General features: G+C 47.1%; 2 protein-coding genes across 3 annotated transcripts in view; one reads left to right on the top strand and one right to left on the bottom strand.

Moving 5' to 3' along the window:
* Positions 1–19,300, top strand: part of ADAMTS2 (ADAM metallopeptidase with thrombospondin type 1 motif 2) — a 224,122-nt gene extending 204,822 nt beyond the window's left edge. The window contains exons 15-22 of the mRNA XM_025862620.2: positions 217–297; positions 1,986–2,152; positions 3,584–3,743; positions 5,568–5,700; positions 6,457–6,664; positions 8,193–8,322; positions 9,029–9,118; positions 15,858–19,300. Coding sequence (XP_025718405.1) covers positions 217–297; positions 1,986–2,152; positions 3,584–3,743; positions 5,568–5,700; positions 6,457–6,664; positions 8,193–8,322; positions 9,029–9,118; positions 15,858–16,315 — 1,427 coding nt within the window. The 3' untranslated portion in view covers positions 16,316–19,300. The remainder of the gene's footprint in view (positions 1–216; positions 298–1,985; positions 2,153–3,583; positions 3,744–5,567; positions 5,701–6,456; positions 6,665–8,192; positions 8,323–9,028; positions 9,119–15,857) is intronic.
* Positions 19,301–34,295: 14,995 nt separating this feature from the next.
* On the bottom strand, positions 34,296–70,414 carry ZNF354C (zinc finger protein 354C). 2 transcript variants are annotated; one of them, XM_025862690.2, is made up of 6 exons: positions 70,291–70,414; positions 69,008–69,062; positions 67,271–67,397; positions 66,835–66,930; positions 60,358–61,788; positions 34,296–36,251 (listed from the first exon to the last, which is right to left on the bottom strand). In XM_025862690.2, exons 2-6 carry the CDS (start codon positions 69,038–69,040, stop codon positions 35,218–35,220), a joined length of 2,721 nt encoding a protein of 906 aa, XP_025718475.2. In that variant the 5' UTR covers positions 69,041–69,062; positions 70,291–70,414; the 3' UTR covers positions 34,296–35,217. The 2 variants fall into 2 exon arrangements, with proteins under 2 accessions (XP_025718475.2, XP_073743707.1); XM_073887606.1 differs by lacking the exons at positions 60,358–61,788; positions 66,835–66,930; positions 67,271–67,397; positions 69,008–69,062; positions 70,291–70,414 and adding exons at positions 41,122–41,217; positions 41,693–41,819; positions 46,679–46,765; positions 60,186–60,325 and having other exon boundaries at positions 34,296–36,632.
* Between the last annotated feature and the right edge of the window lie 233 nt (positions 70,415–70,647).

Here is a 70,647-nt window from a genome sequence, read left to right as displayed (position 1 = left end):
GCCCACTTTTGGAAAAGGATTTGAAGAGGAACAGAAGGGCTTCAGCCAGCTGGGACACAGTACTTTTCCCATCAGCCCTTGTCCCATCAGGGTGGTCAAAGCCCATGAAACATGGAACCCTCTGGAATGGCCTTCGAGGGCGAGACCCCTCCATGCATTGTCCACATTCCAGCGGCCTCTTCTGACTCATCTTTGTCTCCCCACATCCCAACAAAGGTTACATCAAGATGTTTGAGATCCCGGCAGGAGCCAGACACCTGCTAATCCAGGAGGCAGATAGCACCAGCCACCACCTGGGTGAGTCTCTGAAGCCCAGTGGTTCTGGGGATGGCTAGAGAGCCCAGGGGTCAGAGGTCAGTCTGAGAGGCCCAGCTGAAGCTCCACCCCCACCCCCGGGGTCACCTCCTGGTGGAGAGGCCAGGGGGCTGGGGTCAGAGGGCTCCTCTGGGAGCAGCTGGGGTATGGCATATCTAAAGCATGCCATAGCCCCAGCTCACAGAATGGTGACTCCCTACTCCCTCCTCCATCTCAAGGCCAAGGGGGAAGGCTCCCCCCACCCACTGGAAGGCAGGCAGGGTCTGCAAGCAGTGTCCTGGGCAGCAGCCCCCACACCAATGAGAAGGCACCCGGGCTGGCCTGTGGATGGGGTCACAGCCTGTATTTGCATATTTGCAATTAGTTTAATTTTAAACTCAAGAGAGTCTACCTGGAAGAGGGCTTTCTGGCATCTCTTGCAAATGTGGATGTTCATACAACTCTGAGCCACCCTGCCTGCCTGTGGGATCGTGCCCTCCGAGACTGCCGGGACACCTCGCAGGCCTTCACCCGTCCTCACCCCCACCCCCTGAAGGCACCTGGGTCCTGCCTCCTGGGTGGTCATGGGCTGAAGTCCAAAGTGATGCTGGGGGTCACTGGGGAGACCCCAGACGAGTCTCTTCTCCCAGTTTGGGCCCTACCTTCCTCCTTGTGCCCTGGAGACCGGACTGGGTCAGGGGCTCCCTAAGTGCCACTGTCTGGCAGCCCCACCAACACACAGCAAATACCCCACTCTGTTTAATGCACATTTTTCTGTCTTCCCTGTTTTAAGAGGAAACTTTATACAGCTACCCAAAATGCAAAACCAGTACCACTTGCCTTCAGTGGAAGGTAAATGTAAAAGTCGATTCCTGAAGGGAGAGACACTTCTATGTGAACACATTCCTGCTGCAGGCTCCAGGTCTGAGGCCTGATCTCTCTGCGTAGGAGCAACCAGGGTTGGTGGCCAGTTGAGGGCCTGCAGGCCCCTGCTGAAGCTTTCTTTGTGGGGTGGACAGAAAACTACAGGAGGCTCGTGCAGGGAACGATTTCCTCCTTCTGTGATCCCTGTCTGGGACCCTCCTAAAATCATCCAGCAGCCCCCCAGTAGCTGGCTTCCACACTGTGGGAAGCGTGGGGCTTCCTGACCAGCTGGTTCTTGGCTCCCAGACACCTGCTTCTCCTGGGGTATTCCCTGTGGCCCATGCCACCCCCTGGTCAAGTCAGGGTTCTGAGGATGTGTGGGGAATGCATGGGCAGCAGGTCGGGGTGAGGAGACCTTGCTTTTCAGCTGGACGTATGCTTACCCCATGGCAGGAAGCCTTACCCCAGCCCTGCACCCCGGTGTCCAGCAGATGCCCAGCACCCAGGAGGCTGGGGCGGGGTGCGGGGGACAATGGCTCTGAGTAGACTGCAGGGAGGTGACCCCGACAGCGGCTGCTTGAAGCCCCTGTACCCCCAGGGCCTGTGGGGGCAGATCCAGGAAAGGGCCCTGGGAAGTGTAGCTCCAGCCCGCAGCGATCTGGGCCATCACTGGTAGCGGGCAGCCGGGGCAGACAGGGGGATCTGCTCCCCTCCGCTCCCCTCACCCGTCCAGACCTGTGGACCGTGGCGGCCTCTCTGCCCAGCGTGCCTGGCTCCTGCCGCCGAGTGATCATGGCCGGGGTGGGGGTGTCTTCTGCCGTTCTCAGCCGTCAAGAACCTGGAGACAGGCAAGTTCATTTTAAATGAAGAGAATGACGTGGATCCCAATTCCAAATCCTTCATTGCTATGGGCGCGGAGTGGGAGTACCACGGTGAGGACGGCCGGGAGACGCTGCAGACCGCGGGCCCCCTTCACGGCACCATCACTGTGTTGGTAAGTGGAGGCAGGGGCCAGGCCTGCCTGGGATGGAGATGGAGGGGGTGCCTGGGGGCCCTGGGCCTCCCTGCATCCTTCGGGCCCCTCTTGGAACAGCCCTCCTGGCCTGCTCTTTGGACCAAGGGTCTCCATCTCTGTCAGACATGGAGCCTCAAGACAGGAGACTCTGGGCTCTGCATTGGGCCCTGGGGGACCTCAGTCAAACTCTCCCCTCTAAGGGTCTCAGTTTCCCCCTCCAAATGGCATTCACGGCCACCTTTCGTCATGTCTGCTCATGTCTGCCGTCCCATCCAAGCCGTGCAGTGCCCCGAGTGACCGACAGGGTTCAGGAGGTTAGACTCCCAGACCCAGGTCGCACCAGACTTTGTCCCTAAGCAGGGCTAGACCGCAACGCTCCTGCATCCAAGACGCGCTCCTGGTGATGAGAATTCAGAGGGGGCTTGATTTTCTTTTCTTTTCTTTTCTTTTTTTTCCAAGATTTTATTTTTAAGTAATCTCTACACCCAACGTGGGGCTCGAACTCACGGCCCCGAGATCGTCACCTGCTCCGCCAACAGAGCCTGCCAGGCGCCCCAGGGACTTGATTTTCTAATCGCTTTTTGAAAGTTAATTTCCGTTGCATAAGTAAGATGTTTTATTTGGGCCTCTAGCTCCTCGGCTCAGCTCACCTGTGGGCACTTTTCGCCCCGGGGAGTGCCCTCGGCGGCCTGCCAGTGGGGGCGCAGGTGCAGTCGGGCCTCGGCGACTGCTGTTTCCGTACCAGCAAATGCACCTGCTTGCCGAAGCAAGTGTGTAACCCCCGTATCAGTGCTGGCGGTTTCCACGGCCGTTCCCACACACGCGGGCAGAGCAGCGAGGGAGCTCAGTTGTCCCCGCAGAGCTGGAGCCGGGGGCCGCTCTGCTCCTTGTCCAGTCCTGTAAACCAGGATCCTTCTCCCCGTACGTGTGGGGCCACGCTTTCCACAGTTTTGTGCCACCTAGGGGGATGGTTTCGCTCTTTTGGGGGGCCCCAAGCAGAGCACCGAGTGCTGTTGGGTGTTGCTGAGCACAAGCGTGGGTGGCACGCCCAGCAGAGTGTGCTTGATGAGCTTCATTGGGCCGAAGTTTCAGTGCAGCGGCCGTGAGGTTGGCGTGAACGAGTCAGCCGCATAAACTAAGGTGGCCTTGAACAGAAAGACACATAAAACAAGGTTATGTAATGACGGTGAAAGTACCCTGACCAGACGCTGGCGGGACCCTGGCCCCATGCTCCCCCGCGAGCCGTGGTGCAAGATCGGTGAATTTAGAGCCTTCCGGCACTTTCCAGAACATAATGATGGCACAGAAAGAGAACCGGCTGTTCGTGGGCTGGGGCGCGTGTTTCTAAACTGGCTGCCGAGGGCGGGTAGACAGTGGGGTGGACGCGTTCACGGCCGTCTCCGGGCGCAGGTCATCCCGCAGGGAGACGCCCGGATCTCGCTGACGTACAAGTACATGATCCATGAGGACTCGCTCAATGTGGATGGCAACAATGTCCTGGAGGACGACTCTGTGGGCTACGAGTGGGCCCTCAAGAAGTGGACTCCTTGCTCCAAGCCCTGCGGTGGAGGTGAGGGGTCTTCTTAGAGCCGGAGGGGGCTTCCTGAGCTCACGGTGCCCTGCTAACTGCCTGGCCAGAGGGACGTGCCCGGCACGAGAAGACTGGCCCCAGGGGCAGGAGGCCGAGGCAGCGACCCGCCTGGTGGGGGGCAGGGGGTGGGCAGGAAGGGGGTGCTCGGGGCAGTGGGCCAAAGGCAGCCAGAAGGGTGTGTGGGAACATGGGTGTCACCAGCATGGAGCTGCATCAGTGTGGGAGGGAAGGGCTGCCTGGCGGGAGGTTGGTGTGAGGATGACTTGGGTGGATTACCATGGCCTCACGAAGCAGGCCCAGGAGGGACTCGGGCCATGCTGCTGAGACCCAGAAGGGGCCCCCCCACCGTGGAGGTCCTTCCCCGTGTTCATTCAGAAGGGCCACCCAACCCTCCTGGGGCAGGGCTTCCTGCAGAGGTGTCCCCCCTGCCCTGGACCTCAAAGAGTCCACAGTTGGGTGGGACATACAGACAGGCAGGAAGTTTTGGTCACTGTTCCTGGGGGGCTGGACAAGCTAAGAGGCAGGAGCAGGTGTCCAGGACAGACCTCCCTCAAATGCCGTGTGGGGTCTCACACCTAGAGGACAGAGGGGACTTAGCCAAAGCGGAGGAGACCCATCCCGTGGCCCAGGTGGGGGGACAGCTCCTTCTGCCGGGCTCCCACCTGGGCGGGTGGCACCCCCAACCGTCCCTTGAGCCATCCTGCCCCCCCTGGATTCCAGCAGCGTCCTGCTGACTCTCCCTCCTCTCTATCTCTTGGGCCTCTCTGCTGTTCCGTCTTCCCAGTCCTGGCACCATCCTTGCTCCCCAGCTGGCCCTTGTGTGTCCACTGTCACCCCCCACTGTGCCTTCTTAAAGGTCCCTTCCTGGCATCCCTTCCTGGTGCCATTGTTTTAGCAGCTCCCTCTACTCTTGCAATAAAGACGAGATACTCCTCATGGCTCTGTGGTCTGGGCAGCTTGCTGACCTCTCCCACTGCATCGGTGCCCCCACCCCTGGCCCACCAGGGCCTGGCCACACTGGCCTTAGCTGCTTTTCCTGGACATGCTGCCTCAGGGCCTTTGCACAGGCTGTCTCCTTCCCGGGAGCCACACTACTGCCTCCCCACTACACCAGCGTCCTTACATTCTCTGCCTTCTAAGACACTCCAGACACCCAGATTGGATCAGGCTGTCCAGCCACGTTGTCTCGTGTCTCGCCCACTAGCCTGGGGTTTAGAGACCTTGGAAGTGTTGACATACTGGGCTCCATAATTCTCTCTGTAATTTTTGTGGGGGCTGTCCTTGCATTGTAGGATGTTGAGCAGCATCCCCGGCCTCTACCTGCTAGATGCAAGCAGCAGCCCCCAATCCCGAGCTGTGACAGCCGAGTGTCCCCCAGATATTGCCCGATGTCAGAATCATCCCCAGCTGAGAACAGCTGCCCTAGCCAATGGTGGGAGGAGCCTTGCAGGCCATGTTTCTGTGTTAAGCCACCTCCTGGCTCATCACAGGGCCTCGGTGCAGGTTAATTCGAGGTGGAGTACATGGCTGAGCAATGGAGAGGAGATAGAGCCCTACCCCCTGCCCCAGGAAGCCAGCTGAGGAGCCAGGGAACAAGGTGGCCACTCTCCCCAGCCTCCACCTCGCTGGGCCTGGGGTGCTGGGTGGACGTGAGGCTGGTCATCTCCAAGGCCCAGCCCTGGCACACGGCCCCGCCTCCCACCCCATCAGAAGGCTGGGGAGAAAGGGGCTGAAGCTGCCCGTCCATGCCCCTCTGGAGCCCTCCACACTGCCCCATGAGCCCCCGCGATCTCTCATCTTCAGGCTCCCAGTTCACCAAGTATGGCTGCCGCCGGAGGCTGGACCACAAGATGGTGCACCGAGGCTTCTGCGACGCCCTCACGAAGCCCAAAGCCATCCGCCGGGCTTGCAACCCACAGGAGTGCTCCCAGCCAGTGTGAGTGCCCGGGGCCACCGGCTCCTCCAGCCCCAGCCTGGGGTCCCAAGAGACAAGGGAGGGCAGACCCCCGGGGCTCCTGGGGAGGCAGGTACGGGCTCTAGTCCCTGAGCGGCTCTGGGCCTCGCGTCCCCTGCCACGTGGGGTGGGTTCTTTCTCCCTCAGCACATGCTGTGGAGTCTGAGACCCCACAGGCTTTGCAGTGTGCCCCTGCTTCGCACCTGCTGTACTGAGACAGTCATGTGCATCTTAGGGATGATGACACGTGCTAAAGCCCAGATGGGGAAACTGAGGCTCAGCGGGGACCAGCCTCTTCGGGTCCTGTGGCATATGTTCCCCAGGCTGCTCATTGCGGCAGCTGCAACCTTGACTCTCCAGCCCGGGGCTTTGGCAGGGTTGCATTTCGGGGCCCAGGTTCCTTTTGCAGGGCCCTGAGCTTGGGGAGGGGGGTTGGTACGTAGGCCCGTGGGGGCTGAGTGGGGATGGGTGCTAAGGGAGTCCACCCTGAAAGGTCTGTGACATCAGCAGCCGCCGAGGGGACAGATAGCCAGGGCTCTCCATGCCCCCCAGCCCTGCCCGGGGCCCTGCCAGCGCTGGAACTGTCACCTGCAGGACCTCGGTCAGAGCCCTCGCCAGGCTCTAGGCTGTCTTCGTGAGAATAGGGGACGAGAATAGGCTGCCCCTCTCTGCACCCCTGGGCCACAGCCAGGCCAGCCGGCTCTCCAGGGGGGCTGACCTGTTGCTCCGCCCCCACAGGTGGGTCACAGGTGAATGGGAGCCTTGTAGCCAGAGCTGCGGGCGGACGGGCACGCAGGCTCGCTCTGTGCGCTGCGTACAGCCCCTGCACAACAACACCACCCGCTCCGTGCACACCAAGCACTGCAACGACGCCCGGCCCGAAGGTCGCCGGGCCTGCAACCGTGAGCTCTGCCCCGGGCGGTGGCGGGCTGGACCCTGGTCCCAGGTGAGCGGTCCCCCGGGCCCCCTGGCCTCGCGGCCTCAGCCCCCAGAGCCAGCTTGGGTGGGACCGAGGTGGTCAGAGTGTTCCGCTGGGTCTGGCTGCAGTTCCTGGTCCGGGGCACATCCTGTGGGTCTCCGGGCGTGGGGCGTGCCACACGGTCCCTGCTCTGTTGAGAGACCAACTGGAACGGGTCTTCACTCTGCAGGGCCGAGGCTGCCATGTGCTACAGGAGCCTGGAGTCATGGGAGACCCAGGGCAGAGGGGTGGTCTGGAAGCCCGGCCAAGTTGGCAGGAGGGAACACGGGCCAGGGAGGGCTTGGACTGGGGCTGGAGAGAATAGTGAGGATGGTCTCCGGAGCTGGAGCGGCAGTCCAGGGCCAGGGCTGAGCTAACATGAGCACTGACATCCAGTTCACGGGCCTCGAGCGTCAGGGTCCCCAAGACCAGCCTCAGGCTCCATGATTCACCGGAAAGACTCACAAGACTCAGACGTCATCATACTCACAGTGTATTTCAGCGAAAGCACAGGGTAGAATCAGCAAAGGGGGGAAGGTGCATGGCCAAGACCCGAGGAAGCCAGGCACGAGCTTCCAGGTGTCCCCTCCTGGTGGGGTCCCAGGGGCACACTCGGTTCTCTCAGCAGCAGCATGGGACGGCATGCACGAAATGCTGCCATCCGGGGAGCCCCTGTGAGCCTGGGTGTCCAGGGACTTCTGTGTGTGCCCGACTCTAGTCACTGAAGCTCCAGGCCCCCCCGGGAGGAGGCAGGTGCTCACTGTCAAGCACACTGTTGGTACAAACTAACTGGACAGACTGGTGCGGTGTGACTCGGGGCCTCAGGCGTGCAGAAACACTCTCCCCAGACAGAACATTCTATGAGCTTAGTCCCCAGGAGCTTCCCAAATGCCAGTCCTGAAAGCAGGCCTTCCTTGGGGCTCTGTAGGGTTTGAGCAGCCCAGGACTGCTGAGTCCACCCTTTCCTGCACTATGTAAGGTGAGGACTTGGGAATTCTCCCGGCGGGGCTGGGCCGAGCCGTGAGCCGAGCCAGGTGTGTGGATGTGATGGCTTTGGGCCCCATGCGGTGAGGCAGAGGGGGCGCCAGGCTGGAGGGGCCAGTGAGGAGGCTGGTGGCATAGGGCCTTGTGTCCAGGGGTCCTCTGCCAAAATCTCCTGGGCTCGGTTAGAACTTTTGCAGCAGCCCCCAGCGCACAGCAGGTTCTCCGGGCCCTGGGTAAGCTTCCTTTGGCCAGAGAAAGGAGCTGCTCATTGAGAACCTGGAAGTGTCAGGCTCTGTGCATTTGCCCTAACTCGTAGTAACTCAGAAAGATAGGCCTGTGCGTCCCCTCTTCAGAGCCTCAGGAGATTGAGGTGGCTGCCCGAGGCTGGGCAAGGCAGCCCCGGCCTCTAGCACGTACTCTACCCTCTGCCCCTCACCACCTTCCACGTGTTATCGGGTCACGTGCATGGGGAGCTCTTTTGGGCCCGCTGACCACGGGAGGCGGGCCCTGACTGGTGACTCTCCACCTGCAGTGCTCAGTGACCTGTGGCAATGGCACCCAGGAGCGGCCCGTGCTCTGCCGAACCGCGGATGACAGCTTCGGGATCTGCCGGGAGGAGAGGCCCGAGACAGCCAGGATCTGCAGGCTGGGCCCCTGTCCCAGTAAGCCCTCTGCTGCCCACAGTCCCCAGCCCCCAGTGTACAGCGGGCCCAGGGTGAGGTGGGCTGGCTTCGACTCAGCATCTGTGACCTGATGCTGAGGGCTGGGACCTTTCCCTAGTCAGAAATGGAAGGAACACAGCCCTGACTGCCTTCCTGGCCCCTCCCCGGTGGTCTGGGAGACGGAAGCAGATTCACGGTGACCACGTGGTGGGGCTCCGCCAGATGGGGTGTCCAGGTCCATACAAGCAGGGGGTGCCTGTGCGAGTCAGGGGTACCTCGTGCCCTCTGAGGAGAACAACCAGAGCACCGTCTGCATACAGACACCTTTTGGTCCCAGAAAAAGCTCACAATGTGGACCCCACTGTGAATCCCACCTACAAAGGAGGGAGTTCAGGGAGGTCAGATGTGCCCACCCAGCCGAGCAGGGGGATAGAGCCAGAATTCACTTGCTCCCCATGTTGCTGGGGAGCAGGCAGGGTGGGGTGCTGGGTAGTGAGTAGCTGAGATCCCAGGAGGCATGGTGGGGGTGGGGGAGAGGCTGGAGGTGGGCTTGGCCTGGGCCGCCGGGGCCCCTCTGTTCTGAGGGTTCTCGAGCGCCACACCGGGGAGTTGGGGCCCTCGTTCTGGCCCTGAATGCTTGGGGTGGGCGGTGGGTGCCGGCCCAGTGTGGGGCCTCAGCCACCACAGCCCTTCCTCTCCCCTCTAGGAAACATCTCCGATCCTTCCAAGAAGAGCTACGTGGTTCAGTGGCTGTCCCGACCGGACCCCGACTCACCAGTCCAGAAGACCTCGTCAAGTAACCGGCCCGTTTATAACTCTGCCTCTGCCCTCCAGTGCATGCCCTGCGCCCTGTGGAGCTTGCCGTGGGCTCCCCTCCTCTCTTTCTATGGAAAACTTCCCTGACTCTTCCTGAGCGCTCTTTCGGTTGAATCTGATTTCTCCCGGGCCTCTGTGCTCGGCCGTCTCCTTTGGAGCTGCCCCGGCTGCCTGGCCGGGAGGGCCTGCCTCGCCGAGGCATGGCCCCGGGGCACTGGCCTCTTGTGGGGGGCCAGGACCTGGTTGGTGATGGCGTGTAAAGGGGCAAAGATCTGTCTTGGTGCTGGAGGGGCCGGAGGCCAGAGTGCACATGTGACCACTTGGTGACCACCTCTCGGGGTCACATCCCTCCAAGCTGGAGCTGCAGGTCGGAAGTCAAGGGGGAAACCCGCCGGTCCCCTTTCAGACGCTGCCCACCCGCGAGGCGAGGCCAGAGGGGGTCTGGGGCGCGCAGTGTTGTGCCGCCACGCCGGGTGGCCCAGCCCCGAGATTCCAGGGGTGCGTCGGGGGCTCCCCGGCCGCCCCTACTGTCGCTGCTGCTGCTGACCCTGTGCTCAGTGTGTTCTCCTGACTCGTGCGACTGTGGCCTGCTTCCTGTGGCCTTTGCAACCCAACTTCCACAGCCCTTGGCCTCCGTGCCCCGTCCCCTCGGGGGGGTTTGGGTCACACGGAGGTGGCAGGGGATATGTCCCTCTGGTGGGACATGGGGACACACCGCCACTTCACTCTCTGTCCATTAGCTGCAATGGCCTTTTCTCATCGTGCGCACATGACCCCATCCATAGAGGTGAGAGAGAGAGAGAGAGATTGAGAGAGAGAGATAGAGAGAGAGACTGATGTGGATGCGGCCACCTACCAGTGTGAACAACTACAGAATTACCTCAATTTTTATTGCTTTTTTTGCTTAGATAAAACTATGTAGAAAATGCCTTAAAGTTGAAAGGTAACAGAATTGGCTGCAAACTCCAGCCTCAGGGCGGGGTCGTGATCCAGGTAGGAGGCAGGCAGCGCCGACCCAGGGGGCGCCCCCGGCGTGCAGGCTCCAGCCCGCTCTGCTCTGGAGACAGCGGACCCCCAATGAGGCCGTGCAGCCAGTCGGCGCTGACTGTTTGCTGAGCCCCCCACCCCCCCCCCCCCGGCGCTGCCCCCCCCCCCCCCCAGCGCGCCCCCCCCCCCCCCCGTGTCGCACCCCCGCCGCGCCCCGCCCCCTGCTAACCACACCGGCTGCCTCCTCCCCCGGCTCTGACTACTGTTATGTAAATACTCGGTGTGTAACGCATACTAATTCTCACGACTGTTAACTTCCAACTTTGACTAGGCCACGCAAGTGACTCTGCCCCTGGGAAGGGGCGGTGCGGTCCTGGGCATCGTGCTGTCTATATGCACTTTGGTTTATCAGGGATATTTTGTTAGTGTTTTGTATGTATCCAATGACGTAATACCTAGGTTCCATTGTCGTCGCTTTTCCGGTTTTTTTATGAGACGTTAGTGTGTGCCAAAGTGACCGTGGAAATGACCTTTTCTCCTCACTAGCGATGGAAAGACTTCCTGTCATGCATCCCACAAATAAAATCAATAAAAGTTCCGTGAAACTGGGTGCTCGGGTTTGGCCCGCGGCTGGCTCCTTCTCTTCACCTCGCGGCTGGTGGCGCTGTGGGGACCCTTCTGTCGCATTAGTGGCTGGGTTTCTGCTTCAAATGACTGCCGCCCCCACTCCTCCCCCCCCTCCCCAGGCATTTTTCAGAACGTGACATCAGCGTGGGGAGACACTCCCCCGTGACTTTGACTTTCGATTCCTTCCTGCTATACGAGCCCCTCGCGGGACAGTCTGGGTTCTCCCCTCACGGATGGAGGTTTCAGTGTCAGGGAAAGGGCCCCAGAGGTGGGTTTCTCCCCGTCTCTGGGCTCAGTGGAGTAGGAATGTGGGGTCAGAAGCCCAGATGGTGCTGGTCCAGGTCACCGTGCCCTGAGCCACCATCGGGCCACCGCCCTGGCTGCTGGCACAGCTCTCAGCCTTAGGTGACCTGTTCCGGGAGGGAGAGGTGCCCACCTGGTCCAGGTTGGGGGTCTGGGTCAGGAGAAGGGCATGGCAGCCGTGGCGCTGACCACCTGGCCTGTGCATTCACATGAGCATGTGCTCAGTGGCGCCTGCCCGTGTCCCCCGAGGCCTCACCTCAGAAGCCACTGGACCTAGTGTGTTCCCTCACCTCGCTGACCAGGACCAGACAGCAGGCCAGGGTCCCACAGGGCCCTCCCGCCGGTGGGCTTCTCTCTCCTGCCTTTTCTGTGAAGGGGATCCCATGCCAGGGAGGAGGGAGATGGTGAGCAAGGACACCGTGGGGCCACCCAGCGTCATGGAGACAGGTTTTGGGGCACGGGGCCAGGCCCTGGGTGCCTTCCTGCAAGTGTGGGGGCACGGAAGCGTGGCTGGGTTCACCTTGCTCGGAGCTCTGGTCATTGAAAGGAAACACAGGAGACCCAGACAACTTCCCCTGACAGAGCTGCACCCACGCAGTGTCCCTCCCTGGAAGGATCAGAAGGAGCCCCCGCTGAAGGGGCTCCCGACACCCGGGGACAGCCAGAGAGCCCCAGGCCGCGGGCCGACGGGGGTCCCGTGCTTCCTTACCCTGTGGCCCAACCTTTGGATGGTGAAATGCTGCGTGAGGCTCGACGGGGAAAAGAGAACCGGGTTCGCCCCTTCCCAGTGTTTCCTGAAGCGTGGTAGGAGACAGGGAGGTTTTAGGTGGTGAATAAACATGGCCTGAGCTCCCCCCAGCAGTCGCTCCCTAGTTCCCTGTCCCCTTCATGGCACCTGGAGGGGCGGCCTCACGGGGCAGGGGTGCGGCCATCTCCCTCATGCTCGCTGGTTTCTCTGCGGCTTGGAGCTCTGCGGGCAGGGCTGTCCCCCTGGAGTTTGAGGGATTAAACGTCGACTTAAAACGAGTCTGCGTTCCCGGTTAGGGTCGTCTTTATTGGCCGCTGCTCTTTGCCTATGAACGCTGGTAGTGTCAAGTTTCCTTCTAAAATAAATTTTAAGTTAAAAAAAAAGTTCATTTAAAGGAGGAAACTAGTGGGCAAAAGAGAACACAGGTGGTGTTTGGAAGGAGCCAAGATGGTGGGAAGCGCTCACGAATGGCTTCAGTTGATGAGAATGGGTTTGCTGTCAGTGGTTTGTTGTTCACTGGAAGGGAGTGGGTCTTGCTAGGTCATTGCTACCAGGAACGGCTGAAGGGCAAGTATTAGGGAAGTGGAATTTTTCTCTGGGTGTAGGGACCCTCCGCCAGCCACTGCCTCCGGACACATCGTGGGCCCCTTGGTGGTAGCCCTTCTTCTTGGAGGGCTCTCTGCTCAGCGCTAAAACTTAAAAATAACACAACCACTGGCGTCCTTAAGAGTGGTCAGGAATGATGATTTTGACATTTGTCTAGGCTGATAATAGCATAGCTAGGCTCTTGGCCTGTGGCTTTCTTAATTCTTTCTTTGTTCATTCATTCTCACTCTTAAAAAGCGTAAAGCAGGGCGCCTGGGTGGCTCAGTTGGTTGAGCGACTGCCTTCGGCTCAGGTCATGATCCTGGAGTCCCGGGATCGAGTCCCACATCGGGCTCCCTGCTCGGCGGGGAGTCTGCTTCTCCCTCTGACCCTCTTCCCTCTCGTGCTCTCTCTCTCATTCTCTCTCTCTCAAAAAATAAATAAAATCTTTAAAAAAAAAAAAAAGCGTAAAGCAATGTAGCCACTGATCAAAGGAACCTGGGTCCGGCCCCCTAGCCGTCGCCTGCCTGTGGCAGGGAGATGGACTCTTCCTCCCCACTCGCCCGTGTATTCAGGGACATGTGTGGAATGCTTTCTGCATCAGGCTTGGTCCCCGGGCCCTGGGACACTGCCGGGCACCCGACCACAGATCCCCAAGCTTTCTGTAAAGGGCCAGATGGTAACAGTTAAACCTTCTTTTCAAAACCAGGTGGAGGTGCAGACGCGGCCCACGGGTGCCGTCAGGCGACCCCTGCCCTCTACCAATGGGATGCCTGGTTCCCAGGGTCCCAGCCTGGGGGGGAGAAGTGAGGGAGAGGTTTACCAGCAGTCTTGGTATTTGTGTGGAGAAGGCACAGAGGATGGGAGGTCACTGCTCTGTAGCAGGGGTGGCCCCACTCCCCTCAGCACCACCAGCCCAGGCTCCATCCTTGTCTTGTCAAGGCCTCAGTGGTTTTCACATGGCTCACCTGGAGGCTGCCAGAAAGGGGAGAAGGGCCAGGGAGTGGGGAAGAGAGCAGTGGGGCTCTGAGCACCCCGAGCTTCAAACAAGACCATTCCACCTGGTTTGTAGGTCAACTATCTGACAATTAAGTGTGAACTTGCCAACTGGGATAGAGTGCTGGGAACGGGAGGGCCTCCCAAGGGAGGGTAGGCAATGCTTGCCTGAAGATGTGTTTCAGCTGAGCCTAGAGGAGGAGAGGAGAGCAACTGAAGGAAGACAGAAGAAGTGGGCATGGCATGTGCAAAGGCCCTGGGGTCAGAGGGAGCACAGTATAAAGTAGGGAGGGTCTAAGGCCGGATGGAGAGAAGCTAGAGAGGTTAAGGGGGACAGGTCCTCACCCTGCAAACAATGAGGGACAACGCAGGGGCTTCAATAAAGACAGTGACATGGTCACATCTTCAGTTGAAAAACAGCATTCTGACTGGAGCAGGATAGTGGACAAGAAAGAGAAAGAATTGAGATAGGCAGGCAGAAGGGAGGCTCTTAAAGGCACAGCGCAGACAAGAGGCAAAGCAGTTTGACCCCGCGGAGGTGGGAGAGAGGGAACACAGACGTACCTGAGAGCATCTAGGAGGAGATACTGACGGACTTGGGGGGGAATGGATAGGGGGGCGCCTGGGATTTGGCTTGTGCACTGGAGAGCCCCTTTTCCGAGACAGGTGGTCCAGCAGGGGCCCTGGGCTTGCACCCGATGTGCAGAGTCTCAGGCACGTTGGGGGCCACAAGGGTCAGGGGCCTGTCTAGTAGGCAGTTGTGTCCGAGAGGCTGAAGCTCCAGGGGCTTGGAGTGGGTGTCCAACCAAGGGGGCCACCAGCCCAGAAGGGCAGATGACAGGCTGGAACAGTGGGCAGGCAGCGGGCACCGTCAGAACCTCCTGAATGGAGGGGACCTGCTTGTCTGTAGCTGCGGGAAGTTTCTGTGGGCTAGCAGAGCTGCAGGTGAGGATGTGGCCCACGCCCCATGTTGGCAGAGAGCGTAACTGCATCAGAGGAGGTTTCCACCCCGGCTGCCCCTTCCTTCCCACCTGAATCCCTCCTGCCCTTCAGGAGAAGAGGAGTTCACAGAGGGAGAGGGAGGGAAAGGTTTGAGATGCTCACTGGGACAGCAGAGGGTGGCTGAGCAGAGACACGGTAGGTGGTGGGGGGGGGGTCCACTGAGACCGGTGATGGGGACTTTACAAGGGATCTGATATCCCCTGCTGTGCTGTCACAGTCACATGACTTACTCTTTCCTGTCGAGTGAATTCTTGTGAGTCCTCTCAATTTTTGTGTTGTGTGTTGGGTGAGGTGGTGGGGGGCAGGGAAGAGGGGTGGGACCTCGGCAAAAAGACAGTGAAGGAGAGTAAGAACAAGAACAAGACAGGGTTGCGTGGGTGGGACTGTAGTTGACCTTGAACCATGCAGGTCTAAACTGCACCAGCCCACTTCTACAGGGGACTCTTTCGATAGACACAGCACGGTACTCCCTTATGATTTTCTTAATAGCATTTTCTCTTCTCTAGCTTACTTTAGCGTAAGAATACAGTGTATAATATGCATACCATACAGAATCTGTGGTAACCGACTGTTTATGGGATTGGTGTAAGGCTTCCCGGCAAAGTAGACTATTACTAGTTAAGTCTGGGGGGAGTCAAAAGTTAGATGTGGATTTTCAACGGCACGGGGGGTTGGCGCCCCTCACCCCCATGGAGTTCAAGGGTCCACTTTGATGCAGCTGCAGACAGAGCTGGAGCTGGGCCCGGAGGAGGGCAGCTGTGCGGGCAGTGACACCAGCCTCTCCGGGGCCATGCAGGCTAGACCGTGGGCGGCCAGCTTCTTGGACGGGAAGGACAGGGGAGGAGGCTGAGCCTCTGTGAAGGCACCAGGTTAGGGAGCAGTTTGTGGGGGGCTGGGCAGGAGCTCAGTGTGGTGGGGCTGTGCGGTGAGTCGAGGCAAGGGAAAGCAAACCCGGAGTTCGGGTGAGGATGGGAACGTACCGTGGGGGCATGCGGTGAGGCCGCCACCAAGGCTCTGGGATGTGTTCTATCAGGTTGTAGAAATCGGTTTCTTTAGGTTCAGTTTTGTCATCGTTACTGCTTATAGGTTATTATCGGGCCAAACTCCATCACAGGATTTCATGGGGGTTACCACTGGGATATCAAATAGGAATCGGACAAAGTCCCATTCTTTAAGACAAGTTGGAATCACTCCCTAAGAACACACGCGCCTCATATCTGTCTCAGACTTAGAGAGATACAGAAAACCCTGGGGGCCTGCCTGGAGGCGGGGAGCATTGTTCACAGCTTGTGTGGCAGCTCTGTGCTCTGGGGCTGCTCTGACATCAGAACCACACAGACTTTCCCGCGTGAGCTCATTTTGCTGCTCTGCCATCTATGGGCTCTTCCACACGCCTCCTCCTGCTTCCTGTGGGGGAACCAGGTCCCCCTTACTCTGTCCTTTGGTTATTTGTCCCACTTTTCTCTTTCAGAGGGCCGCTGCCAGGGCGACAAGTCAATGTTCTGTAGGATGGAAGTCTTGTCTCGCTATTGCTCCATCCCAGGCTACCAGAAGCTGTGCTGCAAGTCTTGTAACCTGCACGACAACCTCACCGAGGTGGACGACGGGGCCGAGCCACCACCTGGGAAGCTCAACGACATTGAAGAGCTCATGCCCACCCTCCCGGTGCCCACCCTCGTCATGGAGGCGCAGCCTGGGCCAGGCACGCCCTCACGGGTGCCCCTCAATGCCTCCAGCACCAACAGCACCGAGGACCACCCAGACACCAACGCTGTCGATGTGCCCTACAAAATCAGCGGCCTGGACGAGGAGGTCCAGCCACCCAACCTGATCCCGCGACGACCGAGCCCGTATGAAAAGACCAGAAACCAGAGAATCCAAGAGCTCATTGATGAGATGAGGAAGAAAGAGATGCTCGGGAAGTTCTAATAAAATGGAAAGATAGCATCCATAGCATTTTTTTTCCCCTTGCTTATAGATATATTCCATGGGATGGCAAATTGTGGAGATGAAGGAAAAAATTCTGATTCCAAAAGGGTTTTGAGAAAACAGAGAGGGAGAGTGACATAAACATCTATGCATATGGTTGTGAGCATGTGTCAGCCGGCTTCACACGTGTGTTTGTGCCCCAGCTCCGGAATGTTCTAAGTCTCGTGCTGGGGCCGGGTGGAGGGCGGAAAGGAATATAGAGGTTCTACGAGTGCCATCAGTGGGGGAGGGGCAGGAGGCTAACTCAGAGAGAGGAGACACGTGTCCCCGAGTTCCTGAGCAGTGCTTGGGCATCTTCCTTTCCTTGGCCGTGACCACCCTTCTGGAGCCGCGGGACATTTCCTACCTGTCCCCAGACTGAGGCACGAGCCCCATGGGGACTCCTAGGAGAAACAGTGATTTATTTGCTAATCGACCCGTCACTAAGATGCGCACAACGGAGGCCGTGAACTTGAATGCCAATGACTCCAAGGGCCAGGCAGGTGGTGAGGATGAGCGTGGTCGCCCGCTGGGGACCGTGACTGACCTGAGAGGTGCACCCTGCTAGAGCTGCTTGTGGGCTCTGGCCGTTGCTGCCTCTGGGGGAGCCGGGCCCTGCTGCCAGATAATGTGCTTTCAGTAGCAGTCTAGCTTTGCCTGCGAAAATCCTCAATCCTTAAACTTCAACTCAGAATGTCGAGGGGTCTGGAAGGTCTGTGAGGGTCTAGAACCCCCAGGCTGCAGCCTCTGGTCTCCAGGCCTGGCCAGGTGCAGCCTCTCGGAGGAAGGACTTCAGAAAAGCCACCTGGCCCATTCGGTGCTCGTGCCCAGTGTTCGACAGCCCAGACTGAGCTGTGAAGCTGTCCACTCCTTCCCAGGAAGGTACTGGGACTTGACAGATCTAAACAGTGGGCCACATTTCCTGCATGAGGAGTCAGAGGGGTGCACTCCAGGCTCTCCCAGGCCTCTCTTGTCTCCGTGAACCCTGGCCCGTGTGCAAGGCCCATGACTCTCCCATTGGGGCGGGAGGGGGTGCTGCCACCACGGTGGCCATGCTCAGGGTTCTGAGATGGGGCTCTGCCAGCTCAGGTTGCCTCCTGAAGACCAGCTTTGCTTGTGGGGGTGGCCTTGCCCTATCTAGCCCTGTGGAGCCCCCTTCCGTGTCTTGGAAGTCCCAGGAGGGACCTGTGAGATCTGGCCTCCGATGGGAAGCACAAGGTGGGAGGTGGGGAGAACCTGCTTTATCTTTGGCCATTCCCAAACTTCTACAACTTCTGTTTTTGGCAGAATGGTGCTTTATGAGCAAGATGTGAATGAGAGAGAAACAGGAAGGGAGTGGGCGTGGACGGGAGGACGGTGGCTAATTTTTACCCCTCCCTGCATGGATATTTTGTGAACATGTAGCCTCAACTTCTCCAAGTTACAAGACCCAGGGGCACTTTAGCTGCTTAGCTGGGCCCGGCCTCACACATAATTCTTAAGCTTTCTGTGTCTAGGAAAGTTCTAGAGCCTTTGTATTCCCACTGGTCATAGATTTCAGAGAGCTCTTTCCTGTTTAATTCCCCATTCTGTGGATGGGAACACTGAGGTTCAGGATAATACCATGATGGCTACCTTATACTGAGTTTGAGGTGCTAAGTATGTTTGTCTGATCCGTGCATGTGTGTGGGTGTGTGTCTGTGTGTGATCTAAGGGACAAAGTGAGGGTGTAGGAACCAGAGAAAACGCTATCTGGGATGATGCTTAACCTTCCCACTGGGTGATAACTAGCTGCCTGTCACCCCCGCCTGGCCTGGTGGCCTCCCTCCCCTCTGCCATCGCAACCCCCACATACTCATGCATGTCCTGGTGTCTCAAGGGAGCTTGCTGGCTCTTAAGCAAACTGGAGGAAACATTTTTTGGCTATCTCTCATAGTATCACTTCTTTTAACAGATGTGGTCTACAGCACTTTTGCAATTCTGTCTCTCTCTGATCAGGAAATGGATGCCTCACCTTCCCCTACTGGTTGAACCCATGGTGCTATTCACGGGCTGAAGGACTGGGCAGTTCTTGCTTAGGTCTATCCTGGAATGCAAAGGGAGCTCAGGGTGACTGACCCTACCCAGAGAGTATTACTCAGTTTACCCAGCCTGGGGGCCTCAGGATGGAAACACTCCATCCCCAGATCCCAGCGAAGCAGGGCTGCATGTCTTGGGGGCTGGAAGGCTTCAGGGAGAGGCCCCAGGTGGGACATACCCAGGGTTACCTGTCTTCTTCTGGAAGGAGAGAGATGCCTTCTGGGAACTGTAGGCCAGCATGGCCACCGTCCCATAGGTCATACTCAGTGCCTGGGGCCATATACCCACAGAGTTCTCTAGAACACGATGGTCCTCGGAGGTCTCTCTGTCTAAGGAACACAGGGTTTACCAGACTCTGAGAGACTGCTAATCCCCCACTGAGCTCGGGACCGGTGTGAGAGCCAGCTTAGCAACAGTCCTGAGCTTCCAGAGTCGGTGTCCGTGTCTGGAGGCCCCTGCAGCCTGAAGGCCGGGGAGGTTTTCTAGCTGAGGTTCTGGAGCACCATGTCGAGACTCAGAGCTCTCTGCGGCTTCAGAAAACTGTGTTTGTGGGGAGACTCCTGCTGGGGTTGGGGACCTGGCTCTCTGATCTCCTTTTGGAAAACCCATGGAATTTCCCGTATAAGCCTTCTGTTTGTATTTTAAGGTTGTTTGTTTGTTTGGCGTCTGTAAATGGTGCTCAGCAGCATTCCTTAGAGATGAAATCTGAGGACTCTGTACCCCCAAATGCCAGGCAGCAGCCACAGGAATCATCATGGTGCTGAACTCAAATCACATCATTCTATCTTACTGATCACAGCCATCGACACGTTTGTTTTCTGTATAGAAAATTTGGCTTCTTGATTTTATAACTTATTAAAGTCAAAATGTCTGTGTTTTTGCACATCATGCCTGTGTTTGTGTGCTACCTTGAGTATGCTGCCCCCATCCTCAGCCTGAACCGGGCCAGGGGGAAGGATGTGCTGCCCTCGCGGGGCCAAGGGGTGGGCATGGGCGGCACCAGGGGCACCGAGCCACGGCTGCTTAAGTTGGGATGCTGTGAAAGGCCAGGCACCTCCGGAAGGACGGGTCCCTCTCCCAGATCCCCTATCCAGGAGACACCATTTAGCCCATAGCTTCCAAGTTAACCTTTAGTTCCAGGAGAAGATGAAGAATCCCCTGACTCCAACTCCTCCCTGATTATGACTCCTTCTCTCCTATAATTAGGGTTCCCAGAAAACTTACTAGATGCTGAATTCAATTTGAATTTCAGAGAAACAACAAATAACGTTTTAGTATAAAATTGGGACACGCTTGGGGTGCCTACGTGGCTCATTGAGCATCTGACTCTTGATTTCAGCTGAGGTCATGATCTCAAGGTCGGGGGATCGAGCCCTGTGTGGGGCTCTGTGCTGGATGTGGAGCCTGCTTGAGTTTCTCTCTCTCTGCCTCTCACCACCACTCACTCTCACTCTCTCTTAAAAAAAAAATTGGGGACACACTTATACTAAAAAATTATTTGGTGTTTCTTTGTAGTTCAGATTTAACTGAGAGTCCTAAGTTTTTATTTGCTAAATGTGGTGACCTCCCCACACCCCCTAATCAGTATTCCACCTTTAAAGACAAGTCCATTCTCTTTGGCCCTCTTTGATATTCGCAGGTGTTAGGGGGAGGGAGGGAGGGATGTCGAAAGAGGAGGAGATTTCTCCTAATGCCCCCAGCCACGGAGGAGGCAGGCAGACCATGTGTGCACAGCGCTGGGGGGAGGGGGCAGTCTTATGAATTTGTCCTTAGGTTGGAGGTGGCTTTGGAATGCATAGGATTTCTCATCATGTTCTTCGCTGTAACTTGTGTTGACTCCATTATTATAGGCAGTTAGTCCTTTGTAACAGGGCAGAGGAACGTAGGATGGGTGTGTAAAGTGGAGTTGGGTGAGCAGAACTGACTGAACCTAGGTATTTGAAAAGGTATAGAAAGACAGGCAGGCAAGGAAAGGCCCATCTGTGCTTTCTGAAGGATGCTGATTAACAGTTAGGAGGGGCAAATGATCACATTACAGAGGTATTGGCCACCACTCCTTCCCCTGCGCCCCACCTCAGCTGCTGACTCCCAGGCACTGAGCAGCCATGCATGGTCATAGTCAATGGCTTATGCCCTACCGTGCATCCTTAGCCCAGGGGAACACAATACACTCCCACTGAGAAGCCACGTGACCAGTATCCTCTGCACTTCATGCCACACTGCTTCTTCACTGCCCTGAATTTAGATGGTCCTAAGCCATACTCCCATGATTTTATAACCAAATATTCATATGCCCACGCCAAGTCATGCAGACATCCTAGAGGGTCTTTTCTTACACTCTCCACTCGGCTACACAGAAGCTTTCACATCCCCTCATGGCAAGTGGAGACAACAAACAGGGACCAGGAAGTGTTTGCCTTTCAGAATGAGATTTCCACCCTGTTCTCTGTGAGGGCTCCCCCAAGGGACTAGCCTGAAACACACACAGAAGATACACAAAGAGACTGCCTCAGTGCATCGGAGTGACCACTGCCTTGGTTCAACTAAGGGTCTTCTAGTTTCTTTAAGTGAACACTTAGATCACTGACTTTCAAGCTTTTTTTTTTTTTAATTCTATGCATTTTGTGGCTATACATTTTCCTCTAAGCACAGCATTAGCTATACCTAGCAAGTTTTGATATTTCAAACATTATCATTCCATTCCAAATATTTTCTAACGTCCATTGTGACTCCTTTGACCTAATAGTTGCTTCAAAACATGTTCCTTAATTTCCAAACACTAGGGGATACTCTAGTTATGTATTGTTACAGATTTCCAGCTATTTTATTGTGGTCAGAAAATATTTTCCGGAAAATTTCAACCCTCTGAAATTTGTTGAAGCTGGCTTTACAGCCTAGGATGTGGTTTTTCTAAACATTGCACCTGTACTTGAGAAGAATTTGTAACTGGAAGTTGTTGGATATAGTATTCTATAAATGTCCATTGTGTCAAAGTTGTTATTCAAATATTTTATATCTTGATTTTTTTGTCTTTTTGTTCTATTAATGTAATAGAAAGTTGTTTTAATACCTCTCACCAACTGTGGATTTTTCTATTTCTCCTTGCAGCTTTATTGATTTTTACCCTTCTTAAAAAAAAAGAAGAAGAAGAAGAAGCCATTTTACTATTTTGAGGCCACATTAATGGAGCATACAAATTTTTAATTGTATTTCTTCTTGGTAACATTTTTCCTCGTCTTTAGGAATTAACAGATGTTATTTCCAGCCTTCATTTCTGTCTTGAAACCCCCCTCCCCCCAAATGTTAGTATAGCTATGTCAGCCTTTAGTTAGAGGTTGCACGATGTAACTTCTTCCTTCCTTTCACTCTCTGCAATGCGTCCCCATGCACACGGCAACAACTTGTCCAAGGCCTTAGTGACTGTGGAGACCGAGGACTGCATCTGGGGAGTCGTCTGTCACAGAGCAAGAATTCAAATAAGCAGCCAGGAGCAGGCTCAGGAGCAAACACTGACAACCCTGTCACCAGTCCAGAGGAGAGATGCAGCCTTGGAGCCAGAATGGTGACTGGGTGACAGGCGAACGTGCTGGGCTCCACACCATCCTGGGGTGGTTCGGTCCCGGAGAAGTGCCGAGACATGAGCAGGTCTGACTACTGGGTTTAGAAGGAACAGAGCTCCACCTCTGTGGGCATCACAGAGGACATGCAGCCCCCAGAGAAATACCACCTTGCTCCTAAGAGGTCAAGGTCACCTAGTAACCCAGAAGCCATGATTGACTTGAGATCCTTCTTGTTTCTCTCATAGGCCTTTAAGGCTATACATTTGCCCTCATGTGCTGTTTTAGCTGCACTCCATAAATTAGCTGATATGTCGTATTTCCATTTGCATTCAGTTCAGGTACTTTCTAATTTCACCTATAAGTTCTTCTTTGGCCCATGGGTTATTTAAAAGTTTTTTTTTTTTTAATTTTCCAAATATTTGGGTACTTACCAATTTTTTTCTTTCTGTTGTGGATTCTTCTAATTGAATTTTACTGTGGCCAGAAACCCCATACTTTGCATTATCTCAATCCTTTTAAATGTGCTGAGACATTTTTATGGCCTTGTATGTGGTCACACGCATTGGACAACGGTGCATGTTCTGCTGTGCCTGAATGGGGTTCTGTGCAGATGTCAGTTATGTTGAAGTGGCTGATAATGTTGTGTAAGTCTTCCAGTGGCTATTGGTTCACTTCTCTGAACTCTGATCCGCTCCCCACTGGTGGCTAAGGCTTTCTAAATAGCCTCTTAGCTATTTGGTGTGTTCAAGAGTTTTGTTTCTCTTGCTCAATCTGTTATTTTCAGTAGGATGTTTGGCCTGAATTATCCAATCTGACAATTCTGGGATGCCATTTATCAATGTTTAATTCAGAGTTGTCTATTTCTATCTGTTGGAATTGGACTAGGTATCATTTCTAGTAACGTGGCAAACTTTTAACAAAGGTTTGAGCTCAGCAGAAGAGAATAGAACTCAAAGCCTTTAAATTCCTGACAAAGTGCCCAAATATAACAGTTCCTTCCCTGTTTCTAAAACAATTCAAACTACAATGTTTATAATATAAAGGGTTATAATTCTATGTACATAGTTAGCTTTTGATTTTCAGGCAAAAAACATTACTGGATAGAGAAGGATCATGATATAAATAAAAAGCCATAACAGTTCAGTTAATCAGGTTAGTATATCAGAAGTTGTCATAATCTCAAGGAGAAATTGGTAAAGCCTCCACCCTAGAGAGGTGTGTACATATGTATCTGAATACAGTTGGTTACTTTTGCTGAAAACACAAAAAGTGAAGCCATATAACTGGGGTAAGAGACTTGCAAATCACTTATTTGATAAGACATTTATAGACTATACAAAAACTCTTGAGTGTTGGGGCACCTGGGTGGTGCAGTTGGTTGGGTGCCTGACTCTTGGTTTCAGCTCATGTCATGATCTCAGGGTCCTGAGATTGACCCCCCACATTGGAGTCCGCTTAGGATTCTCTCTCCTTCCTATGCCCCTCCTGCTTGTGCTCGCTCTCTCTTTAAAAATAAATAAATAAATCTATTAAAAAAAAAAAAAAAAACAACTCGACTCTCAGCTTTAAACAAAGAAACCCCCCAAATGGGCAAAGATTTGAATAGACACTTCACTAAAAAAGATGAATGGATGATGGCAAATAAGCATATGAAAGATGATCAAAATCATTAGAGAAAGGCTTTTTTAAAATCACCATGAGACAATATTACCAACCTGTTAGTATGATCAAAATGAAAAAAAAAAAAAAAGCAAAACAAACAAACCACCCCTGACAATACCCAGTGCTGGTGAGGGTGTGGTGGAATGGGAGCCCGCATATGCTGGTGCCTGGTAAATCAAAATGGAAACACCAGTTAGACAAACAGTTTGGTAGCCTCCTCTAAAATTAAGCATTCACTTTCCACATGACCTAGCAATTCTGTTCATGGGGATTTAACCAATAAATTTTTTTATTAAAGATTTTATTTATTTGACAGAAAGACACAGCAAGAGAAAGAACACAAGCAGGGGGAGTGGGAGAGGGAGAAGCAGGCTCCCCACCGAGCAGGGAGCCCGATGCAGGGCTTGATCCCAGGACCCTGGGATCGTGACCTGAGCCGAAGGCAGACGCCCAACGACTGAGCCACCCAGGCGCCCCCTAACCAATAAATTTAAAAAAAAATACACACACACATAAATGGAACAGAAGATCTAAGACCAAGAAGATCTAAGACAAAAGATATAATATATGCATAATGGGAATATCAGAAGACGAAGGACAAATGGAGAACTATTTGAAGCAATAATGCCTTCTCAATTTTCTCAATTTTCCAAAATCAAATGACAGACACCAAATCACAGATCAAGGAAGTTCAGAGAACAACAATAGAATCAATATCCCAAAATCTAACACCTAGGCAAATCTTGTTCAAACTGCAAAAAACCAACAGAAAAGAAAAAAATCTTGATACCAGACAGAATGGGGGAGAAATCCCTTACTTAGAGAGGAACGATAAAATTTACATCTGACTTCTCACAACAAACTATGAAAATAAGAAGAGTGGAGTGAAATATTTAAAGTGTTGAAAGAAAAAAAAAAACCCACCAATCTAAATTCTGTATTCAGTGAAATTATCCTTTAAAAGTGAAGGAGAAATAGACTTTTGCAGACAAAGAAATATTGGGGGTATTTGTCACCAGTAGACCTGCCTCACACAAAATGTTAAAAGAAGTTCTTCAGAGAGAAGGAAAATTATAAAGTTCAGAAATTCAGATCTTCATAACAAAAAGAAGAATGGCAGAGAATGAAGGTAAAATAAGGTCTTGTGTTTTTCTTATTCTTACTTGATCTGATAGGTAACAGCGTGTCCTAAGTAAGAAGAACAGCAGTGTGTTGAGAGTTTATAGCATATGGATATAAGTGAATTAATGGGCAGCAAAGTCATAAGGGATGGGAGAGCAAGAAGGAAAATACTGTTTTAAGGTTCCTGCACTGTGTGCAAAGCAGCAGAGTATTATCTGCAAGTGGACATACATTAGCCGTAAATGGATATTGCAAACTCTAGGGCAACCACTAAAATGGTTTTAAACAGAAGTATAACTGATATGCTAAGAGAGGAGAGAAAGTGGAATCATATAAAATGCTCAGTTAAAATCAGAGAAGGCAGAAAAAGGTAAAATAAAATAAAGAATTGTGCAAGGAATAGCAGTTCGTTACAAACATGGTAGATATTAACCCAGTTATACCGATAATCACTTTCAATGGCACCCCAAACAATGCACTTCTAAAAATGCATGCATCAAAGAAAAAGTTTAAAGAAAAAATGAAAGTATTTTTAACTAAGGGAAAGTAAAAATACAACTTATCAAAATCTGTGGGATGCAATTAAAAAGTGATTACAGGGAAAATTATAGCATATATTAGAAAAGAAGAAAGATCTAAATCAACAATCTAAAGTTTTACCTAAGGAAACCAGAGAAAGAGAGTAATATAAGCTTAGATTGCAGAAGAAAAATAATAAAAATTGGAACAGAAATCAGTAAAAATAAAAGCAAGAAATCAAAGAAAATTAACAAAACCAAAAGCTGGCTCTTTGAAAAGATCAATAAAATTGATAAACTTGTAGCCAAACTAAGCAAGAAAAAAAAAAAAGAGAGGAGATCCAACATTCCTGCTCTCAAGGAAATAATGGAGGGAATATCTGAAGATAGAAACTGGAGTATCTTAACACAGCGTAATTTCTTCACAAAAACTGAAATATGAAAATGAGGCTGCCAAGCCAAAGTAAGTTTCTGAGTGGATCATTTGTTAACTAAGCAAGGGAATCTGTTTACTGATGGTAAGTTAATTAAATGTTTGGTCACAGCAGCCAGAGAAATATGTCCAAAGAAGATAGACTTGCTTAAGCCTTCCAGTGGAACAGTCATTCAAAGGGTTGAGGACATTGTGAGCAATATCAGTAGTCAATTAAAGAATAAGGTCAATGATTTTAAGTGATTTCCTTTGGTTTTTGATGAGTCAGCAGATGTTAATGATAGTGCTTGGTTGGTGTTTATTTGATGAGTCAACACTGAGTTTAAAAATGATGGAAGAATTAGCCTCTGTAAATAGTTTGTGTGAATAACTACAAGCAAATATATTCTTAAAGACATTGAAAAAACACTCATTGAGGATAACCCAAAGTGGAGTCACTAAGTGCTCCAATGGACTTGAACATGTGAGGTATATAAAACGTGAAGCACAGAAAGAGGTTTAGTCAAACAAATTTACAAAGCTTGTGAAAAACGTAAGGTGTCTTATACCTGTGCTTATTCACGCAGGAAATATTGGAGTCTGTCCCATTGTATCGAGCAAGTAGTGTCAATAGTGACCTTCATTTGCCCTTGTGGACTTAACTGTCCTCAGTTCTGTGAATTTTCTCTTTCGGAAACAGAAGCTGATTATCCTGACTTGCTCCGCTATGCAGCAGCTCAATGACTTAGCAGTAGTAAAAGTTTTATTGCCATTTTTAAAAGTCAAAGCTGAGAATGGAATTTTCCTGAGTGAGAACTGTGTTTAACTACTGTTAAACATGGGGTGGCTTTGGAAATTAGCTTTTGCTGCAAACTTAATAAATATTTCTTAATAAATTCAGCTGAAAATTCAATTTGGACATGCTGTGCTGTCAAAATTTAAAACAGAAAGTGCCATCTCCATTCCCATAAATATTTCCTGCAGACACAGATTCTGAGAACAAACTTCAGTTCTAGCAGGATTTTTTGGATCTCAACGCAAGTGCAATGGAAATTTCCATGTTCCAAAATCCATTTAACAGTACAATGGAGGAGCATCCACTTAACCTCTCATTGGAAATGATTAATCTGAAATGTAATGATACACTAATGGGAAAATATCAAAAGAATATAATGAATTTTTTTTTATGAGAGAGAGTTGGGGGGGCAGGAGAGGGGGAGAGAGAATCTTAAGCATACTCCACGCTCAGTGCAGAGCCCTATGTGGGGCTCGATCTCATAACCCTGAGATCATGAACTGAGCCAAAATCAGGAGTTGGATTCTAAACCAACTGAACCACCCAGGCACCCCAGAATAATCTGATGAAATAGTATAAATGACTTGCAAGCAGTGACTATGCTCAATTCTGCTCATATGCTCACAGACTAGTATCGGAATTTAACAATGCCTATCCGTGTGAAAGCACATTTTCAAAGATGAAATATTCAAAATGTCATTACAGATCAGCAGATCTGTCTTATTATTAACAGATAAGCATTGGCAGATTTTTTGTGACTTTGTTGAGACAGAATTCACACACCATGCACTTCACACATTTAAAGTGTCCAACCTGATGCTTTTTTATATTTACAGAGTTGCACAGCCATTAACGCAATCCATTTTAGAACATCTTCATCACCCAAGAAGAAACGCCATAGCCAGAAGTCCCACTTCCCCCAACCCTCCAAGCCGGATTCTGAACATTACATAGAAACGGAACTACATGATCTGTGGTCCTTTGTGCCCAGCTTCCTTACTTAGCACAATGCTTTCAAGATCGGTCCATGTAGTGGTATTTTCTCAGTGTTTCATTTCTTTTCATTACCAGATTATATTCCATTGTCTGACACTACTACATGTATTTAGCCATTTGTCAGTTGATGACCATTGGTTTGTTTCCACTTTCTGACTATTGTGCATAATGCTGCTATGAACATTTTGTGTACAAGTTATTATATAGGTGTGTGTTTTTATTTCTTCTGGGTATATACTTGGGAATGGCATTGCCGAGTCATAGAGGAACTCTACACCTAACTTTTTTAGGAAATGCCAGATTATTTTCCAAAGAGGCTGGGCTATTTTGTACTCCCACTAGTAGTGCATGAGGGTTCCAATTTTCCTACATCCTTGTCAACATTTTTTTCATCTCTTTTTTATTCTAGCCATCCTAATGGGTGTGAAGTGGTATCTCCTTATGGTTTTGATTTACATTTCTTTGATGGTTAATGAGGATGAGTATCTTTTCATGTGTTTCTTTTGCCATCTGTGTATCTTCTTGGGAGAAATGTCTGTTCAGATACTTTGCCCACTTTTTTTTGGTTTGTCTTTTTATCATTGAGTTGTCAGTAGTTCTTTATGTGTTCTAGATAGTACATTATCAGATATATGATTTGCAAGATTTCTCTCCCATTCTGTGGATTGTCTTTTTACTTTCTGGATGGCGGCCTTTGGTCCACAAAAGTTTTTAATTTTGATGATGTCCAATTTATACATTTTTTTCTTTTCTTGTTTGTTGTTTTGGTGTTGTATCTATGAAATCATTGCCTATCCAAGGTCACAAAGACTTATGCCTAAATTTTCTTCTAAGAATTTTATCATTTTAGCTCTTGCCTTATGTCTTTAGTCCACTTTGAGTTTATATTTGTATATGGTGGGGTAGGGGTCCAACTTTATTCTTTTTTTTTTTAAGGTCATGCGTTTTTTTTTTTTAAGATTTTATACATTTATTTGAGAGAGAGAATGAGAGAGAGAGAGAGAGAGAGCACATGAGAGGGGGGAGGGGCAGAGGGAGAAGCAGACTCCCCGCCAAGCAGGGAGCCCGATGCGGGACTCGATCCTGGGACTCCAGGATCATGACCTGAGCTAAAGGCAGTCGCTTAACCAACTGAGCCACCCAGGCGCCCTCCAACTTTATTCTTTTGCATCTAGGTGTCCCAGCATCATTTGCTGAAAGATGATTTGTTCCCATTGGATTATGTTGGTAAGGTCCATTTTAAGGATAGGGAATACTAACTTTAAGCAAAATAGTTATCCTCCTACCCCCCAGAAAAGATTTCTAGTCTCAGTAGTAGGCCTGTACTACAAAAAAAAAAAAAAAAAGAAAGAAAAAAAAATTACTCAATTGTTATATTTTGATTTTCATCATAAAAAAATGTGTGGAAATTTCTTTCTTGCTATACAAGTACCTACATAACATCCTTGATCTTGCCTCTTGGTCCACGAAGCCTAAAATGTTTACTATCTACCCCTCCAAATTGGCAGACTATAGAGACATTCTATAGGGCTCAAATTAATGCATAACTTTTAAGTCATTATTGAAATAAATGTCTCATGACAATTTCAGAAACAACCCATTTCAATACAACCCATCGTAAATTCTTGTGACGATGTAAATGTAGTTCCTTATAGCCCAGCTATCAGAGCTACTGTTCTGGAGCCTCAGCTGCAGAGCCATACACGTTCCAGAGCAAGAGGAGGGTATTTCACGGGGGGTAGAGCTCAGGATGAAGACACAGCTGCCCTGCTTGGGACAGCCTGTCACCCGATAATTTCTGCTGTGGACCCAGGATGGGTACAGGTGATGCTGCCTTTCTTCTCCTCTGAGAGCAGACTCCTGCCTGGGTTTTGTCATGCTTGCTGTCACCTCTCCACTCGTTGTAACTTGGGCAGCTTGCCTTTGTCCTGTAGGGGCGATGTGGTGCTGACCCTAAGAAACCAGCTTCCTTTCCAGAAGGAGCGGCTTTTTCTAAGATGAACATGGTTTCTCCTGCCCTTCTAAGGTAGTTCAACTTTTATGCCAGTCTCGGTTTTCAGGATCTATTTCCAGTTTTAGCTCCTTCAACACCAGCTCATTCAACTTTTGTTGAATACGTTATATTTGACAAAGAAAGCCTTTAAAATTTCTGTCCATTCGGTGTGGGAAATGTGATTCTGCAGTTGAAGAAAGAACTAAGGAATCGGGTGGAGCAACAGAGAGCACACAGGGTCACGAGAAAAACCTATGGAACACACTAATCTCTCCACAGCTCTTCTCCCAACAAGACAGAAGCAGCCACCAGCAGCCCCTTTTGGTGTACATCACACAAATCTTGTCATCTCTGACACCAGGCCTTCATAGGGTCAGGGGAAAGGGTTGTTTTTGCCCTGCATTCATTCCGAAAAGGTTTATTCTTGCTTATTCTGCCACAGTCCTCCATAGCCTTCCTAAAAGAGGGAAGAGCAAGAATGGGGATACAGAATTGCAGAACTGGTCCACCAGAGGACCCAGGACACGGATCAGTACAAGTGGCCTTAACTGCTAGGGACCCAACGTGGGAACTTCTTGGTAGAATAATGACAGTCACTTACTAGAAACGCAGACAGTTGAGGCAGTTTTCATTGGTTTAGGGTGTTTCAATGGTATGAAAGAGAATGTGCTGTCAGCTCATCTGTGTGTAATAAGAGTTGAAGTTGATTATTTTGAGTCCTTTGACTTTACTCTGCTTTTTCCAAAATTGCGTTGGTGACTCTACTTCTTTTGACTTTCCACATAAATTTTACAATAAGCTTGACTGTGTCTACAGAAATTCCTACTGAAATTTTTACTGGAATTGTGTTAAATCTATAGATTAAACTGATGAGAACTGACAACTATATGACGTCTTCCCATCTGTAAACATGGCGTGTCTCTCCATTTATTTAGGCCTTCTTTGACGTTACTCAACATTTCATAGTTTTCAACATAGAGATGCCACATGTTTGCCAAATTTTCTTTTTTCCTTCTGGAGTTACTGCAAATGGAGTAGCTTGTTGAAATTTATTTTCTAATTGTTCATCACTACTACACAGATAATTTTTGTATGTTTGTTGTGACCTTGTTAAACTCCTAGTTTAGTTCTTAGTGTTCTAAGAGCATCTTTGTTGATTCCCTGGGATTTTCTAAGTGGACAATTGCATCATCTGAATGAAGACATTTTATTTCTTCCTTTCTAAACCTTTCTAAAGTCTTTCATTCCTTTTTCTTGCCTGATTGTGCTGGCAAGGATTTCCAGTACAAAGTTGAATAGGAGTGTCTGAGTGGACACATGGACTTGTTGCTGATCTTATTATCATTCAGTTGATTGCCATTAAGCATGATGTTAGTTGTGGGGTTTTGGTAGATGCTCTTTACTAGGTTGATTTCTCCTTTATTTCTAGTTTTCTGAGTTTTTATCATAAATGGATATTTAATTTTGTTATCCACCCCCAATCAGTTAATATGATTGTGTATTTTTTTCTCTTTCTTGTTCAGTTTGGATGATACGTGTGATTCTACGAGTTCACTCTTTTCTCTGTCATCTCTATTCTGCTACTGAGTTCTTCCATTATTTTTTGGTAAATTTTGTTATTTTATTTTTCAGTTCTAAAATACCCACTTGGTTCCCTTTTTTTTTTTTTTTTAACATTATCTGTTTTCCTCCTGAGAGTTTTGAAGTTTCCATTCAAGAATGGTCATGCTTTTTGAAATACTATTGTAATACCTTCTTTATAATTCCAACATCTATGTTATCTTGGGATAGTGTCTGTTATCTTTTTCCTAAGAATGTTGGAATTTTTCTGATTTTTATATATTGTGCAATTCTGCATTATATCCTGGACATTTTGAATATTATGAGACTCTGGGTCCAGATCAGGGCTGAGTGTAGGCTTGCATACACAACTCTAGGAGACTACTTTTTCTCTCACCACCTGACACATTCCAGCTCCCAGGGGCTACTTCTTTTTCCTGGTCTTCCGGTTAAAAATCCAAGGCTTTGGGTTCTCTCTGCTCTCACTTCATGGATATATTTACCTCCAGGTCCAAGTAGCAGGAAAGTAGTGCCTCTGAACAGAGATAAGGGTTCCCCTCCCTCAAAGGGTTAGATGCCTGCTTAACCACTACTGTCCTTACCACAGGAATGTCTGGGAGTACCAGAGTGGTCTTACTTCAAATTCTGGTTTCCTTCTTAAGTCTGTCTTCTACCATACTAGTCAGGGTTCTCAGATGGCTGCTCCATGCATTCTCTCTAGGGTTTTTATTTATATCTGGTGGGAGAGAAAGGTGGCAGGTGCATTTAAACTGGAACAAGAACAGTTTAACTCAGTCGGTTAAGCATCCAACTCTTGATTTCAGTTCAGGTCTTGATCTTGGGGTCATGAGTTCAAGCCCCACATTGAAAAATAAAGTGGAACAAGAATGAACCAAAAGTTATTTTATTTCCAATGATTACATCCCCAGAAGATAAACTCTCAAATAGGAAATTTATGTGAGTACAAAGGAAAAATTCTTTTTTTTAATTTTTATTTATTTTTAAAAAGATTTTATTTATTTGACAGAGAGAGACACAGTAAGAGAAGGAACACAAGCAGGGGGAGTGGGAGAGGGAGAAGCAGGCTTCCCGCGGAGCAGGGAGCCCGACACGGGGCTCAATCACAGGACCCTGGGATCATGACCCGAGCCGAAGGCAGACGCTTAGCCATCTGAGCCACCCAGGTGCTCCTAAAGGAAAAATTCTGACTGGAAGCTTCATCACATTATGCAATCACTTTTTGCCTCAATTTTTTATTAAAATTATAAGCATACAGAAAAATGTAAAGGATGACCAATGAACATCTCTATATCCTCCACAAAGTTGACTAATTTTTCACAACAGTTGACTAATTTTTTACATATTTATCTGAAAATGTGCTGCAGACACCATGACTTTTTAAACTTGAAAACTTTTACATGCATCTTCTAAGAATAAGGACATCATCCTAAATACCTCAAGACCACCATCACTTCTAGGAAAACTAAACATATGACAGTATCTAAAACCCATTCCATCCTCATACTTCCCCCAAGTACCCCCTCCCAAATGTCTTTTATAGTTGCTCTAATTTTTCTGAATCAGAAGCCAACTAAGGATCACAACTTGCTTATGACTCTTGAGTGCCTTAATCTAGAAGTTTCCTTTTTGTTCTACTATGTTGGCTTCTTGAAAAATCCAGACCAGTTGTCTTGTACAAAGTCTCAAACTCTGGGTTTGTCTATTTCCTCATCGTGGAATTTGACTTGTTGCTCTCTTGTCTTTCTTATGAATAGGAGCATAAATCTGGATAAGAGGTTTAATTAGATTTTCATTAAACACTCTTGGCAAGAATACATCACAGATGATCACGTGTGCTTCATACTGCATATCATCAGGGGCCACACAATGTCAGGTTGTCCCACCAGTAGTGAAACTCAGTTTGACAGCCAGATCTCTCCATTAGAAAGGTGTATCTTTTCTTTGCAATTGGTATTTGTGAACTTTGACACCATATAATGTTCCTTAATTTTTTTTTCACCTAATGGGTTTATCATCCATTCAATTTACCTAGTTTAATCACATGAAGGGTTATAAAAGTGATTTTTCTAAATCTGTCATTCCATATACAGTTAAAAGATGGCATTCTTCGGATTAGTTTATAGAGAGCTTTCCTTTTTTTTTTTCCCACCATTTTTTTCATTATGGGCTCATTTTTACTTAGCATGTTATAACCAATTAGATTGACTGTTATTTTTCATGTTTAAATTATCTTAAATTTGACCAGTGAGAGCACCTTCAAGATGGCTCCCGTGTCCTTCTGACATTATCTTTTGAGTGCTTTGTCTTGAAGTGCTATCTTTTTTATCTGTTTCATAAAAAGATACCTCAGACACATCTTCTACTTTCCCTGCTCCAGATATGGAATCAGCATTTCTCCAATGAGCCCAGGTTCCTTCTAGTGGGGAATAGCATTTGGAAACCAAGATCTGGGTACTAAGCATGCTCATTTCTACTGGATAACCAAATATGTTTTTCTCTAGAATATCTTGCAAATGACTCTGTCCAGTGTTAAACACTGAGGTCTTTTTAAAAGCTCATTTCCTTGTAAGTATACTTAAATATATAAAAAGATGTTTTCAAATGAGCTAAGGCAAGTCAAGAAACATGCTATGCTGAATGCCTGCATTTAATTCTAAAACCTTTCTCAGACAGAAGGTTCTAGCTACTTTTATTAGAACACTTTTTTAAATGATACCAATTGTGAAAGTGAGATATAAAATTGTGGGAAGTGCAATGTATGTTAAAAATATGGAAAATGTTTGGAAAGCCAATTTTAACTGATGACCAGAATGTGTAATAATAAAATATTCACATATCACTGTACACAAAAGAATTCCTAAAAGATGAATAACAAAAACAAACTAAAAGGCAATCTTAGATGTGAAAACCCCAAAAGCAATTTCACCATCTGGACCTAAGCTGAGTCTGAGGATTTATGTACAGTTATTACAAAAGCAGGTATAATTAGGGACATAGAAGAAAAAGAAAGAATGAGACTGTGCGATCGCAGTTGGGGGACCTGGTAAACAGAAATAAAGCTGCTTAAATCACTGCAATTGCGCCTAACCAGTTTACAAAATAAACAGTGACTAGTACTCTTAGGACTTGAGGTTGGAAGCCAATGATTATAATTCGTATCTATAATTATCCTAGAAAACCAGAGCTGAAAACTTAGATTCTAGCCTTGACTCCGCCCAATAGGCTTCAATTTTGTTAGTAAAATGAAAGGCTATGAATAAACTAAATGAAAATTCCTCCTGGCTCTAATAAGCTACCAGGTTTACAGTCAGATTCTGCAAATACATACCCTTCTGCAACAGATGAGAGAGTATTTGCGCGACAGTCTCCCTTGCTTTCGTTCACTGCACCTTCTATAATACTATCCTAAGACTCTATTCAGTAGTGTCAAATCCTATCAAATTAAGAAATAATATAAGGAAAAGGAAAAGAGATTCCATTTGGGCAAAATTTTAATTTCCAAAACGAAATTCTAAATTAATTTTTTAATCATCAGAGACTTTTGGAAAAAATATACATATATTCTAAAGCTATGTGTGTATGTCTGTATGTCCTATGTCCACATACATTTATATATACAACCTGCCGCTGAGGCAGTTCATAAAAAGTGAGCTTCATTATTTCCACATGAAAATTTGAATTTAAAGAATTCCTTTTTACCTTGAGTTTCTCTTTACAGAAAAAAGCGTGTCCTATGCTTGCTTGCCATTTTAGCAAATACGGCCTCACGCTTATTCACATTAACTCAATGACTAATTTAAAAGAAAATTCCTATCAAAGCTTGCTCTTAGAAAGGGAGTAAACTCTAATGAAACAAATAAAATGTATATGCCATTATTTTCATGTTTTTTTTGTTAGGCCTTTTATATTTCTTCTACGAATTAAACATTTTTTCTATGTTCTTAGAAACCTTATTAGCATTTAATGTTCTTAGAAAATTTGATAAATCAGTACTCTTCATAATCCTACTGATCAATTTCACCATGACTTAGTGGGAACTATCATATTTTCTCCAGAAGCAAAAAAAAAAAAAAAAAAAAAAAACCCAAAACATTTAATCTAATCCAGAGTCTGTGCCCTATTTATTATTCTCCGGTGAGGAGTCTTGAATTATTTGAGAGAAGAATTAAACTTCACCGGGCTTATCTGCTCTAAGAAATCTCTGATACTGAGTAAGGGAGGAGCTGTAGATAAAAGGCTTCCCATACTCCTTCCATTTATAGAGTTTTTCCTTCATGTGAACTTTCTTGTGTCTGCACAGGTTGGATCTGTAACTGTAGGCCTTCCCACACTCCATACACTTGTAGAGTTTCTCTCCGGTATGGATTCTCTCGTGTTCGGTGAGGAAAGAATATTGGCTGAAGGCCTTCCCACACTGATTGCACTGGTAGGGCTTCTCTCCAGTGTGAATTCTCTGGTGCCTGTACAGGTTGGATTTGCAACCAAAGGCTTTCCCACATTCTCCACAGGTATAGAGCTTTTCCCCGGTGTGAATTTTACGATGTTCATTGAAGGAGGAATACTGGTTGAAGGTTTTCCCACACTCGTTACATTGATAGGGTTTCTGGCCGGTATGAATTCGCTGGTGTTCGAGAAAGGTTGAGATGCGTGTGAAGGTTCTCCCGCATTCCAAGCACTTACACAGCTGCTCCCCAGTATGAAACCTCTGGTGTTCAGCCAGGGATGCAAACTGGCTGTAACGTTTCCCACACTCACTGCATTTATAGGGTTTCTCCCCTGTGTGGATTCTTTGGTGTCTGTGAAGTTTTGCTCTACAATTGAAGGCCTTCTCACATTCAGCACATTTATAGAGTTTCTCACCGGTATGAATTCTCTGATGTACGGTGAGGGTTGAACACTGGCTGAAGGCCTTCCCACATTCCTTGCAGTGATAGGGTTTCTCTCCGGTGTGCACCCTCAGATGCTTGATCAGGGTCGAACTGCTGCTGAACGCTTTCTCACATTCATTACATTTGTAAGGTTTCTCTCCCGTATGGATTCTCTGATGGGCAAGAAGGGATGATCTGTGGCTAAAGGTTTTCCCACACTCATCACATCTGTAGGGTTTCTTGCCAGTATGAATTCTCTGGTGTTCAATCAGATGGAGACTCTGGGCAAAGCTTTTCCCACATTCGTGACAAATATGAGGTTTTTCTCCTGGATAAATCTGGAAGCATCTCATTAGGTCAAAATTCTGTCTAAAATCTTTCCCAAAGGTGTAATATACATTGGGTATCCTTTCTATAGGAACACTCTGCTGTGTAACAAGAATTGTATTTATAAGTAAGCCTTTCCCCAATTCAAGACTTGTCTGCTTTACATCTCCACTCACGGTTTTTCTGTGGGAGGCCACCATTTGCCTAAGAGGTTTCTTTTGTTGCTCCTGTTCTGTCCCGCTCTCAAATCCCAAAGTTTGTCCAAAATTGGTGTCCCAGAGACCACACTTAATGGACCTTTTCTTTATTATTCCCTGAGATGTTTCTTCTCTAGAAATGCCCTGCCTGGGAGGCAAGGCTTCCATTTCGGGCCGAGTCTTGAGACCTGGAATGAGTCAGAAGCATGAATGACGGCACCTCTAACGGGATAGACATGCATTGGTAGAACCCTAAAACTGGCAGTAGTCCATATAAAAGAGCTCTGAAACCTCTTTTGGTCTCGAATATGGTCTTGCCTCTGGGGAAAAACAGAATGGGATGGAAAGAGAGGTGAAGAGGGGAAGGAGTAGTGTGGGAGAGTACAGTGGACAAATTAACACTGGAAATGGAAACACTGCAACTTGAGAGAAGTAAACACAGAGGCAAGAACTGGTTGAGCAGAGGGATGAGGCTACAGAAAAATGTCGGCTCGTAAGCTCCAGTTGGATACCGTGGGATACTTCAGTTAATCATTTTCTACTCTGTATATGGAGCAATGAAGCAGGTAACCTGCCTTTTTTTTTTTTTTTGAAGTTTACTTATTTTTTTTTAGTAATGTCTACACCCAATGTGGGGCTCAAAATCACAACCCCAAGATCTAAAGTCACATGCTCCACCGACAGAGCCAGCCAGGTTTTCTCCTTTCTATTCACATGTGGCTTTTATTAGGTTTTTCCCCATGCTCTCGCTGAAAGTCTATACACATTAATTTAAAAATCTCTGCAATGTTTTCCTTAAGTTTTGTGAATCTGTATGTGAATCTGACTTCCTATCACAATCTGTGAAAAGAGGACGTTCAGCTTTTAAAACTTACGGTGACCCTGAAGCAGGACTGTGTTGAGGATATCTGATCTAAATTCAAGATGCTGACTATAAAGAGGAGGAAAATACGGAATCAATCGGCCATGTGCAACAAACAATCTATCCCTGGTGATTGGAGGAATAAGAGTTCTTCATACCACCCTGTCATCACTTTTCTCCTTCCTATTTGGTCCCAAGGAGAAATAGATATATTTGTCTCTTCTAGTAAGCTGCAACCCAGAAGATTAACCTCCTTTGTAGGAATCTTTTTAGACTAATGAAAGTCTGCAAGAAATGTGGAGTCAGTATGCCCCAAGCCCCAAGCTCAGATCTGATGGTAAGTGGAAGGGTTTAGCTTGAGCTGATTCTAAGGAAGTGTGGGTTAAAATCTGGCTCTCTTTAATCAATCCATGATTGAAAATAGATTAAAACCAGGCCTTTGTAATGAGGTAATTGTTTGTACTTAAACAATAAAACAAAGTATAACTAGGTTATTTATATTAATAAAATCCATTGAGTTTTAGTAATAAAATATAATTTATTAAAATCAAATAGTAAGAGGAAGAAGACATACAGGCTATAAATCTATATAAAAATACAGATTTTTCTTCATGATGTTAATGGGAAACCCAGCAGTTTGGATTTTAAAGAATCAACCAGGGTACCTTCTCTCTTTTCATCCTTTGCCACAATATGGCCTTCCCTGCCCATCCAGAAACTTACCAGTCTACTCTAATCTCATTTTTCTAAAGAAATTTATCTAGTAAAGCCTAAATTAGCCATCTCTTTCTTAGAATTTCACAACATGTTTTACTTATATATTCTATCATTTAACTAATATATATTTATATGAAACCTGAAAATAATTCAAGTATTTGTTCAAGGAGAACAGTGGATATGTCTTACAGTTATTTGTTAGTCCCCTACTGTGCACACAAGCACACAGGTACATTAATGCATGTACATTAATACATTAATTACATTAAAAAGATAATGCATGAATGGGCAGAAGAAGTTGGAAAAATTATGAAGGGCAGGTGACCTGAAAAATGAAAAGAGATTCTCTCCTCTCATGCTGGACTCCTGAAACCTAATCAGTCATTTATTGAACAAATAGTGAATAATCAGCAAGGATAACATGAAACAAACAAATGACTAGACAGGAATAGCATGTTTCCCCTTGGCATGAGAAGTCTTGAGTGTGTAATTCAGGTCTGAGGTTCAGAGAACCAAGATACCAGCACTGACAGTATTAGCGGGGAGTGGTTTTATGAAGGAAGCTGGATAGTAAAGAGGGGATGGGTTTCAGCAGAACAAGAAAAGAGGACCCTGTGAGTCAGGACGCCTGAGCAAAGTCATCTGGGGGGAAAGTAAACCTATTTAGGAGAGGCCTATTTACTAAGTTAGGAAATCTAGGAGCGCCTGGGTGGCTCAGTCATTAAGCGTCTGCCTTCGGCTCAGGTCATGGTCCCAGGGTCCTGGCGGGAAGCCTGCTTCTCCCTCTCCCTCTCCCCCTGCTTGTGTTCCCTCTCTCGCTGTCTCTCTCTCTGTCGAATAAATAAATAAAATCTTAAAAAAAAAGAAGGAAATCCAGGTTGGAATTCATTAAAATTTTGATTCAACAGGATGAGGCCGAGCACAGGGTTCCTGAACAACAGGCCGAGGAACTCGAAGTATAAATACAGGTGTTGTACATTCTTCGGCAGGTAATAATAAGATGAAATGGTCATATTTGGGTTAAGTGGGCAGCTTGGACCAGCGCGAGGACAGAGTCGAAGCCGAGCAGTGAGGCAACTGCTGTAGTCTTTTTTTTTTTTTTTAAGATTTTGTTTATTATTTGACACAGAGAGAGAGCAAGCACACGCAGGGGGAGTGGCAGGCAGAGGAAGAGGGTGAAGCAGAATCCCCGCCGAGCAGGGAGCCCGATGCGGGGCTCGATCCCAGGACCCTGAGATCATGACCTGAGCTGAAGGCAGACGCTTAACGACTGAGCCACCCAGTCGTCCCAGGCTGCACCGAGTTCTTAATTTTGAGCCTGTCAGCACTGAGTTCATCATATAGGCAGCTCAATTAAATTCAAACACTCTTAGCTCAATGCAGGGTATTTGATGCCAGAGGCACAGAATTCAAAGAAAGACCTGGTCTCTTCCTTAAATATACACACTCCAGTTAGGAAAATAAATAATAACAAAGTAACTATAATTCCCTACAACAGATGCTGTCACGGATGCGTTCAAGGCACGGAGAAAGTGCCATATGAATGCGAGTGGTTGCGAAATGAACAGTGACTGGGAAGTGGGAGAAATAAGGAAAACCGACAGGTCAGGGAGACAGGTGGGTCTCGCACCACAAGAGGGTTCCCGGGAGGACAAGATGGAGGCGGTAATCCAAGAAGGGATGACAGACAAACTCAAGGAGTGTGCAGGTTTGGCGGGAACATGAGCTGGTGTGGAAGGGGTCACCGATTCCTGTAAAGCAACATGGAAACAGGCTATGAAGTAGGTTTAAGGTCACGGTAAGGAATGGGACGTGCCTCCGTGGATAACCAAGAAACAACAAAGTCTCCTAAGGCACAGGATTAACACACCTGAGTTTCGAGAAGATCGCTCTGTGGATGGTGCAGAGTGGGAGAGGAGAACAAAGCTCAGGGAGGGTGGGTAACTCTCCCATAGCGCAGACCACTTGCGAGCTGTGGCAGGCGTAATGTGAGCTTAGGAATGTCCAAATTCAAACCGTGATCTTAAGGGCTATCCTGTACTACTCACGAGCCTCTTGGAGAAAAATATATTTTAATAAAGGTGAAAAGTATTTGTGGAAAAAAAAGCCAATAAAGGCAAGAATCATAGATTAAAGGCCAAACCACAAAGACAGAAGCAAAATACTGCAAATCCATGTCACGAGGTGAACAGAAATGACAGAGGCGATCTAGGTTTCTGTCACTGCTCTTCAGCTCTCTGGCTCTGTGAGCAAAGTGTTTTACAACCTCCGATTATGCTGCTTCTTCTGATATAAAGAGAGGTATCTAAACTTGACTGTCTTCAAGTGATCCTTCAACTCCAATGACCTACAGTTTTAGGATCAAGACCAGGGAGGTTAGCCGGGGCTAGGAGTGTGCAAACTCCAGATCTCGGGGCCAACTCCAGCTCCGTTGCTGGAAGGCAGGCACACCTATCCACTTACCACTGTCTCTGGCTGCATTTGCATTGCAAAAGGGGAGTTAAAGGGTTGCGGTAGAGACCCCATGGCCCCCAAGCCGAACTATTTACCATCTGGGCCGTTGTAGGACAAGTGTGCCAACCCCTGGTCTGGAAAGGCTACGGTGGTCAAGGAGAGCTGGTCAACTCTGACAGTGGGATGTGACAGCCCAGTCTTCAAGGAGATAAAAGGGAAATGTTGAGTTAAGAAATCAGAGACACGGGAGCATTGACAACACTCTGAAATATGTGGTTGGTGAGAGAAATTACAACGAATTCAAAACAAGACAGAAGGTGTAAAGTATTTAAAATCTGTCAGGCATGAACCCGTGTAAACGCAGATGGGAAGAAAAACCATGAAGGCCAAGAGGCCAAGATGGCGGAAGGGAGTGGGCGAAGCCGCAGGAAAGGAAAAGAGGTAGAGAATGCGGGGAGTGTTAAGGAGGAGAAGAAAGAGGCCTACCTAAGGGCCTTCTTGATGCCAAGAAAACCGTTCCAAGCACAGAGCCTCTGGTCAGGAGGCCCTGGCTCAGAGTTTCCAGGAAGTTCTGCCAGCACTGCTTCCTCATGGCCAGCTCATGTATAAAAACCCCTGCACCCATTTCCCAGCCACTCACTCACCTAGACAGGCATCCCAAGGGAGTTCCCTGTCCACCACGCAGGGATCTTCTCCTTCCTGCAACTGGCAGATCACCTTCGGCCTTGAGAACGGAATCCCTGCTCGTGAGGAAGGGAACGCGGGTTGAACAGGTGGCATGAAGGGCAACTCCAGAGCTCACAAAGCAGAACCCACAGTGCGGAGGGGGTAGCCTGGGGAGGCAGAACAGGTAGCACCGGCGCTTCTGAGGGGCCTGGGCTCTCAGGGGATGGATCCGGAGGCGGGGCTCGGTTCAGAAATGAGGCGGGCCCCGGCTATGAATGCCTCTACCCTGGCAATCCTGTATGTTTCTCAGACTCTAAACGGGGACCCAGGGTTTGGAAGAGGAGGACACTGGTCAGGAGAGGGGGAGGTGGGAGGAAGGCAGAGGGAGAAGAGCACAGCGTGAAGGGTGGCCTGACATCAACACACACACTTTCCACTCCACAGAGATTCATCCTTTCCCAGGGGCACGGCAGGAGAGAAGCTGTGGACTCTGAACCCCAAAGAGGTAGCTCCCCCGGCAGACTCTCCATCATGAGGAAAGGTCCTTACCCAGCGAGACGAGGGTGCCGTAGTTCTCCAGCATCACCTCCCGGTACAGGGTTCTCTGCGCGGAGTCCAGGCGCAGCCACTCGTCCTGGCTGAAGAACACGGCCACGTCCCTGAATGTCACAGACTCCTGCAACGGAAACCCACTCCTGCTCAGCGGGACCAACCTCACCACCACTAGGGAGGTGCGGGGCTGTGCGGGGATGGGTAGCAACTGATCCTGAAAATGTCCCAGGATGCCAAGTATTTCACATCGACTATTTATGTTACTTTGGGGACCACCCAGCAACTAGGTCACAAATATCTACTGAGAGCCCACTGCGAGCCATGTGCTGGGAGGGTAGCAGGGAAAAAGGCAAAGTCTCTGCCAACGGGGAATTTCAATTCCCCGCCTGGGACTTATCAGAGTAACTGAGCACATACATTCACCTCCCTCTCACTCAAAATCCAAATTAAATGAAAGGGGGAAAAAATCAGAATACACTTAGAGCAAATGCCAGAAAACTGTGGAAATTCCATTAGCAGAACCGAAACAAAAAGGAATTTCTGAGCTGTAAAGCAAATGATAAGAATAATATTAGTTCATGTTTACTGGATACTTGTATGTTAGGGACTATGACGGGAGCTTTGTACACAGTATCTTGGCTGAGTTTCAGAGAAATCCTATTAAGAAGATACTTTTTTATAAGTAAATCACTTTGCAGATGATGAAACAGCTCAGAAAGGTGACGTCACCTCCCAAGGTAACCCTGTTAGAAATTGGTGGAGATTGGAACTGAATTCAGGCACACAGATGTCTAAGTTATACTGTCACATGGGTTTCCATGGTCTATGGAAACGAAAAGATCCAAAGGACCTGCAAGACTGTACAGGTGCCAAAGGGAACTGTGAGAAAAGGAAGTTCTTTCAAGAGAACCCCATTAAACCCCAAACTGTGAGAAAGCAGAGGTTGACCAGATGGCAACTCTTGTATGACAGAGCTGAAACTCACGAAAAATGATACATTTTGACCTTGTGATTCTACTTTGAGAATTCAACTACGAGAAATCCTCACACAACTGGGTAGGGATATTTGTTCAAGGATGTTCACCAGAACTTTACTGATAAGCCAACAGTTGAGGTAGGCTGAGTAATGAAACTGTGAACACTATATATATGACTAAAAGGACTCTGGGGGCACCTGAGTGGCTCAGTTCCTTAAGTGTTTGACTCTCGATCTCAGTTCAGGTCAGGATCTCAGGGTCGTTGACATCAAGCCCCACGTCGGGGCTCTGTGCTGAGCAGGGAGTCTCCTTAAGAGTCTCTCTCTCCCTCTGCCCATCCACCGTCCCACCCTCTGCTTATGCTTTGTTTTTTTCTAAAAAAAAAAATTTTTTTAATAAAAAAAGGACTCTGAAGATTTTTTTTTTTAAGTAGGTTCCACGCCTAGTGTGGAGCCCGATGTGGGGCTTAAACTCACGACCCTGAGATCATGACCTGAGCTGAGATCAAAAGTCGGATGCTTAACCAACTGGGCCACCCAGGCTCCCCTTAAGGATTTTGAGATGGGAAGAGCCTGGATTATTATCCAGGTGGATCCAGTGTAATCACAGTGATCCCTGTTAGGACCCAAGAGGAGTCACAGTCAGAAGAGGACAAGGTGGAGACATGAGGACAGAAACAGACTGAAGTCATGCACTTTGAAGACGGCTGAAAGGGCCCCAAGACAAGGCACGCAGGCTGCCACCCGAAGGTGCAAACAAGGCCTGGAAACAGATTTCCCGAGAGCTTCCAGAAAGAGCCAGCCCTGATAAGAACTTGACCTTAAGCCAGTGAAACCAATTTCAGCCTTTGGACATCCAGAACTGCAGGAGAAGAAATTTATGTAGTTTTAAGACACTGTGTTTCCGGCAATTTGTTACAAGAGCAATAGGAAACTAATAATACAATGGTGAAAAATTGAAGACCGCCTACAAATCTATCAACAGGGGAATGGGTAAGCAAATTATAGGACACTGATTCCATGAAATGTTTTATATATAACACCATTAAATAGAATGAGGTAGATCTGTATGGCTGACCTTGGAATTTGACCTTGACACACTGTTGATTCATATGAAAACTTGAGCTGCAAAACAATCCGTATTTGTTGAAAAATTTTTTACCTATCTACCTTCTATACAGATACATTTAGAAGAATACAACAAGCTGTCCACCCTCATTATTCTTTCATGTTTGTGGAGGGACAGAAAAGCAATCTTTTATTACTTTGTACCCTTACATTGTTTAACAGGGTGTGTGTGTTTGTTTTGAAATTTTCTCGATTCCATTTTCACTTGTGTATTGAGTTTTCAACTCCACCTCTTTGCGTTTGTAGTGGTTGCTCTGAGAATTATAATATACATTCTTAGTTCTTTGTGGTCTAGTTAGAGCTAACACTTGATTTCACACAGAATGCAAGAACCTGCGAGTATATGGGAATGTCTACCACCCCTTCCTCGTGCTGTCCCTGTTAGAAAGATGCTTCCAGTTCAGACAGTTGACAGGACTCACCAGACCTCACCAGGTGTGCTCACGGCAGGCAGTGGGTACGATGCAACAAGATAGAGAGTGCACTGAGGCCCTGGAGGACCGAGAGATGTTCCACGAATCTCCCCTTATTTGCACACACGGATGAGGCTGTGTCCTTGGGCTATATGATAAGAGTTCAAAGGGGAAACTGTGAGCAGGGGCCTTTTGTGTATCAAGCAAGGCTTGTCAAACCATGTAGGCCAGCTGCCAACCGTCAGTGAAGAAGATGACCCTGAGGGTAGCCAGGGGCATTGGGATCTTAAACAGCACATCCACTGCCTTTATCGTGCCCAGGGGTCAAAAATCAGCCATCCGGGCATCCCCAGAGATAAAGATAGAGCTTTTCCAGTCCAGACACAAATGAACTCTAGATCCACGGCTGTCATATGCACTATATTCACCTACATTATAAACTCCATCATTCAGTATATTTTTGCTCTAAACAATCGTAGACATTTTAAAGAAACTGAGAGGAAAAAGTATTTCTATATTTATATTTATAGCCTCCATTTCTAATGCTCTTCACTTGCTTGCCAACATGAGAATTCCCATCTGGTATTATTTCCTTTCAGCCTGAAGAACTTCCTTCTGTCTTCATTCTTAAAGACTACCTTTGTTGGTTATAGAATTCTGGGTTGACAGTTTCTTTCTTTCTTTCATATAAAATGTTATTCTATCGTTTCAAATGAGAAGCCAATGGGCATTCAGACGCTGATGCTCTGTATTTTGTATAGCATCTTTATTCTGTCTGCTTTCAAATCTTTGGTTTTCAGTAAATTAGTGGTCAAAAACAAAACAAAACAAAACAAAACACTGGCTCTGGGTTGCAAAGACCCTCCTCTCCAGCTTCCCTTAGCTACAACCAAGACTGTCTCTCCAGCTCAGACAGTGAAGAGCCCTCCCTCTCGGCAGAGGGCAGCCCAGTCATCGCTGGATGTTGCTTTGCACTGCGTTTGCTGCTCTTTACATTCTGGTTTTCTGAAACACCCATCTCCTTGTAATTCGAGAATCAAAGCAAAGCCTAGCCTAGTGGGCAAGAGGCATACCAAATTTGGCAGGTCCTAAAATAAAGCTGTTGCTGCTTATGATGACGATAACAATCGTAGGAGCCAGTATTTACTGAGAATTAACATGCACTGGTCTCAGCATTTTACATACACTTCCTCGGAGTGTAATGTTAACTGTATAGATGACCTTGTCTGGGGTCAAGGCTGGCCGTGAGGCCTTGGCCAAGTCATTTGCTTCTCCATGCCTCAGCTTCCTCACTTGTAAAATGTAAAAAAAAGAAAGTAAAAGACAATGTAAAATTAACAGTCCCCTTGAACGAATCAAACAAGGTACGCGTATTATTAATCTCATTTACAAACGAGGAAATGAGGCACACTGAAAATAACTTGCCAAGGTCACATCCCTAAGCCCGGAAGTGAACTTAGGAACTGAGGGTCCACATTCATAACCTGTAGGCCACCACTACTTTTGGGGAAAGCGGCCAATGAAAACAGAGGCTTTGGGGATGGCAGGATGGAAAATCCATGGCAGGAACAGGAGCTGGTGTTGGGGGGAAGCTGTGATCTCCATGTGGAAATATTCCCTAAAAGTTTGGGAATGACAGACTGTGTCTTTAAGGGAAAGCTCCGGCCTGAGGACAGAGATTTGGGAAAGATCTTCAGAAGGTTAAGGTAATGAAAAAGAATGTCAAAAGGGCAAAGAGCAAGAAGGGCCCAGGAGGGGGGGGCGGGGGGGCAAGAATCAGAGGAGACAAAGACATCAGTCGGGTCCAGAATGGGGACACGTGGACAGTGTGCCATCCTAGCAACCCCCAGCCCTCTGTCCTCCCCAGTGCCGGCCTCAGGGCCCAAGTGTAGCTGGACTCCTTCTGGGATGCCCACCACCAGCAGCTCTGGCCTTCAGTGTCAGCTCAAAATGACCCCGCAACCAGGATCTTTTCCTGCTCTTCTTGGATGTTGAATCATTTCCTAAGGTCAGTGCCATGAACTCCCCGGAGACAGAAATATCGCCTTTCCTCTTTGTGACTCCGGTGCCCTTGCAGAGCATCCTGTGCACAGTTGGTGCTCGATAAATGTTCGCTGAGGGTGTCTTTGCTCCTTCCATGTCTTTGTCCCAAGCGAGACTATATCTCCTGTGAAGACAAAGACTGCCTAATACCTGATACTCCACACCAAGCATTTATTGTAGCCAGAAGCATATATTCAGGGCTGACTCAATCTTGGGTCATAAAGTGAGGTTAGGGTGAATTAAGAGCAACCTGGAAACAGAGGAGGCACATTCCTCAGCACTCCCTCCCTGCATCCTGGGGAAAACTTACAAAGCTCTGGATTCCCCAGTTTTTCTTGGAGAGAAAATTACCCAAAGAATGGAAATACATCCACCATCCCTAAACCCAAAAAGCAATTTATGAAAAAGACAAACTTCACTTACTGTCACCTTCGTGGGCAGCAAATCCACGGCCATTCTTTCCTTGTCGGTTTTCCTAGCAAGGGAGTGCAGACTGCTGACAAGGTAGGTCTGGAGAGGAAAAGGTGTCATGAGGAACTCTGGTGTCAAGGGATGGCTTGGAGAGAGCAAGTTCCAACCACCCATAATGTCTACCGGGTCCCAACGAACCAACAGCACATAAACCACGCAGACCAAAAAAAAAATGCGTGCTTACAAAGCCAATGAAGCTCTAAGACAATTCGCCCATCTCCGTCTCCTTGTATTAATGATGTTCTAATTGCTATAAGGTCACCTAAGGTCTTCTAGCTGTGACTCCACAAACTGCGACTCACCCCTAGATACCTGGAGGCCTTAGGGAAGCTTTAAAGGGTACACGCTGTAAAACCCACAATGAACATGAATTTTCCCAGCTGCCACTTTCCAACACAGGCAGCCAATCCTAGGTCGGCCTGCCCCACCTAGCCCCTTCCCCAAGAAATCACGCTACAGGCGCTTGCCCATATTTGCCTTGTCTCTCTGCCTAAAGACCCACCCAGGTGCTTTCCCTGAGTGGCCCCTGCCTGGAGTGCTGCATGGGTCCTCCATATAACACAACCTGCAAACCTTCCTCCTCCAGCCCCCGCCCCCGGATCCGGCCAGACCTTACCGCACCCACGGGAATGTGGTTAAAACACTCCCTCTCGCACAGATGCACACCAGACTGTTGCTCGGCGGACCCTCCTAAACACACATCCCACAGGGGTCGCCACAGAGAGCACCCACAGCGGAAAACAGCCCTCCTTCTCACACACAAACCGCAGCTGGGAGGACACGGGAGGAGGGCGCCTGGAGCAGCCAGACCAGTGTCAGAGGGGGGCCCGGCCACAGCTGCCTGCCCTGGCCACCTGGCTTTGCCGAGGGCTCTTCGGGGAGCAGCACCTGGCGTGAGAGCTTGGCTAGCTGAGTGTGGGGTGTCATCTGGGGCTGGGGCGCCTCAGCCAGGTGGGGGAAGCTGCTGGAGGAGTAACCATAGACACTCCGTGATGCATACCTCCTCCACACCAGAATCGGGGGCGCTTTGCATGTATTGTTTCTAAACCTCACGAGGACCCTAAAAAGTACTGCTACCCCATTTTACAGATGCGAGGGAGGCTGAGAACTTAGGGAGTCGTACCGACCTGCCAAGAAACAAAAAATGTGAAGTAACGGGCAGGAACGGAATCCTTGTTCCGGTCCAGGGCCCTCGCTAAATGTGGCAAATTACCTGGCCGCTCTGCCCCAATTTCTCCGTCTGTAAAATGGGGGCAGTGTGCAGCCACCTTACAGGGCATAAATCCCGAAGGATGAAATGAGTTAATTCATCCAAGGCGCTAGCCCTCTGCCGGGGACACCGAGTGCTCGGCGGGCAGGAGCTATTGTTTTCCCATCACAGAGAAGTCTCCCAGCAGACAGGCCCCCACCGACCCCCCGCCCGCAGCAGTCCGGGCACGCCCCAGCTCACCTGGCCGGGCGCTCCCTCCCCGCGCGTCTCCCGCCGACCTGCGACGCCCCCAACGCGCGGTCGCCCGGGCCGCGGGGACCGGCCCCTGACCCACGGGCCGCGCCGCGTCTCCCGGTGCCCGCGCGCGGCCCCGCCCGGCTCCGCGCTCCCCACCCAAGCCGAGACAGGCGCTGGCTCCACCGCCGGTGGGAAGAGGCCCCCGGGAGGTCTCCGCCCCAGGCAGGCCGCCCCAATGCAGCCGGGGCCACCCGCGCCACCGGCCCCAGAAAGGCCGGGGAGCAGTCCCGCAACCCCGCGAGCCCCAGGACTACCACTCCCGGCATGCCTCGGCCGCGCGCGGACTACATTTCCCAAAAGGCGGCTGGGCGACCCCCGGGAGATGGCCGCTCCCAGCCCCCGCGAGCTCACGGGACCCGCTGCCCGTCCCCGCGAGGTCCGCGGTAACGCGAGGGCGCGCGCGAGCCGAGTAAGGCGGGTGGTCTCCCGCGAGTGCCGGCTGCCTGCATCCGCCCGGGGGCTTGTTGGGCTAGGCAGGCAAGGTGATTTGCAAAAACAAAACCTGAATTTAGACGCCTTTAGGGGAATCCGTGCGCCACGGCCCCCCACCAGCTAGTTGTGATTATTTGTATTTCAATGCGTACCATACCCATAAGACGTATGCATAGGTACAGTTTAAGCAAGAAACCAATACCCACAGACCCAACACTTTGCTTAAAAAAAAAAAAAAAAAAAAAAAAAAAAAAGATATTTGACCAGAATTTCTGAAGCCCTGTCCACAATGCTCCCCTGTCATTTGTCTAAATTGTGCTAAGCATTTGACTTGCTTAGCTTGATGGTATTGTATTCCACAGTAGGTGTGGCTTTCTTTTTTTTAAGGTTTTTGATCTTTATATAAATGGAATCTGCTGTATGTTCTCCTGTGACATGCTCAACATGAACGATGTTTAAAAAAAATCAACTATGTTTTAAAGATCTTATTGGCTTTATTCAGTGATTCATGAACCAGGTAGTATCCTATCTAGCAGGTAGGAAGGAGCTCCAAGAAGTACTACATGCAAGCCTCTTATAGGCAGAAGGGAGCAGGAACAAGGAAGTTATACTTGGCAAGAAGTGGATTGGTTATTACAAGGTTAGTTTCCCTACAGAAGATGGCAAAGATTTATCAGCCAGATTGCTTAACTAATGATGATCACGGGGCTCCTGGTTGGCTGGTTTAAGATTCCATTTCTGGAAGAGCTGAAACTCTAAGTAAGTCTTTGTTTGGTGAAGGGGCAATTTAGCCTGAGAGATCCCTTTTTTGAGCCTGTTATCTTTAACAACTTTTAGATTCGCCTATCTTGATACATTCAAAGTTCATTCATTATCACTGCTGCGTAAGATTCCATTATTCATTCATTCAAGAACAACAAAATATTCAACACCTCTCTTGCTCCTGGCATTGTTCTAGATGTTAGAAATACACCAGTTGAACAAAACTCTCAAAACCTCTGCATCTGTGCAGCTTAAATTCTCTGGGAGGGGAGAGAAGAAAGATGATAAACAAGTATGTTTTTAGGTAGTGATGGGCGCTAATAAGGACAAGAAAGGGGGAACAGCAACTCTGGGGGGGGGTACCGCAATGTTATACAAAGTGGTTAAGAAACGTTTGACTGAGAAGGTGACATTGAAGAAAGATCTGCAAAGATGAAGAGTGAGCCCGGTTGAGGATCTGTGGGAAGGCTTTCCGGCAGGCTGAAAAGCAGATGCCCGGAGGTGGGGGCACACCCGGCCTGTTGAAGACACATTAATACCGTTGCCGAAGCAGAAAGAAGGCAGAAAGAAGTATGTGCGAGATCAGAGGCAAGAGGACTAGAATGTGCAGGCTCTTACTGGTCACAGTCACTGGATCTTACTCTGAAAGAGAATGCTCTGAGCAGTGGAGATGTAGGAGTAGGCAGTTAGCTAGGTGTTAATAGGATGCTGGAGGCCAGCAAACGGGGACTCAGGGTCAGCTACGGGGGGGGGGGGGGGGCGGCGGAGTTAGAAACCTGTCCTGACAGCGCTCCCAAAACAAAGCCACAAAAAGCCGGATCAAGCCAGACAGGCCCAAGACAAAGAAGGCTGGAGACCCTGATCAGGTAAGGGAGAAAAGGCGAGAAGCCCCTCCCCAAGTAATATATATTCCACTCCCTAGCTAAGAACTGTCAGTAAAAGATGTAGAGACCCGAACCCAGCTTCCCCTTGAGCTCATCTGTTCCCAAGACTGGAGAGCATACGCTCACTTGAATAAGATTTCCCACCTCTCCTTGAATGCCTTCTTGCGACAAGACCAAGAGCCTCCCGCAGCATCCCAGGGATGGGCGGGACAGAGGCCTCAGAGCCCCAGGGTCTCCCCTGTCCCGCCTCTGATGTCCATTTCTAAGTGATCACTCTGACAGCTGTGCTGAGCGTTAACCGAAGGGTCAAAGGAAGCAGCCAAGAGACTGGGACTAGTTAGACATCCATGGCCGTAAATTCTGAGAAGACAGCAGTTTGGACGGAGTAGTTATAAGTGGTTGGAAAAGCTCAAAACTCAAAATATGGAAAAGATGAGGATGTTAAGAACATTTCGAATATAATGTTTTTCAACTATTAAGTATATCTTTTTAAATAGTCCTGGCAATAGTGTTTTTAAAAATACTCTTTATGCCCCATTTTTCTGATGGTAAAAATCAAGAATTAACTTTTCCTCTGACTTCCTTTATACATTAAGCCAAACGCAAATTTATTCTACTTTGTCCCATTTAAAATGTTTACAGTATGAGCTAATAGGCCATGACCACCAGTATCCAATTTTAATACTTCCATATTCCACTTTCTCAGCTACGAATTTTGGCAATTTCCTCGACTTTTATCATCTATATTTAAGTAAATCTATTTTAACCTTTTTCTTTAAGATTTATTTATTTGAGAGAGAGAATGAGATAGAGAGAGAGAGCATGGGGGGGAGGGTCAGAGGGTCAGAGGGAGAAGCAGACTCCCTGCCGAGCAGGGAGCCCAATGCGGGACTCGATCCCGGGACTCCAGGATCATGACCTGAGCCGAAGGCAGTCGCCTAACCAACTGAGCCACCCAGGCGCCCTAACCTTTTTCTTTTGTTCACGTCTGTGACCACTTCCTTAGGTTTCTCTTTGGGTCTTGGTATTTCTGTTCCTTTTTCACATTCTCACAACTGGTTTATATCAGTGTCCTCCCAGTAATTCCACAGCCTCCTGTACTTGGTCTTCTGAAGAAACCTGAGGCCGATTTGAACTTCTTCTTCCCTTGCAGGTAACTTTCATTTCTCTACTTTGACTCCTATATAAATCTCACCTCCTCCACCCCAGTTTCCTTTAGGTATTTCTATTTTTCCCCCCTGTATCTAGCAACTGGTTTTTCCATTGTTTTTGTCTTGGACACACACAAAAAAGGGAAAGTCTCAGTTCTGGGTTTTTTTTTTTTTCCTGCTTTCTTCATTAACATCTTCATTAACATAACATTATTCTTGAAGTCTGGCTTTCATATCTCTGATAATCTCACTCTGCCATTCTGTGTCTTTTCCTCTATTTTCTGAGAGGATTCTTCAAATTTACCTCCAAGCTTACAGAATCCAATTTATAAAGTGTTATTTTCCCACTGTTTCTAATGTAGTTTATTCTTAAAAAAAAAAAAAAAGGCCACGTGGAGCACCAGGATGGCTCAGTTGGTTAAGCACCGGACTCTTGATTTCGGCTCAGGTCATGATCTCAGGGTCGTAAGATCAAGCCCTGCGTTGGGCTCTGTGCTCAGTACAGAGTCTGCTTGAGATTCTCTCTCCCTTGCTCTCTCTCAAATAAAATTTTTTTTAAATAAAAATTTTAAATGGCCATGTATTTGAAAAAAAAATGTCTACACTACCTAGCGCACCCTTGAGGTAGTACAAAACCCACTGTCCCAATGCAGCAGGCTCCATGGAGCCCGTGTGGTGGAGAAGCACTGGAGATAAACTAGTCTTCTTCCCTCCCATCCTCCCTTCCTTCTTGCCAGCCTTCCTCCTTTCTCTTTACAGTGAGGAAACAAAAACAAAAACAAAATGATAGGAAAAGGAGAAATAGGAATTGCTCCTCCTGTTCAAGATTACAAAGGCTAAAGTGAAGTATATGCAGTGTTTAAAATTGCATGACGGGGGTGCCTGGGTGACTCAGTCATTAAGTATCTGCCTTCGGCTCAGGTCATGATCCCAAGGCCCCGGGATTGAGCCCCGCATCGGGCTCCCTGCTCAGTGGGGAGCCTGCTTCTCCCTCTCCCACTCCCCTGCTTGTGTTCCCTCTCTCGCTGTGTCTCTCCCTGTAAAATAAATAAATAAAATCTTTAAAAATAAATAAATAAATAAAATCGCATGACAGCACCGCTTCAACCTTCCTCTCTCCAGCAGTGGATGATCTAAATGACGCCCGTCCCTGTACAATGTGGAATGGAGGCTGATGGACCAGCTGGATCTGGGGACACTGGGTATATTGTGGAAAATGCCACCCACATCCTACTGTGAACCTGAATGTTCTCATAGAAACATGCCATAAAGTATTCACATCTTCTTGCCCTATATAAACTCCCTTAGAAGTCTGAAGTGTATTATAACATTCAAGAGGGATTGCAAACATTTGTTTAGGAAAAAGAACCCAAATGACCTAAGCGAAGAGGTGCGTGGGCAGGATGGTGTTGGAATAGAGGGGCCCAAAGGGTAATTCCATCCGGGTCTTTCCATTACAACACTATAAATTTATGGAGTAATGAAAACGTTTACAATTTTTTTATTGTATACGATTTGCTTAAAAGAAATTGAAATCTTGCCAGCTTGTTTTCTTTTGCTTGTACCTTTTTTTTTTAAGTAGGTTCCACTCCTAACATGAGACTCGAACTCATGACCTTGAGATCAAGAGTTGCATGCTCTTCGAACTGAGCCCGCCAGGCGCCCCTTGCCGATGTCTTTCCACTGAAACAGAGCTCACAAAGCAACCGCTGATGATCACAGAGCAGCTTTTAGACCTCTTGCCACAGGCGTGGGACAAGGGTTTGTTCTGTCTTGGGCACAATGAAGTTCTTGGGTATGGCACACAGTAGGCACTTAAAGATAGAAGTAAAAATGGGGTAGACATGACGTGTAGTTGTTTGAGAAGATAACCAAAATGTTTCTTTGGGTAGGTGAGGTGGTGATGGTGGTATAAGCCTGAAACTCCCAACATATCCTTTGGAAAAAACAACAAAGGATATGAGAGAGGAAAGAGGCAGCAGTGTTCCTAAAATGGATATAAAACCACCATCAGGAAGAGAAAGTACGCTCTATGCGTGAAAATATGCAAAACTGTACAGGTGTGGAACAGAACGGAACATAAGTGCTTCAAAGTACATGCAGCATCGAAGCAGCTCCTGTAACTCGGCAACAGAACAGCCCATTCCAATCCTGGGCAAAGGATTTGAACAGACATTTCTCAACAAAAAGATATAAAATGACCAAAAAGCACATAAAAGAAATGTTCAACATCAGTAGTCATCAGGGCAATGCAAATCATGACCAGAATGAGACACCACTTCACACCTGTGCGTGTGACTATTAACGCAAGCCAGAAAATACCAAGCGTTGGCAGAGATGTAGAACCACCCACATTGGAAATGGATCCTTTGCACACTGCTGATGGGAATGTAAAATGGTGCAGCCATGGTGGCAAAGAGTTTGGCTATAATATCCACTCCTCATATGACTCCACAATCCCACTCTGAAGTGTTTACCCAAGAGAAATGTCCACACAAACACTTGTATGCAAATGTCCGTGGCAGCATTGTTCACGATTGCCAAAATGTGCAAACGACCCAAATGTCCATTACCACATGAATGGGTAAATAAAATGTGGTGGATATTTGCCATGGAACATTACTCGGCCTTAAAAAGGAAGGAAATCCTGACACCTGCTATAATGTGGATGAACCTTGAAGACATCATGCTAAGTGAAATCAGCCAGACACAAAAGGACAAATATTATGTGATTCCACTTACGTCAGGAATCTAAAATAGGCAAATTCAGAGAGGCAGCAAGTAGAATAAGAGGTGACCGGGGCTGGCAGCCGGGGAAATGGGACATTACTGCCTAATGGGTGCAGAGCTTCTATTTGAGATGATGAAAAGTTCTGGAAACAGATTGTGGTGATGGTTGCAAAACATATCCTCAATACCGCTAAATTGTACACAAAAAAATGGTTATAATGGTAAGTCTTGTGTATATATTTTATTGCAGTTAAAAAAAATACATGCAGGAGGTAAGGAGACATCCATGGGAAGGTAATGCTTTACGGGGAGAATCTTGTTAATGGAAAGATAGAGATGTGGAAACCATGTGTCAAGGGGGAAAGTAGCAAGAGGAGGAAATAGAAGATCCTGAAAGAGAAAAAAAATCCCCCAAAATGTTTTTGATCCCACAATTTCTCCTCCACCCCCAAATCATCTAATCAAGAAATCATATTTTACTACACAGACAGAAGTAGGTGTATGTGACTGACAGATTTTAGATACGGACTCAAGCTTGTGACAGAAAGGACACAGAAATGAGCTTGCAGGGGCTCTCGAGGCCAAGTCTGGGACAATTTCAGCATCAACATACACAACGATATTAGCAGATTACAGTCCATTGACTAAAATAAGAAACCATGCTTCCAGTCATAAGAACAGAAAACACTTCCCTAAAGTGGAAAGCCAATTAATAAGAGTATAAGAAATGACAGAATTATGAGATCTCCATGTGGAAACCATTGTGATGATAATAAAGATGCTAAAACTGGTGGAGGTGAGTTTGTCTAGTACAGATACACAGGCAAGCACTCATCAGATCACGTCTCAAGATACTAATGAATGCGAAGAGAAAAACCGTGACTTTAGAGTGGGAGGCCAGGCAGACACCACCTCAACCAAGGTAAAGCTGAAATTACCAACCTCACAAGGCTCCCAATGTGATAAGACCATGAACTGAGAATACAATATTGCTTTGGTGGTTTTCTTACCAAAAAAGCACAGCATAAACCTAACCATATGAAAAACACTGGACAACGCCAATGGAGGGACAGTCTAGAAAAAAAAAAATGGCCTATTCGTTTCACAGAACTCTTCATGAGAAAACAGCTTTGGTAATGCAACAGCCAACAAGAGAAGGGCCGAACCCACCTGAAAAGGTGGACATTTTAAATAATAATTTAATTACTATGAACACCATAAATTCAATGTATCAGGCATGTCAATCATATCACAAAAGGTAAAGCATATTCTTTTTCAGGTTGTTTTGAAAATGGCCTATGAGGAAGCTATAAAAATAGACAGTATTCTTTTCTGCCTAGATTCTGAACAAGCCTCTGAGAATAAGAGAAACCAGGCAAGGCGAATATGTTCACAACTCAATGATGAGTCTTTCTTTGCCTAGTCCTCTTATGCACATGTTTTTAGTTTAGTTTGTTTCCTGACTCAGGGTAGGAACCAATCTCTCTTCTTCTGGTGATCTAGGGAGATGAATGAGAAGGGAAAGTATACACAGGAAAGGGAGGTGTTGATAGTTTTCTTAAGGAGACATGTTTAAATTCAACAGTGGCCTGAAGAATGTTATAACCTTGGGGGCACAGTTGGGTGAGCACCTGACTCTGGGTTTTGGCTCAGGTCATGATCTCAGGGGATTGAGCCTTGAGTCTGGCTCCACGCTGAGCATGGAGTCTGCTTGAGATTCTCTCTCCCTCTCCCTCTGCCCCCCTCTGCTCTCTCACTCCCTTCTAAAAAAAAAAAAAATGTTATGACCTTGAAATGGCCCTTGGATACAACCTCTTAAACTTGATGTGCACTTCACCTAGGGTGATCAGGCAGTAAGATGTGTTTTATCCTACCTCAAATGATCCAGTTTAAGAGTTGGGCCAAAAAACTCTAATCATTTTTACTGATATACACACACAGTAGGAATACTGATCCTCATTCTGGCTGGCCTGGGCCACCTCTTCCTGAGAAGGCAGGGTCTCTCAGGCATCAGGCAAGCTGAGGAACCCCGGGCTCCTCCCCAAGTCACTTTCTTGCCTCACAGCCAGAGGTAATCACCAACCTGAATTGTGTGGTCGTATGGTAGCTAGTCTCCAAATATGGTCCCCATGACGAACCACGACCCTGGTATTCACACCCTGGTTACCACCTTCTCCCCTTGAAATCTGGACATCTATAAACCATTTTTCACCAAGAGAATACAGAACTGATGTCATGTGGCTTCTAAAGCAGAGTTCTAAGATCTACACTTTCAATGTAGATCTTCTAGGATGCTGGCTCTTGGGACACTGCCTCTCAGGAACCAGCCACCCTTCTGTGTGAAGCCCAACCAGGCTCTCAGCAGTGGCCATCACTGGGTGCCCGCCACCCTGGACACCAAGCTCAGAGGAGCGGCAGCTGCCCACTGCAAATGCATTAGAGACACCAAGTACGAATTCCCCAACTGAACCCAAATATGCAACCAACGGCATTAATAAATTGTTGCTTTAAGCCACTAAACTTGGGGATGAGTTGTTACACAGGAAGGGATAGCTAGACTATCTTGTCATCCAACCACTTGCTATTTTTAGTGTCTTACCACATGTATAAATCACTTAGAATCAATTTAATATTGCAGAACATATTATACCATATGTTGTTTCCTCTGACTTTTGAAAAGTCAACAGGCTTTGAAATTCATCTGTGTTTGCTTATAGCTTTGGTTCATTCTCCCTGCTGCTCTACATTGTTAACATTCCAAAATTCTCCGTTTTCCTATTAACATTCAGACTACTTCCAAACATTAGCTTCTATGATCAGTGCTGCTAAGAATATCTTTATATACCTGTCTCGTACTGCTCATATGCACACATTTATCTATCATATATACATAGGACATGTTCGACTTTATAGGATGCCAATGGTCTCTATCAATTTACACTCCCACAGTGATGGATTCCAGTTACTCCACATACATCCCAAAACTCAGTAATGTCACATATCTTTGTTTTTACTCATCTTAAAAACAAAACAAAACAAATCCATGAAATTTGGGGTGCCTGGCTAGCCACGTCAGTGAAGTGTGTGATTCTTGATCATGGGATCGTGCGTTCAAGCCCCACGTTGGATATAGAGCCTACTTAAAAATCAAAAATAAATTTAAAAAAATAAGGTCTATTTAAAAAGTCATAAAATCTCATAAAATCCTGTGATTCTAATTTCCATTTTTAAGCATCTTTTCATGTTTTTTAAAAATCTGTATTTCCTCTTCTGTGAAATAAGTAGTCATGTATATTTGGACCACTTTTTTCCCTACAAGTTTGTCTTTTTTTTTTTCTTTAAGTTGATTTGTACAAAGTGTTTAAATTTTCCAGACGGTAAGCGTTTGTCAAAAATGTTGTGGAAAGATTTCCTGTTTTATGTCTTGACTTTTCATCTCCATTTTGGTATATTTTGATAACCAGATGTTCTTTTTTTTTAATGTGAGCAAATATAAAAAAAGATTTCATGGCTTATTTGTATCCTGTTTAAAAAAAATCCTTTCCCTATTGTGAGGTCACAAAGTTTTTCTTTACATCTTCTTCCAAAAGATATACAATTTTGCCTTTCACACAATTCTTTTTGTGGTGATGGTAGGCATCCAATTTTTCTATGTGGATGAACCATTTTTTCTCAGCCATTATTTATTATTGAATAATCTGTTCTTTCCGTATGTTCCTCCTGCCATGACTACTTCTAACATTAATATTTTTTCCAGCAGGTTTCTGGTAAAAACCCTTTTACCAGGTTAGGTAAACTATCTCCTCTGCTTAAGAATTTTTAAATGAATGGGTGCTGAGTATTGTGGTTGCTTTGTCTGCATTTACTGAGATGAACATATGGATTTTGCATCTTTAACCTGCCCAGGTGGTACACAGCATCTGTAAGTTTCCTAATGCTAAATAACCCGCCAATTCCCATGAAAAATCTGCATTTATCATGATGCATTAACTATGTTGAGGTACTTCTGGATTACATTTGCTTTGTTTAGGGTTTTTACATTTTTGTTCATGGATGATATAGGCCCGCATTTTTTAATTTCTTGTACTTTCCTTGTCAATTTTGGTACTGGGTTATATTGGAATCATTGTGCTTGTACACGATCTCCTCTGGAAGATCCTGCGTAAGACTCAAATGGCCTGTTACTTGCAAGTTTGAGAGACCACAACATAAAAATAACTGGGCTTGATATTTTCTTTGTGTAACTTTATTCAGATTTATTTGGGGGGATTATTTTTAGGACTATATTGTTACTTGGAGATGCAATGGTCTGAATGTGTGCCCCTTCAAAATTCGTGTTGAAACCCTAACCCCAGAGGTGATAGTATTAGGAGGTGGGGCCTTTGGGAGGTGACTGTCATGAGGGTGGAGCCTCATGAATTTGATCAGTGCCCTCATAAGAGGCCTCGGAGAGCTCCCTCACCCCTTCCGCCATGTGAGGTTCCAAAAAGGCACCAGCTAGGAACCAGAGGATCCTCACCAGAACACACCCATGCAGGCGTCATGATCTTGGACTTCCCAGCCTCTGGAATTTTAAGAAGTTTCAGTGGTTTATAAGCCACCCAGGGCTGTGGTATTTATTATGGCAACCTAAGTGGACCAAGACAGGGAAGTTATATTTTCCTAGACATTTTCTCAGAAATTAGAGAACTTAAAAGAATGGTTGTGGGGAAAAAGGCACAGCAGTGGAGGATTACATGACTCAAAAGTCTGTTCCTCATGAGTCTGGAACAGTAAGACTGATTAATTGGTCCCAGGAAGCAAAAGTTGAATTCGGTGATTTTTGCTTTAGCTCAGTCTCCACCCCCAATAGTACCTTTTCTGAGGTATTTTTATTACTTTTTTAACTCTTTGACAAAAGGAAGAAACTAGTTGTTTGTTGTTGTTGTTTTTTTTTTTAAACAAAATAGGTAGTTCAGTCCTTTAGTGCTTGCCCACTCTTGATGATACTGGACAACACTAAAGGATGTTGCTCCGTAAAGTTCAACAATTTTAGTTTGACTTGGGAGATAACTTTTTACATTGCCGAATTATTATTCACATTTTAGAAATGCTGAAACGTGCTAACTTGTTGAAGCATCTAACAGCCCATTTACTGAACTTAGAGTCTGAATTTCTGTCTCATGGCCCTCAAACTGTGGGAGGGAGTGAAAGTTACCTGGTTCACTTTACCAGCAGCTAGGACGAATGGTGATCCACTCTCTTCCTGGGCCTTCCTGGATGATAACCAGGGAGCTCAATGAAGCAGGCAAAGCCTTGGGTGCCAAGAGGCATGCTCCCATCTTACACTGTAAGGTCATCACTAACATTTACCAGTGGAGTAACTTGCAAAAGCAGTAGTTGTCTGAATAACCTTTAATTCTCAACCTCACACAGCAAAGGTAATCACTTTATGATAAAACCAAGTGAAATACCATGCATTTTGTGATTTAAAATAAAGTGACTTTAGATCTGCTTCAGAGTTGGGAACAAGTCGTCAGGGAGAAAACTCACAGGCCCGTATGCCTGCAGAGCTTACAGAGTGGTTTTCTTTTCAGGTAAATGGCTTGGAAAGCAAAGAAGAAACAATCCAAAAAGTTTTCACAACCACCAAGTACACGATTTGCCTTTAAACTATTAAAGAACACATTTTAGCGACAGTGAGGTAGCTACAGGTCACCTGCTTACATTTCTTCTCCAAAACATTCTTCTTAGGATAACTGGCTTGCATAACACTTAAATGTCGTTTCAAAAAATAGATTCCTAGATTAATCTAAAGTCTGGATTTTATGGCTACACTTTTACACAAATCAACACGCTTCCCAGGGACGCTTGCAAAAGCTGGGGGCTCTTACTGCACGTCACCAGGGAGAAGATAAAAGAATCTTACACATTCTCTACCTTATAGTCAGTAATAACTTAAAAACTATGAAAAACCCATTTCATAGAAGCTTTCCTAATACACCTAATGTTACCTGCATCATGAAGTCTCTGATGTCTGAGGAGGTCTACATTCTGAAGTTTAACTCACAATTAACTACTCTTCATCACTTCCTGCCCAGGATGAATTTTTCGAAATTGAGTATGGAATGAACTTCAGTTGGAAGACTTTCCACCACATGTGTTTTATTTATAGTTTTTCTCCAGTATGAGTCCTCTGATGATTGGTAAGGGATGAGCTCTGACTAAAAGCCTTCCCACATTCTTTACATTTATACGGCTTTTCTCCCGTATGAATCCTCATATGCGTCATAAGGGATGAGCTTTGTCGGAAAGCTTTCCCACATACTTTACAGCTAAATGGTTTCTCTCCAGTGTGAATTCTCTGGTGCTGAATGAGAGCTGAGCTTTGGTTGAAGGCTTTTTCACAGTCATTACATTTATAAGGTTTCTCTCCAGTGTGAATTTTTCGATGAGTATTAACCGCTGAGTGAGAACTGAAGGCTTTTCCACATTCTTTACAGTTATACGGTTTCTCTCCGGTATGGATTCTATTGTGTATATTAAGCCGTGAAATCCAGGAGAAGGCCTTCCCACATTCGTTGCATTTGTAGGGTTTTTCTCCCGTATGAATTCTTTGATGCTGTATCAGAGCAGAGCTTTGGCTGAAGGCTTTCCCGCATTCCTTACATGCATAAGGTTTCTCCCCAGTGTGGATTCTCTGATGTATGATAAGGGCTGAGTGATAACTGAATACTTTCCCACACTCATTACAATTAAAGGGTTTCTCTCCAGTATGAATTCTATGGTGTCTACTTAGCCGCGATATTGAAGTAAAGGCTTTCCCACACTGACTACATTCGTAGGGTTTCTCTCCAGTATGAATCCTGTGATGTTGAATAAGAGATGAGCACTGGCTAAAGGCTCTCCCACACTCGTTACATTTATAGGGCTTTTCTCCAGTATGAATTCGTTGGTGATTATTCAGGGATGAGCTTCCTTTAAATGTCTTGCCACACTCGTTGCATTTATAGGGTCTCTCTCCGGTATGCATCCTCTGATGTCCGATGAGGGATGTGGTGAAACTGAAGGCTTTCCCACATTCGCCGCAGATGTAAGGTTTCTCTCCCGTGTGAACTCTCAGGTGCTGAGTGAGAGAGGAGCTTTGGCTGAAAGCTTTCCGACATTCCTTGCATTTGTAGAGCTTCTCTCCGGTGTGGATTCTCTGGTGTTTACTCAGGGAAGAACTGTGGAGGAAGATTTTCCCACAGAGGTTACATTTGTAACATTTGCGCACCGTATTGACTCCCAGTTGTTTAAAGAGAACTGAATACTGCTGGGAATGGGGTTTCCTTCCTCTGGAAACGAGTCTGGGTTTTCTAATAAGGGATGATTTCAGACTGACATTTTTCCCGAGCTCAATACTTGTAAAGCTCCTCTCCCTCATGTGGGTGTTTTTGATGGTGACTAAGACTTTCCTGAAAGGTTTGTTCTTTTTGCCTTGTTGCTTCTCTAGTTTGTCCTCATTTATATAGGCTTTCCCTGGCTTGAAATCAAAAGGACTGTCACCTAGGAGTTTATTCATTACTTCCTGATTTTCTTCTTCAGAAACTGTAGTTTCAAACAAGCGCTCCCAACCTAAAATAAACAAAATGGGTAAGTCTCCCTTGCACTGAGAGTAAAGAAAAGTGACACCAAAATATACAAGGACTGCTGACAAATAGTTCCCGAATTCTTAAGAAAGGATGGGGAGAAAAAAAGAGCAAGAGATGGGGCGCCTGGGCGGCTCAGTCGGTGAGGCGGCTGCCTTCAGCTCAGGTCGTGATCCCAGGGTCCTGGGATCGAGCCCTGTGTTGGGCTCCAGCCCTGTGTTGGGCTCCCTGCTCAGCGGAGAGCCTGCTTCTCCCTCTCCCTCTGCCTGCTTGTACTCTCTATCTCTCTGTCAAATAAATAAATACAATCTTTAAAAAAAAAGAAAAAAAGAAAAAAGGGCAAGAGAAAGAAGCAGCATGGGAGACGTGCCTGGGTGGAGAGGGTCTGAGGAAAGCTCGGGTGAACTCCGAGGGAAGCTCCTCCAACAAGGGCAGCCAGGCCCGCTCTAGGAAAAAGCTCAGGTCAGCAGGGGACAGAGCACTTCTGAGTTCAGCGGGTTGTGTTACTCCTCAACTCCCTCTCCTGCATCAGTCACCAGTGCACTCAAGGTAAATCCACGAGGAAACTGCAGAGGAGCTACAAGTAAAACCTGGAAGAGCTGTGGGTCTTAAAAAGCTCTCTGAAACCCAGGGCCTCGATTAGTGCTGTTTTAGAACTCCTCCAAGTGCTGTATGTGGTGTTATGATGGCCATTCCCTCACTTGTTCAGGCAATTATTTACTCAGTAGCCGCCATGCAAAGCTCAAGATTAGGAGTATGGGGAACATATCAGACAGGAATCCAGTTTTTGCAAGGTTTACATTCTAGCAGCAGGGTGTTAACAGTGACCAAGTGGCCAAATAAACTAGGGATGATGAGTCCTGGGGGTGACAAGAATGAGGAAAACAAACAAAAACAAGGTGGTGTGCAGTATGAGTAAACGAGCTGACATTTTAAACTGGGTGATAAGGAAGTAGAATTAAAGATGGGATCTAAATAATGAGAGCTGGCCAAGCAAAACTGTGGGTGTAAAGAGGATTCCAGTCAGAAAGAACACAAGGCAAGAGTCAGCTTCGAGTTGTCCAGGAACCCAGATTTGTCCAGTGTGGCCTGAGCAAGAGGGAACAAGCCAGTGTTACAAGGTGAGGCCAAGAAGTAGGCAGGAGCCGCGTCACGCAGGGTCTTGTAAGATACAGGAGGACATCTGGAACTTCTTCAGAGGATCACTGCTAGTTAGGAAGGACAGCACAGGTCTGTTTAAAGAGGATCGCAGTGGCAGTGTGACAAATGGACGGTAATTCGGGGTGGGCAGATGCAGAGCAGCCACTCAGGGGACTGGATGGAGGCGATGGCGGTCTGCACTGGCATGGCAGTGGAGGGGGGCACATTTGGGATGTTCTGAAGACAGAGATGACAAGTACCTTCACCTATGAATGGGACGTACAGAGTACGTGAAAGAGAGGACTCGAGGATGATGTCCAGCTTCTGGCCTGGGCAGCTCGATGGAGACGGGTGCCATGTGACGATATGGGGACTATTGGGGGAAGAGCACATTCTTGAGAATAATTTTCAGTCCACTTTTTAATCACTTAGAACACAGTGCAAGGAATGGTGTCATTGCTTCAAAAAGAATGAATGTATTTTCTTAAAGAGTTTTTATTTTCTTAACTAAAAAAGAGATAATCATTGTAAGAAAAATAAAGAATACAGAAGGCTATAAATGTGAAAATCGAACTTAGCTATACACATGACACACAAATATAATCATTGCTAGATGTGGAATTTAGCTCACCAGAATTTTTCTGGATATTAGAAAACACTTTTATTTAAAAAATAAAAATAGGTTGAAACTACGCTTCCCCCTACCTACTGTGCACTTACAAAAAAACTGTGGGCTTCTCTCCATGACAACAAATGAAGGTTGACACCATCATTTTAATGGCAATGTAAGATTTCAAAGCAGAAACATAATCATAATTTAATAAATCCCCTTCTAAGAGTCACTTAGCTTTCTTCTTCCCAGTGATCCCTCATGTTATAACAAACATTCTTTATACCACCTTTGCAACTCTGCACAATTATGGAATTATTGCCTTAAGATAAACTTCCAAACCTGGACTCGATTTTAATAAAGCCAGACCATCCTGCAGAAAGATTACACCCATCAACATCCTACGAAAGATACTCAGGTATCAGAGCGATAGGAAAACACTGGATATGTATTTCTTAATTTGGGGTAATACAGTAAGGGGAAAATGGCATCCCATTGCTTTAGTTTGTAATTCACTGATTATAATGAAGTTGAATCGTTTTTCAAAGAATCCTGGGTGAATTTTCAAATTCACATTCCTTGAGTTTTTAATGGTTATACTCATGCCTTTGTACTACAATTATTTATTCTCTGGACCTTTTCTCTGTTTCTCTTTATATTATACCTTTGTATTCTAGAGCCACTACAGCTATCTTAATAACAGGAAAAAAACTAGAAATTAAAATTTCCAGAATATTATTTAATAAGATATGGTTTAACAATACAATAGAGCTCTTTCAGAGACACAGGCCTCTATTTAATGAGCGCTGAATAACTGAAGGACATTCACAATTTAAAATAGGTTTGAGAACAGTCTGTATAATCAATCTCTCTCTCTATGTCTCTCCCTCATGCACAAACACACTCAAATACTCACAATCTGAGAGGACAAATAGTAAAATATCAACAAAGGTTCATCATGGTTGGTTGGCAAAATTTCAGGTGAATCTCTCTTTAAGATTTTATTTATTTTACAGAGAGAGAGAAAGAGGGCACAAGCAGGGGGGATACCTGAGGGAGAGGGAGAAGCAGGCTCCCTGCTGAGCAGGGAGCCCGATGTGGGACTCGATCCCAGGACCCTGGGATCATGACCTGAGCCGAAGGCAGAAGCTTAACTGACTGAGCCACCCAGGAGCCCCTCCTTTTTTTTTTTTTTTTTAACAATACTACACATACCTTGTATTAATTAGAAGTAGTTAATTTTTTTCAAATGCTTGCAAAAGAAGAACAAGTCAATTTGATACTAATGATTTTTTTACCAACCAGAAAGCTCAGAGCCAAATTCGAGACTCACCCATGGCTACACTGCTGGCCCTTACCACAGATATATTCACTTTTTAAGGTTCTGACCAAACTTCTATTTTATTTTACCATTAGTCTTACAGTTAGCTTCCTCGGATTGTTGGTGGAATGTGGCAGAATATATGTTAGTATGTAGTAGAAAAAAATATCCCTGAAGTGAAAATGACTTGGCTCTTCAAAGCAAAGGGCCCCATGAGGCCAAATAACAATATTAAACCAAAACTCCTTGGTATCTGATACAACCTAATGAACCTTCTGCATTCCAAAGATAAAGAAAATATCCTATAATATTCTAGACAGAAGACAAAAAAAAGGGCGGAGGGACTAGATTTCTACACAGAAGATAAAGGAAAAAGAATCATGCTAATGGAGGACTTTTTATCAACGACACTCAATGCTCAGTCACTACAGCCAAGTGTGAAGAAAAAAAAAATTGATGCTAGAATTCTAGATCCATAATTCTCACCAGAGAGGTAAAAGAATTGATTTTATTTATTTATTATTTATTTTTAAAACCTTTAAAGGTTTTCAATATTTGACAGAGAAAGAGAACACAAGCAGGCGGAGTGGCAGAGGGAGGGGGAGAAGCAGACTCCCCACTGAGCAGGGAGCCCGATGCAGGGCTCAATCCCAGGACCCTGGAATCACAACCTGAGCTGAGGGCAGACGCTTAACCGACTGAGCCACACAGGCATCCTAAAAGAATTGATTGTAGACATGTACAAATAGAGCACACACGAACCTTTCTGAAAATATTATTCAAGAAAACACTCTAGTCAAAACAAAGGGGAAAATCTGAAGACAAAGCTCATGAATGGAAACACAGGATTGAGCTGACCCAGAAAGCCTGTGTCCTGCCATTGAGAGAAATAAATGCTGGATAAGTAGCAAAACTCAAAGGAAGAGAGCCACCCTCTGGTGTCTCAAAGACAAAACAGAACAAAAGCAAACAAAGACCAAAAAAAAAAAAAAAAAACCCAGAGATGACAACAACAACAACAAAAAAAAACAAAGACAAAGCCGAACAGCAAATGAGAGCTTATGGACCCAGCAACCCAGAGGAGGTTTAGAGATTGAGAGATACGTCCTAGCAGCCAGGGTCTGGAACATAATATTTTGAGTATTTTCACACAAAAGATTTAGGAGAATGCCATGTTGAATATCTGCAAACCTTCTGCATAAATTCTATTTATCACCATGTTGCCACCCCTGCTTTCTCGCTCTTGTGTAGTATGTAAGTGCACACACATGTGCGTTTTCTTGTTAGCTGAACCATATGTAATAAGTTGCAGACCAAAAAAGTCAAATAAAAACCCAAGCTGGAACAATGAGGGATGTACTGTAGGGATAGAAGGTTTGTTCAAACCACAAAGGGAAGATAATTTAAGAAAATAATCAGTCCAGAAAAGGAATGGGAAGTCCTCAGAGAGGGAGAAAAACCATGAGAGACTCCTAGCTATAGGAAACAAACTGAGGGTTGCTGGAGGGGAGAAGGGTGGGGGGATGGGATAATTGGGTGATGGGCAGTAAGGAGGGCATGTGACGTGATGAGCACTGGGTGTTATATGCAACTGATGAAATATGACATCTGAAACTAATGACGTACTATATGTTGCCTAATTGAATTTAAATAATTTTTTTTTAAAAAAAGGAAAATAATCAGTCCAGAAAAACAGGGGAAGACATGACTCACAAACCTTTACGCATTATATACGGTGTCACATTTTCTGCATTCACATTACAAAGGACAACGGAGACAAGTGGGCCTTTCTTGGGAGAATTCAACTCTCCCTCTGAACCTGCCGCATCAAGGACTCAGAAAGGTAGAGAGAGAGGATATGCCCTTCTCAGCCTTCCCCAGGCCCTGCTCAACATCTCCTGATCAGCAGCACCCAGGCAGTGAGAAAATGCTCTGTCCACTTCCCAATCATTGTCACTCACCTACACATGGGCCTTGAGAAACTCCATTTTCCACCATCCAGGGGTCTTCCCCTTGCTGTAACTGGAAGATGACCTTTGGTTTGGAAAACAGGATTCCTGTTGGTGAACAAGAAGAAGAGAATGAGTCCTCTGTGCAGACATTAGAGGGGTCAGGCTCCTAGAGGATGGCCAGAGGTGGTCTCAGGAAGAAAGTCAGGGTGCTGGTTGTGCACGTCTCCAAACTGGAACCTCTCATGAGAGAGGGACAGAGTTTGGGGACAAAGAACAGTAAAAGCACACAAAGGCTGCCCATCACCAACTCTACCAATCCAAGGCCTTTCTTGGCAGTAGACGGGGGGAGCAACTGCCACCCTGTGAGCCCACCTGCGGGTCCTCCTCAAAGAGGGCCCCACAATGCTCCCCCGGCAGACTCTCCATCATGAGGAAAGGTCCTTACCCAGCGAGACGAGGGTGCCGTAGTTCTCCAGCATCACCTCCCGGTACAGGGTTCTCTGCGCGGAGTCCAGGCGCAGCCACTCATCCTGGCTGAAGAACACGGCCACGTCCCTGAATGTCACAGACTCCTGCAACGGAAACCCACTCCTGCTCACCTGGGACCATCCCCTTGGGGATGTCGCCTGTCGTCACACAAGGTTGCAAGCATCTCCAGGCGAGTCTCTGTCCTTTCCAAATGTACATACAGTTGTTCCCACTTCTGCAAGGGGATATGTTCTAAGACCCCCCCCCCCAGAGGATGCCTAAAACTTGGGGAGTACCGTACCCTATATAAACTGTTTTTTCCTATAAATACAATCCTATAATAAAGTTTAATTTATAAATCAGGCACAGTAAGAGATTAACAACTAATAATAGAACGATTATGACAATATACTATAGCAAAATTATGTGAATGTGGTCTCTCCCTCTCAAAACATCTTATTGTGCTGTACTTACCCTTCTTCTGCTTGTAATACTGTCACCAGCTAGACCCCAAGACCTGACCTTTACTGCCCACCTGCTTATACTCACTGACCTTTGTTCCACATTTTTCCTTAAGCTCTTCTTCCCAGTTTATCTCTTAACTCAGGCAAATGGAAAGTGAAACTGCCCCTCCAGAATATTGCACCCCCTAGTTAACAACCGTCAATAAAAGATAGCAACTCAAACCCCAGGGCACAAAGCTCGCTCTCTCTCTCTTTCTCTCAAGCTCATCTGCTCTATCTTGAGAGTATAATTTTTGCTTTAATAAACTTCCCTGCTGTGTCACTCATCTGCTGTGTTGTGTGTCCGTCCTTGAATTCTTTCTTGAGACAAGACCAAGAACCTTCAGCAACTCCTTCAGGACAGGCTTGGTCGAGGCCCCAGGGCCTCCCCAGTTCACCCGGCAACACTGAAACCCTGCATTGTTCAAGAGTCAACTATACTAGAAGTACCTCTGATAACACTTGCTGATTCAGAGGTCTTCTTTCTTGGATCTTCCTAGACAATCACCTGGACTCCTATCAGGTACTACTCTAGTTGACTGGTCCTCAATTCCTTGAGGGTAAAGACCATACATTTTCTCTTTGAATTCCTAATGTTACAGACAGAATTACCTGATTCCCCCAAGTTTCCAACCTTCACAGGGAAAAAAACATACCTAGATCCCTCACAGAGCCCTGGGTGTGGCTCTAGCACAGGGCTGGGGAGGGGGGACATTCAATTCCTAATCAACAAGTACTTAGCTGTTAGGTGGGGAATTCCCAGTGAGACTAGCCCCAAGCACTACGGAAACAGCTTGATGTGGTCCATATATACAATGGATTATTACTCAACCATTAGAAAGGATGAATACCCACCATTTGCATCAACATGGATGGAACTGGAGGGGACTGTGCTAAATGAACCCTAATCCAGGACCTAATCCAGAACTACTTGGATTTCTTCACATGCTTGAAGAAAAGAGCTAGAATCACAACTAACGAACCCTTGAATACTACATTGAAAACTAATGATGTACTACATGCTGAACATAATAAAAAATATTAAAAAGAGAGAGAGAGAGAGAGAGAGAAGCAGCTTCTTTCCTGAGTTACCCTACCAGGCCCTCAGGTCCCTCCATGGGCTTCACTGCCTCGTAAAGCTCAACAATGGCGTCAGTGTGTTCACGATCTCTGAACCGGGAAGGCAGGTGAAGAAAGAAGCCTTCACTCACCTGAGCTTGGGCTGGCAGCAACCTTGTGGCCATTTCTCCCTCCTGGAGAAGGCACCTGAAATGGAGAGAGAAACTGTGAGCAGTCTGTCTGTCCATCCTGTCTGTACTCCCACCCTCATGAGGCCTGACTAAATTAGAGAGCTCCACACGCTGAGCCGCCTGCAGATGGAAGCCAGAGGGAAACTGGGAGCCCAGGCATCCCTGAGTTAGAGGGGCCATGGGCATGGCCACCCAAACCAGGAGTGGGCAGCAAGCATACTTCCAGTCACTGGCCTGCTACCTTTCAGCCAGTGGTTTCTGAATAAAGATAAATCAGACTAAGGAATTAGAACCAACTGATGTACATTAACAGAGTAAAGGGCCGTCAGGCCGTGCTCACAGAGATGCTCAATGAAAGAGAAATAACATAAATATTCCGCACATCTATACTTAAGTATTTTGTGCTATATATAATTATATTGTACCTAACATAGTAAATAATTAGATATAACATATGACAACAAAGTATAATAATACGATAATTATAATAATTCTTCACATAACATTCGAAGGAAATTGGTGTCCTTTTCAGGAAGAGCCAACCAAAAATTAGTCTTCTCTTCCCCTTGGAAATGGTGCTTCCTTTATGAAGAAAGAGTTATCAAATCTCCTTAATATAAACAAAAACATTACCCATCCTCTCCCTGCTCCAAAAAAAAAAACCCCACAAGGCTCAAAAGAAAGAGCATCATTGGCTAAAGATGAATTTAAAATTTGGAGAAAAGGGAAGTAACTCAGCAAAAGGACGAAATTAATCAAAAAAAAAAAAGGAATAGTCAAATCACTCTAGGATTCACTCACTCTGGGAGAACAGGGCCACACAAGCTCAATATAGCAAGGATAGCAAAAACTAATACACAATAAAATAAAGTTGAAACTCGGGGCGAGGTGGGGGTGGGGGGAGACCCACAAACGCTACCAGCCAAAAACTGCCCCAGGGTGCATGAACCCTCCAACAAGGCAGAGCTCCCTGCAATCTCAGTTCTGGGGCCGCTGCTCCAGGAGCCCCGCCCGAGGCTGGCGCCCGGGGCTCAGGCGGTGACAGCTCCGATTTCCGGGGCTGCGGGACCGCGGGAGCGGAGAGCTCCCGGGGCAACGCCCCCTCCCCGGACCGCCTTCACCTGCCGAGGCCGCAGCCGCCGCTCCGACGCCCGCAACTGGGATTCGCGCGGCGGCCGGCCTTCTGCCCTGGCCCCGCCGCAGGAGCTGCACACCCTGGGCCCGCTCTCACCGGGGGCCTGTACCTGTGCCCGCCGCGACGGAGACGCCAAGCGGCGGACCGCACTGGAGACAAGCAGGATACCTAGCCTGGGGACATTTTTCGCCGCCACCGTTAGGCCGCCGGGCGCAACTGCGTCTGCGCACGAGAGGTATTCGGGTCCCTCGGCCGAACCGCCGCACTTTTCCTTTCGAACTCTATTTCCCAGACGTCGTCGGGGGACGGCGGCCTACGGTGTCCGAGAAGGGCCAATAGCGGTAAGGCTAGAGAACGCCATCTTGCCGGGAGCCCAAGAAGGCTGAAGCCTCGTCTTTCTGCCTCGCTCACCACTTGTCCTGTGGAGCACCCTTTTTGGGAAAAGTGAGTATCTATTTAAAAATAT

This window comes from Callorhinus ursinus, unplaced genomic scaffold, assembly GCF_003265705.2.
Source record: "Callorhinus ursinus isolate GAN/ISIS: 27379988/994484 unplaced genomic scaffold, GSC_fseal_2.0 scaffold81, whole genome shotgun sequence".
Classification (NCBI taxonomy): Eukaryota; Metazoa; Chordata; class Mammalia; order Carnivora; family Otariidae; genus Callorhinus; species Callorhinus ursinus.
The sequence above is the reverse complement of the archived record's forward strand: the minus strand, read 5'-3'. Positions and strand labels throughout refer to the sequence as shown.

Excerpts from the sequence above, each read along its gene's own strand:
- ZNF354C (XM_025862690.2), bottom strand. The coding sequence starts at position 69,040 with ATGGCCACAAGGTTGCTGCCAGCCCAAGCTCAG. Across the intron at positions 67,398-69,007 it reads TGCTGCCAGCCCAAGCTCAG|GAGTCTGTGACATTCAGGGA; the intron begins GTGAGTGAAGGC and ends TTTCCGTTGCAG. Across the intron at positions 36,252-60,357 it reads CAATCATCAGAGGACTCATA|CAGGAGAAAAACCTCATATT; the intron begins CTGGAGAAAAAC and ends TCCAGATTTATC.